This window comes from Vicia villosa, linkage group LG3 (assembly GCF_029867415.1).
Source record: "Vicia villosa cultivar HV-30 ecotype Madison, WI linkage group LG3, Vvil1.0, whole genome shotgun sequence".
Lineage (NCBI taxonomy): Eukaryota > Viridiplantae > Streptophyta > Magnoliopsida > Fabales > Fabaceae > Vicia > Vicia villosa.
Genome location: NC_081182.1, coordinates 29,082,609 through 29,148,853, shown reverse-complemented (window position 1 = coordinate 29,148,853; position 66,245 = coordinate 29,082,609). Strand labels below are relative to the sequence as shown.

At 33.1% G+C, this 66,245-nt stretch overlaps 3 protein-coding genes across 5 annotated transcripts; 2 read left to right on the top strand and 1 right to left on the bottom strand.

Moving 5' to 3' along the window:
• The first annotated feature begins 5,568 nt into the window (after window positions 1-5,568).
• LOC131660818 (uncharacterized) lies at window positions 5,569-13,233 on the top strand. Its single transcript, XM_058930158.1, has 9 exons — window positions 5,569-6,056; window positions 6,265-6,424; window positions 6,511-6,572; window positions 8,084-8,178; window positions 9,236-9,349; window positions 10,185-10,250; window positions 10,673-10,770; window positions 10,984-11,402; window positions 11,658-13,233. Exons 1-9 carry the CDS (start codon window positions 5,702-5,704, stop codon window positions 12,836-12,838), a joined length of 2,550 nt encoding a protein of 849 aa, XP_058786141.1. The 5' UTR covers window positions 5,569-5,701; the 3' UTR covers window positions 12,839-13,233.
• A 5,077-nt stretch (window positions 13,234-18,310) lies between these two features.
• LOC131660817 (calcium-transporting ATPase 1) lies at window positions 18,311-24,222 on the top strand. 3 transcript variants are annotated; one of them, XM_058930157.1, is made up of 8 exons: window positions 18,311-18,745; window positions 20,022-20,076; window positions 20,156-22,104; window positions 22,549-22,707; window positions 23,053-23,224; window positions 23,360-23,658; window positions 23,782-24,049; window positions 24,148-24,222. In XM_058930157.1, exons 1-7 carry the CDS (start codon window positions 18,569-18,571, stop codon window positions 24,028-24,030), a joined length of 3,060 nt encoding a protein of 1,019 aa, XP_058786140.1. In that variant the 5' UTR covers window positions 18,311-18,568; the 3' UTR covers window positions 24,031-24,049; window positions 24,148-24,222. The 3 variants fall into 3 exon arrangements, with proteins under 3 accessions (XP_058786140.1, XP_058786139.1, XP_058786138.1); XM_058930156.1 differs by having other exon boundaries at window positions 24,132-24,222; XM_058930155.1 differs by having other exon boundaries at window positions 23,782-24,222.
• An 8,098-nt stretch (window positions 24,223-32,320) lies between these two features.
• LOC131655277 (cyclin-D5-1-like) lies at window positions 32,321-34,516 on the bottom strand. The gene is made up of 5 exons (XM_058925170.1): window positions 34,021-34,516; window positions 33,784-33,870; window positions 33,402-33,699; window positions 33,189-33,313; window positions 32,321-33,073 (listed from the first exon to the last, which is right to left on the bottom strand). The coding sequence occupies exons 1-5, from the start codon at window positions 34,201-34,203 to the stop codon at window positions 32,861-32,863; spliced, it is 906 nt and encodes a 301-aa protein (XP_058781153.1). The 5' UTR covers window positions 34,204-34,516; the 3' UTR covers window positions 32,321-32,860.
• Window positions 34,517-66,245: the final 31,729 nt, after the last annotated feature.

Below are 66,245 nucleotides of genomic sequence, written 5' to 3'. Positions count from 1 at the left end.
CTCCAAGTATCACAACTTGAAGATGAAGATTTTGGAGATGAATATTGCCATATGATTTCTAATGTTAGATGTTTTAGAAATGAACATTGGCAAATGAAGCATCACAAAGTTGTTTTTCTAACTTATGATTTTATGTGTGATGAATAAATTAAAAAAGTGTCAAAAAATTATAATATATTATTATAAAAATAAAATATAAAGCCATGTCATATATTACTATGCCACATATAAGAATTTTAACATTTTCCATAAAAAAACTTAACGATAAAGATTTAAAAGGCTAATAAAATTTCCTTAAGGGACTATAATATGTTTTAAACTTCATGAATCAATTAAAAACCATAAATTAAGTTAGACAAACACTTATCACACCCTTTGGGGTTCTTATGCACCATGTGTAAATTGCCCCTCTATTTCCATAAATGTACCTTCGAAAGCACATTTTTTTTACATTTGCGTGAAAATTTTCCGTAGATGCATATACGGAAAACTTTCTTAAGTATATCTACGAAATAAACCAGATATAGAATACCAGAAAAACAACATTTACAATGATAAAAACAACATTCATAGATTAAAATCAGCATTACGTTGATAATTTCAACAGCAAATTAAACATTACATTTCAATAGCATGGTGGACGCTTACACATCTCTAAGATTTTCTCGACTGTTCTTTGCATCATAGCTACGAACTCGAGCGGGATTTTCTCTTTAAAACCAAAATACGTTCGCCACATCGCCAAAACATCTGCTCAGTTCTTGAGCTTAAAGTTGTTGTAAACGACGTTCCCTCCATTGTCAAATGAAGGTGAACGATACTCGAGCTTCACAACCTTTCGTTTGTCATCGTAAGGTAGGTGGTAGTGGATTTCGTCAATGATAACATCAAATAAGTTGTACTCGTTGAGTTTGAACGTCTGCCCGGGTGTTGTACTTGTTGAGTTTGTACTCATCTTGAGACATATTTGTGTTTGTTTGAAATACAACATTAGAAACCCCAAGTTTATAGAAAACCTAGGTGAATATGGGCCATCCATTTTCTATCATAGAATGTTCCATAGGTATATCCACGAAAGAAACCTAGATATTTTGTTTGCGTAGGTGTACCTACGAAAAAAAACCCATAATTTGCAAATTTTAAACCTTCCATAGATACATCAATGGAACTTTTCCTATTAGTTTATTTAGCATAGAAGAATTATAATGCAATACATAATTTAAAAAGACATAAACACGTACTAAACATTCCGTTAGAATTTATAATTGACAAAAAATGATTATATTACAATATTAAAGCGTGCATATATTACACTTTGAAACTACAAAACACATCAAAAGAACTATCGCCGGCTAAATCTATTGGTGGTTCAAATTTAGACTTTTCCTTATTCGATTCCTTTTCGATGTTGTTCAATATTTCGAATTCGTGCATCCTATCAACAAAAATATTCGACCACGTCTTGGCATCTTCGGTATGATCAAGCACCCATTCCGGTGACGTAGGTGGTATGGGGCATCCCGGTTTCAAGTAAACTTGCAAAAAATGATTCGATTTTGAAAGCCATCCAATACACATGATGCGATCATTTTAATTTGTTGGTGGAGCGATGCAGTGAGGGGAAAAGGTTTCCGAAAAACTATAACACATCAAGTCAATGTACACCCTATCATACGTGTATGCAATAAGATGTCCCATTTCTGGTAATCTCGTCCATTTTGACACCGATGCATAAGCGCCCGACCAAGCAACAAGAGCTTCGTTAACCGCTTCAAATTTATCTTCCTCTCCATATAACCGCGTGTATGACCACAAGAGACCATACATTTTAGAAATAGTACAACCACACTTTACGATATCTGAACCTAAAACTTCAGCTTGTTTGGCCTCATGAAAAATATAGTTCAACCCGGCCTGAGACACATTGCCGATTAATTGAGAATAAAGTATGTTGTCCTTGAATCTATGTTCCAATATCGTAATGCTCCGACCAAACATGGTTTGTATCTCATTGTGTTGGTTTTTAATCATGAGATTTACGGAGTCCCAATCTTTACACAAGTCAGCCTTGCTATTAACCAACCAATTCTTTAAACTAGTATGTGTCGACTCAACTCTGTTGGTGGTTGTATTCCCAAGATGTAGGACATTACCAGTCCACGCACAAACAACCTTATCCATCACCTTATCAAGAATGGTGCTTTCAACATATTTCAATAAATCAGGATACTTTTCACACACTTTCCGAAATTGAATGACAGAATCGACATATAATTCTTTTGTCGAACAATTTACAATACGACTCCACGCATCCATTATTTGTTCAACAATCACACTGGGCTTCACCGATTTTCCACCTTCGATCTCTACTTGTTTTGTGCCTACCACGGGTTTAACCTTACTTCTCACATTACATGTTATGTGATATCGAAAAAACAGTGAGTTAGAAGAAGGAAATACCTTTGCCACCACATTCATCAACGCGATATCGTGGTCCTAACAATTTCCTTAGGTATCTCGACTTGTTCCTTCAAAAGTGACCGAAGCACCTCTAATGCCCATGTAAAATTATCCTTTTTTTTGCACTCCCAAAAAGCAAAACCAATTGCCTATGTCTTTTCGGTGGATGTAACACCGACCATCTCAAATAACGGAAGTCTATACTTGTTAGTCTTGTAGGTAGAATTGAGAATGAGCACTGTCAAAAACGTGTTTAATTACTTTATCTAATCCGAAAGAGTCCAAAATATATCTCATATTGTAACTCCATCGTCGCAAATTCGGTACCGTGACACATATGTATTATCATCGAACAATTTCAACAATTATTGCATATCACTTCTATCTCCTTTATTAGCCTTATTAATATGGTACCGAATATTATACACTTGCCTTATATTCGATACATTGTCTGGTTCCTTCCGTTTCAATATGGCAAGTATATTTTTCGGTTGAACAAGATTCAATGATATGACACTAATACATGTTTTCTCTTCCGGTTTGAGCTGACATACACTATGATGACCTTGTACCTTTGAGGACAAATCATGGTTATGAAAACCACAAATAACACTAAATTTCCACTTCTTTCTAGCAAACATATAACCACGAATTTTAAATGGACACTCGCATTTTCTAGTATTCATGTCGTCTCTTTTAAACTTCCTTAGAGGGGTATGGTATTTCACGCTTCTTTCGCACAACATTGTTACTAAAGCATTTCTTCTCGCCGTACCATTATCCGATATTCTATTACCACACCAAAACTAAGGTTAGTTGCATTCCTACGAATCCATGTGAGCATGCTTTCACGATAATCAAACTCTTGCTTGGTATTAAAGTCACCGCCGACATCTACTGCCTTTATGACTACCCCTTCAACATTCGGAAAAATATTGACTAAAGGAACTATTTCTCTTGAGATATTATCGGTGTGCATCATACCTATTTGTAAATAATAACACAAATAACACAAAATCACAAGACTGTTGGAAAAACAACACAAACATGTTCCGTAGATGCGCCTCCGGAACATATTCATCTTCACCACGTTCCGTAGATGTACCTATGGAAGCAACATTACTTTTTTTGACAGAAAATTGATGCACAATGTGAGCAATGCAACGGACAAAGATGATTATTTACCTGAAATTAAGTCTTCCTTTGCTCCCTTGGATTTGTTGCACCAAAAGTTTGAGTTTTAGAGTGAAAAATGATATTGATGATGTAGGATTTTTAGATTGTGGATAAGTAAGTGTTGAAGAAGAAAGTAACAATGGAGGAGTGATCATGCTGGATCAAACTATATCAGATACTTCCGTAAATACATCTATGAAAAATTCTAGCACTAAGCCATTCCGTAGAAGCACCTATGAAAAAATCCCTAAACAAAATTAATATTTATTTTTCCCATCGTTCACTAGTTTAAAAATGTGTGTCTTCCCTTTCCACTTTTGGAATATGCACCTCAGGAATAATTCAATTTTTGGCCAAAAAAGGTGCTTCCGGATATTCATATACGAAAGAAGAGGGTAAAATTATAATTTCGCCCAAGTTCCTATGACAATCAAGAGGTGCATTGAGAATTTCTCTTAAGTTAAAGCACTAAAAGAGTAATTAAGCTTAAAAGTAGAGAATTTCTCAATAGAACCCTTGAATCTCTTAGCCACCTGGCGAAATTCCAATTATGCATCTACTTCTGTAGATGCACATCTAGAAGCACCTCTCTCTCCCATATATGCCTAGCCGAATGATCTGCATACCCTGTTAGTAGGAACGCATCTATAAGACCCCCAGGTATCAAACATGCTCCGATGCCGGATCATCCTTGCGTAGCTCAACAGATGGCACTGAAGATCCTGCAACATCCGTCACTGGCACATGCACAGATGTAGAAGAACTTCCCTCTTGACGTCTGCAGGCGACAAACATTTGTGAGGATGCCTCTATGATGCAGTAGTAGATGGAGTAGGCCTCTCAATTGGAACAGACGGAGAAGGCCCGTTAACTAGAACTGATGGAGACGACCCGAACGGAACGAGTGTAACAGGTACATCAGCTGAAACGACAACTCCATCCGTCACGTGTGATACTACACACATCCGTTCACGCCGCACGGATGCATGTTGTGCAGTCTTCCAATGTATAACTCTGTCTGGATGGTCGACCATAATGTATGCATTGTGATTTAATAAAATTGATTAAGTTACTCGGTAGTTATGACAAGAAAAAGAAAGACAAAAATATCAGCACAAAACCTTCTGTAGATGCATCTACGAAAGTGTCTTACATTTGAAAAAATGGGTTTCTTCCGTAGGTGCATCTACGGAATGATTCAACGTTCCACTCTTTCGTAGATGCATCTACGGAAGGTTCTAAAACCTCCAGAACACAACAATGGCGTCTGGTCAGTGTTATAGAGGGTTCAAAACCCCCTTTTTAATGGATTGATCGTCTATTTTACACTTGAAACAAGACCTACATTATATCTAAACCTTATTTCTTATACTACTCAATCATTTCTACACCTAAAAAATCGAATTCAATCTCTATTTTTCTAAAAACTCTAAAATAACTCGAAACGTCGAAAACTTACCGATTAAATGTAGTTTGGAACTTGTTAGAATGTGTTGGTAGTTGATCTTGATGTTCCCGGCCGAACTCGAAAGGAAGAAATGAACTTATTTGGAAGTTTGATTTTTGAGTTTGAGAGAAAGTGAGGTGTTAGCAATGAGAAAATGAAGAATGAAGAGAGGAAGAGTCTAACGCGAATATAACATCAAATACTTCCGTAGATGCATATACAGAAGCTTCCGTATGTACATCTACGGAATAAAACAACATTAAAAAAAGATAATTCTTAAGATACATCTACGTAAGCAAAAGGACAATTTTTGTAAATTAATGGTGGGTGGGAGATTCATGAGATGAGGTAAGAAGTAAAACAATATAATATACTTAAAAATGAAGAGAATCCAAATCCATATATTTGTCATCATTGCTCTGCATCCGGTTTATTAATAATATAAAAAAGATTAATTTTGATTTTTTTACCTTCTCACCCAAAAAATAAAAAAAATGAACATTGATTGATTCTGGAAAACGGTAAAACCTTGCACCCTAACCTAGTCACTTTACAACCATTTTCATACTTCCTTCCCTTTCATTGCTAACCTTTTCATCAACGATTCTCATAACCAAAATGTCGAATCGTTACGGTCAGGGTAGACAAGACAATTACAACAACAACAACAAGGGTTTCAACAAACCTCAAAAGAAATTTGTCCCTAAAAATCCCACTCCAACCCTTTCAACTTCCCTGAGAGAAAAACAACAAGCTGGCTCCGGTAGTAGTGGCAATTCATCGGGTAGGGTTCAACCGGGGGGTGTGATTGGCAATTTCGTGAATTATTTGCCACAAGATGAAGCTGTGGCCGCTGGTTTTGGGGCACAGGATGGTGGATTGGATGCCCTTGAATCTCAGAGAGTTGTTGATCTTCTTAATTCACAGTTGTCTCGTTTGCTCAAGCTGAAACCCAAGGATTTTTGGTCACAAGGTATAATAATCATTCATATTCATGTTTATTGTAATGGGTGTAGCTTTGATTGGATTAAAGTTTACATTTTTAATGTTCTAACAATTTACTAATATGATTGATTGAGCTTGTATGGATTGAATTCTATTCAAACAATATTTGTTAAAATTTGTCATTGGAAATGTTGTTGTTTTTGACTGTTATTATCTGTTTGGATTGTATTTTGCAGTGGCTAGTGATACCTCCCTACATGAGTTTCTCAACAGTTTTCTGCAATTTAGGAGCAGATGGTATGATTTCCCTCACCGCGGGACCAGAGGGATTGTTGCTGGTGTTATTTTTGGAGAGCATGATTTGAGCCGTCGTGTTTTCATGTTATTATATCGGATGTAAGTTTCTATTGAGTTGGAGTACTGTGATTTCAGCTCTCTTTTTCATTTAATATTGTATGATTTTTAACTGGCGTGTTTTGCAGGTCTTCCAATAGAGATCCGGGTGCTCGACCTGCTGATATGCTAAGTTTGAAAGATCATGAAGGTGGGCTCTCCCTCACCCTTTTCTAGTTTGTTTGCGGGTTGTGAAATCATTTAAGCTGAGGATATCATACATGATTTCTTACTCTATCGTTTACATGGTTTTGCTGTAGTTTATTAATAATAATTGCTTACAAATACAGATCATACTATACGTTGCATGCACACGTGGGTTTTTGTATCAATGTCCTAACACGGACAGATTGCAACTTCTTTAAGTTTACTTTTTTATTCATGTTTTCAATATTTTTTGTTTTTATTTTGATTTTACCGGTATAGCTGTCCTATTACTTACTTTCCTTATTTATGTTGTCTCCTAGTAGTAATGTTATAGATTTTATATATAATAGATAATTGACTTTGCCGAGAAAATACCATAAGCAATTCAATAAACAATTTGTTTTCATCTTGAGTTGGTATCGGAGTGTTGTTAACCTATCTGATTTGGCCACATACAAGTTCGGCGCCGCTCTTACTCTGTGTGTGGTTTTTTGAAAAACTACGAGGTAGAATTTATGGTATCGAGGATTTCGAATGGTGGGATGAAAATCAGGGAAAAGAAATGAAGCACCATGATCTGACCCAAAACCCACTTGAGCCATCAGCAGTGTCGTCAAATTTCCGCTATGTTTATTTATATAATGGATTTTTTGGCTGGTCGCCATAATCCGCCATCCGTCATTGATTACACTGCCCATAAGAGAAAACCCTAAAAGATTTAGCCTATGTTTTTGAATTTTGAGAAATCACGGTGTGAACTCACGTTTTCCAAAAGCTACTACTTGTAGCTTCTTAAAATCACGGTAAATATGACTCCAAATGTGCGGTATCCTACCGGGCTACCAAACAGAGGCTTATGCAATCAAGCAGCATCCTCAACGTCAATTTCCCGTAAACAACTTTTTTTTTTTTTTTTTCCTCTTCTTCCTTTTTCCGTTGATTGTTCTCTTTTGTGGAAACCTCTTCTCTTTGTCATCTCTGTTATCTACTTTCTGTTGTCTCCTTATATTTGTTCTCTTTTTGTTTGTGTAACTATATCTCCTTCGGTGTCATAGCTCTATTCTTTCCAACTAATGCATTTATGTTACTATGAGGCTTCTGATATTAAACTTTTCACCACCAGTCCATTTACATTACTATGAAATTTATTGTATTAATTGATTTCTATCAATTTAGTTATTGCATTTATGTGTATTTTTATTATAGCTTCCATACTTTTGTCTTTGGCCGCAATGCTATCAGCTGTACTCCTTTATAGTGGATTTTTGGCCTGCGGCATGAATTGTTATCCGCCATCGTTACATTGGTCACATGCAAAGGGGGTAATTGATTCTTAAGAATGTGTTCGGGCATGTTGCATATTTGTCTACTATTCTGAGTTTGAATCTATAATAACAAAACATCACATATTCACTAGTGTATTTTTTAATAAAATCATTTCTATTTACTGTTGTGCAATTGCCACATATTTTGTATTCTGTTTGTTGTGCTGTTGTTCACAAATATTGCATGTAGTTCTTTTGCAGGAGAAGAAGTTGCTTGATTTGCCAAAGTTGTTTGATATATGTGCCATATACAATCATGAAAATGAAGAATTGACAAAATTGCTGGTGAGAATTCTTTACTAGTGTGGAAATTATAAGTTAGCATCCCTTAAATGCAGCGTGCATCAAGAAACACCTTTATTTTGCTTTTGGCATCATTAGTTTCAATAAACATAGCTTGGAAGAACAATTGTCTAGGAATTAAAGGTTTTTCCTTTTAACAATTTCTTGCACTCTGAATAGACAACACATACTATTATCCACATCCCTTTACAAGTAACACAAAGGGGTATTTCCGTTACTCCATTGACAGGTGCACATTAGACTCAAACATTTCCTTTGGAAGAAGCCATTTGTTCAATTTTTATAATAATGCTAATCAATCGTTTGTCATGTTGGCATGTGGCTTTCAAATATATTTTTTATACTAGATTTTGTCACCGCCTTTTCTATTAAAATAAAATGGGCCAGAGATTTATAAGATTAATAAAATACATTTAATTGTTTGTTAAAATCACCTATTTCTTGGTACTTTTTTTTCTGAGTTTTGTACTTGTTGTTATTGTTACAGTGATATGTTTTTATTGTGAGTTTGTCTTTGTGATGCTTTTTGGCTTTATATGCATACAAAAATTGGATGAAGGTCATTATGATTGTTTACCCCTGGGAAGCCTCTTCAGTCATTGTGAAATGGAATATATGAAATCTGGTTTTCTCTATTTTTCCCAAACTGCACTTTATATGCATACAAAAATTGGATGAAGTTTATTATGCTCTTTTAACCCTAGGAAGCCTCCTCAGTCATTGTGAAATGGAATATCCTTTTTTTCCCAAACTGCTCCGCAGCTTTATTTTGTTGATTTCTCTGTTTGATTTTAATTTTTGTTTTGGTTCACTTTAAGAAAACATTCTTAAAAGGACCCCGTTACTATATTAATGAGAAAATATGTAGACAATTTTTCCAATTTTCTGACACCACGTGTAATCTGTGCACATTTTATATTCAGAGCCATCTCAGTCTAAGTGATTTCTCTATGCACACTTTGTTTTGATAATGGCAGAGCACGCTTCCTCTAATATACCCTTGCCTCCTTACTTTTCTTATTTACTTTCGCTTTTTCAGGTCAGAAAAGCATTGCATGCTCAGCCTTGGATGCATGATAATTTGACCGCAGTAACATTTCATTTTATGAGCATTGCAAGCACAATGCACGAACGGTGCAGTTCATCATTGGAGGTATTCAAGTAATTGCCAAAGTTTAAATGTGATATACCATCATTGTCTAATCATTTTCTTTTCGTAGTTTTTATACTGTCTTTTGCTAAATAAGCAATTTCATTCTGAAAATATTAGTTATGTTAACTCTTGCTATCACAAGTATTTATTGCATTATAAATCATATTATTTGGAAAAAAAATTATGTTCAATTTTGTGTTCAACAAACAGTTTTGGTCCATAAGACTTAATGTATAATTACTTGATGGGCATCTTAGGCGCAGTATTCCAATACTTTTCATTTGTTTGGGATTGCTCTAATATGCCAAGCAGAATAATAAAATAGAAATGACTTTTGCACTATGTTTGTGACCAGAAACACATAACGAGATCAAAGTAGAAAGGCCAGCCACAATTGATATGCTTGATTTTAGAGGAATTGCAAGTTCTTCTTTAGTTATTTGTTTCTGCATTTCATTTGAAATCCTGATACTTTTCTGGTGTGCATTTTCTTTTTGATCATGGTTTCTCTCTGTCACTCTATTGCTGGTTTTAAACCAAGTATTGAGAAGTGAGATGCATGCATCAAACCAATCAATCACTTGGAAAACTGGCCTAATGATATTTCATTTGAACATCCTGTTTACAAATAACTTGCCTGCTGACATTTTTTGTGCCATGTCCATACATTATTTGACATGTTAAAATTAAATTAAGGCATGAAGTATTTCAGAAAACTATTTATAATTGGCTGAATATTGTTAGAAAGTTTATGTACATAGTTATATTATAGTATAAAGGAAAAATTTATTTGGCAATTTGATAAATTTCTTTTTGGGGAAAAATTTATGTACAGGTCTTATTTGCTTCTGGAAGTCTTGATGACCATAATGCTGCTTTTCTTCAAACTGATCTTCTGGAGGTAATTTGTTTTGTTTTTTGCCTCTTTGAAAGTTTGTTCAATCTTTTCTGGGTGATAAACCTGATATTAAAGGCATCAAATTATGATAAACCTGGAAGTTAAATAAGAATAGACGCAAATACTTGTCATTTATGGATGATCAATTGATGAGTAATAATATTTATGTGCTCACATATACATCCCTATTTACACACTATCAAACTTTTCAAAGACAACAGCTACTGCACATTACTTCAAAGCTATAAGCTATTTGAACTTTGAAGTAGAATTTTGCTACGGCAAAGGTTACATGTTTTGAATGCTTCAAGACTATTTAAAACACACTGCATTTGGTTTATTCACATTGCAAATCGTTGTTCCTTAATTTATGTAGTTCTTTGACATATGCAGCATAATGTTGATGTCATCTATTGTTGTGATAGGTGATGGACTTTATAAATGATGCAATTGTATCAATGGATGCTTTTGTTAGTGCCTACGAACCAGCAGCTTTATTCTTCTCTTCCCCTGTTGAGATGAGGTATCTCTTACCGTTGAAATTTGGTTATTTTATGATCAATAAAAACAAAGTCATTAAATCTCTACAGAAGTATGACTTACCCGGCAAAAAAGTTGACCTTTCATATGTTAACATGTTTATGTTCTATTTATCAATGTCGAATGTATGATTAAAGATTGAAAAGTGAAATTTATCTAAAACAATTGAATATTTTTCTGATCTATATCACTGTAGTTATGGGAATGAGGATCTGCTGGGCTTCCTTGCCAGATTACATGATTTGCTAATTCCATCCATGCAAAAGGGGTTCCATATCATTTTTGCTGACAAACAAGATGACACAGTCTCTAATATTGTGGTTAGTTTGAAGATGTTAAGAATGAGGTTGGCGAAGTTTGGGTGGCAATTATTGCACTTTTGCTATTTAAGTGATGATGTGTTCCTGGATAGCATTCCTCTTCCAGCTGCCACAAAGATGTTTCCTGCCAATGTGGAAGACCCAGTCATCAGAGCGGATATTCTGATTCAAACATTTAGAGACATCAATTCAGTATCATTAAGTTTCCAGGAAATCCATCGGAAGGAAACATTTCTTCAAGATGTCGAAAGGAATTTCAATATATCAAGCAAGATTGAGGGATTAAAGAATAATGGTAACTATCTTATTTGTAAATTAGCACAAATCACTTGCACATGTTTGTAGGAATTGCACATAAATTGCTATGCTTATTATAATTATTAGCAAAAAGACTTGATCTAGTGAAATTCTTTAGAGGGTTAAACTTTAAGTTCCTCGTTTAAATATTAGGTGGCATCAGGTCTCTCTGACAACCCAAAACTAATATTTTTAATTGTTGCATATCTACAGTGTGTCATATTATTTTTCTAATCTAGTTGCTCTGATTCAGGATGGATATTTTTTGACGATGAACAACAAAAATATATATCTGGGATTTTGAGTTCTCCGAAGGAGATTAATAAGGAACCATACTCTGCAAAGATTGCTGTGCCGAACCAAACAGTGCAGATGGATGAAGAGGCTGTGGTCCTAGAGTCAAAAATCAGTCAAATTAGGGACCTGTTCCCTGATTATGGTAAAGGGTTTTTAACTGCATGTCTCGAGGTCTACGACCAGAATCCAGAAGAGGTTATTCAAAGAATTTTAGAAGGAACCCTTCATAATGATCTGATGTGCTTAGATACTTCATTAGAGACGGTCCCACAGTCACAAGCCAAGTCCACCACTGTTAGCAGGAAAGATAAAGGAAAAGGCATACTAATTGATTCTACGCCAGTGTCCTCGAATACAAAAGTTTATAGTGGGAAGAACCAGACACAAGGGCCGTTGATGCCATCATCTGCTCCAGTTGGAAAATTTGTGAGGAAATCTAGAGCCGACATGCCTGATCCAAGTATTTTGGACAATAACAATGAGAAAGATGCATCGAGAATTTTACAATATGAATATGATGATGAGTATGACGACTCTTTTGATGACTTGGGTCTAAGCGTAGCGGACTCTGGAGTAGAAGAAAGTGAAATACTTGGTGACGATGAAGTAAATGAAAAATCGGGTAGATCGAGGGCAATAGGGTCTGGAAACTCTGTCCAAAATGCTTCTAATATAAAATGGGGCTCCAGGAAAACGCCACAGTACTATGTCAAGGATGGTAAGAATTACAGCTACAAAGTGGCAGGTTCTGTAGCAGTTGCAAATTCTGATGAAGCTTCATTAGTTAATGATGCTCAAAAGGAAATGATACATGGTCTTGGACGTGGCGGTAACCTTCCTCTTGGTGCGGTACAGAAGTTGGCAGATTCCTACAAGGGAGGTGGTAACCAATTCCATGTTTCTGAAACAGAAGGAAGGGGGAATAGCAGTGGCAGGGGAAAGAGAGAAGGAGGAAAACAATTTGAACATAATCAACAGCAGGGAAAACAATCAGATGTTTCTGAAGTAGAAGGTAGAGATCAGGGTCCAAATAACAGGGGGAGAGGGAGAGGGAGAGGAAGGGGAGGAGGTAGAAACAACCATTACAGGAAGGACCAAGCCATGAAGAAGCATTTCTCTGGATTGAGTGGTTTTTGATTATAGGCCCATCAACATACATATCTTACTAGCCAAGATACCATAACTCTGGCTACTGTCAAAGTTTACATGTTATAACATATTGGATGTTGTGTTAAAGATCAATCAGATGTATACATTGTGCATTGCTCCTCTTCTGCTGAGAGTTTTCTCCTCCTTGAGAAGCATGGCTCATGCAGCCGAGACTTTCATGTTGTTCTGTTTTAGTCCTAGTTGACTGGGACTTCGGTAAATTAGAGCATGCATTGCGAGCATTGTTGAATGCGCAATCAGCTATCGTGATACCAACTTTATCTTATACAAAATAGTTTAATGTCTTGTAAAGGTTACTTCATACCGGAATTCAGTTTTGGTTAAGAGATTTTGAATGTATTTTAGCCTACATTTCCTTTTAACTGGGGCCTATGAATAATTTAGTTATATAATAAGTCATTCTATTTTGTAGCAGCGTTAACTGAATTCATCTTGACTGTTGAATGTCTGTGTTAACAATTCAAATTTCATTTTTTGTATTCATGGAAGGTCCTCAGACTGTTACACTTTTAAGATTTTCTTTGATAAAACAAAACTAGAAATTAAAAATGGTTTTAAGATTAGATTTTGTAAGCTCTTTGATCAACTACAGAATGTTATGAACAAGTAGTTCATATTTTTGAATCTTTTCTTTGACGCAACAAAATCTAGTTCAAAATATACTGTTATGGAGTGTAGAGTTGGGTTAGAGGTAAGCCTGACAACATTGGAGTTATCACAATAGATGAGAGACAAGAGTCCATGTTTTGTTTTGAGGGAGTGCTGCATATTCTGGATCAATAACATATGTGATATCTTGTTGCTGAAATTAGGTGACTATTTGGTTTGAAAATAACATACTTGCTTCATATGTTTCGTTGAGAGATGTTGTTAGAATTTGTTGTTTTGACGATTCATCAATTGTCAATTTGCTGAAGGAGATTAGTAGTTTGTTGGTTTGCCCATGCAGTAACCAGAAGTTATTGATTTGTTGGTGTAGATGTAAAATTAGAAGTGTTGGTAAAACAACTTCACTGACAATGTTGATGGGAGGTGGGTCAGCAGGTTGGGGTGATTGTACTTCAGATTTCAACAGGGTCATTTAATGATTCATTGTCTTGCAAGAAAGAAACTTTATTATTAGTTAAAAGAGGAAGAGGAGAAAATCTATTTTTACAAGGAACAATCAGTACATTTGGTACATAGTCATGAAAAGTTGTATCAACCAATAAAAATAATAATAGAAAGTTAGTTCAAAAGTTAGTTATTTAGTTGGAAAGTTGTTAGCTTACACTACAAGATTTTATACCATACATGTGTATTTTATACCATACATGTGATACAGAATTACATGTTGTAAGCTATCATCTCCATGTACAAATAATGAAATGTTAAAAGAAACTACTTTATTTTCCATTTGAGTTCACCAGTGTTAAACTCTCTTATCATAATATGGTATCATCACATTTCACTTTAGTCTCTCTTTAATTCTTCATCTTCTTCCTTGCATCTTTCACAATCTTCTTAATCCTTTTTTGATTGTGTTTAGTTTTTTTTCCGATCCATTCACCATGCCTCCACGTCTTCAACCTCCCATTCGTGTCTCTAATGGAGATATTGAATATGTTTGTTACATTCATCCGAGTGAAGGTCCCAATTCTGTTAAGCTTACACCTCTTTTGAATGGTTATAATTCTTATCTTGGTCAAGATCAATGCAAACAGCGTCTGGTGCCAAAAATAAGCTATCTTTCATTGATGGATCCGTTGTAGTACATGAACCTCTTGATCTGAATCGAGTGGCATGGGAGCGTTGCAACTATCTGGTTCATTCATGGCTTCTCAATTCAGTTTCTCAACCAATTGCTCAAACTATCGTTTTTATGGAAAATGATCTTGAAGTTTGGATAGATCTCAAAGAAATATTTGCCTAAGTCGATAGAATTGAAGTTTCATATCTTGAAGCCGAGATCAACAATATGAAACAAGGTATAAAATAAGTTCTTGATTACTACACTAAAATGCGTGGACTATGGGAAGAGTTGAATTCACACAGACCAATACCAACTTGTACTTGCAATAAACAATGCAGATGTGAAGCTATGCGCTATGCAATAAGTTTTTGCATAGCAGACCAAATCATTCAGTTTTACACAGATTTGAATGACAATTTATCTACTATAAAGACTCATATTCTTCTTATGGAACCTTCACTCTCCATTAGCAAAATTTATTCGATGGTCATTCAAGAACCTAAAAACATTACTCTTTTACCTAAACTTGAAAATAGTCCTCAAATTGAAGAATCTAACACCTTGATCAATGCTTATGATGCAAGAAAGTTTCAAGATCGTGGTAAGAATCATGTGCGTTCAGGATACAAGAGGGATCTTAGGATTTGCACTCACTACAATAGAATGTGTCATAAGATATAATTATGCTACATAAAGCATAGATTCCTTCCACACTTTTCCAAGAAACAAGTTTAAGCCAATTCTTACAACTCTATTGGCAGTAGTGAGTAACATTAATCCAATTTTAGAGATGACAGTCCAACAAATTCTCAAGACAATATTACTCAGGAGCAATACTCTAAACTAATTATCTTAATTCAACATTCAAATTCAATCCATCACACCCAACCTTCTAATATTATGCCAAATTCAAACCAAATTTCTACTCATTCTAATCACAAACCAAATGAAACCTTGTTTATTTCTCATGTCTCTAGCCTATCATACTCTAGTCATTATGATTCCAGTTTTTGGCTCATTGACTCAAGAGCAAATGATCATGTATGTTTCTTCTTACCAATTGGTTCTTCTATGCTAGCAAAATATGCAGAAACTGTCATATTTTCCCCTCACCTATACATTACGAATGTCTTTTTTACTTCTGAATTTTCACTCAATTTAATTTCAGTTACATAATTGTGTCAAACATCTGATCTAACAACTATCCCTGAGAACAAAATTTTAAATGTCAGAAAACATGACAACAAATTTTTTATCTGATTTTAATTATATGAAACATGCTCAAATCACTTTATTTAATTTAGTTTTTTTTTTCAATTTTTAATTTTTGACTCAGATTAAAGCCGCAATTTTTATTTTTGATTGAGTTTTTAGTTTATAAAAAAGAGAAAACACATTAATATTTTTTCTTAGCTAACACATTTTTTACATCGTATAATAATTCAATAAATATATGTAAATAATTAGTTTAAAATTATAAATAAAAAATAATATTTTATTTAGAGATAAAAAACTTATATTATTTGTAAGAAAAAATTTACATATTAAATATTTAAACTATAAACTATACATTGCAGATAATATTAGGCTCAAGCTGGCAGCCTGGAAAGCCAAAACTTTGTCTATGACAGGAAGGACTCAACTGGTGAAATCAGTCTTTCTTAGCATGGTGGTGCACTGCATATCAATTTACAACTGGCCTGGCAGTATAATAAAGAAGATTGAGATCTGGATGAGGAATTTTATTTGGAGTGGTAGCATTGATAAGAAGAAGATGGTCACAGTTGCTTGGAAATCCTGCCGCAGAAAAGTTAATGAAGGTGGTTTGGGAATCATATCCCTCAAGGCTTTCAATTCAATAACAAATATACATTTATGCTGGAAGTTCCTGAACACTAATCAGAGCTGGTCAATCTTGAGAAATGGTAGAGTGAAAAGAAATGGCAAACTCATAAAGTATGCTATCAAATCTTCAATCTGGAATAGAATTAAAGAGGCCCATCGAATGGTGATGAATAGTTGTATGTGGAGCATTGGCAATGGTATAAGTGTCAACTTCTGGTTAGATAACTGGACTGGTGAAACTTTAGCAAACAAGTATCAAATTCCTGAAAAATTTCACTATGCTCTTACTTCTAAAGTCACTGACTGGTGGACAAACTATTGGCAGATCAAAAACAACATTCAAGTGGCTATGCCTGACTTGTTAAGCACCATCTCATATTTCTCTATCCCTGCAGTAGCGGTTGATGACTTCTTTGCTTGGAAACACAACTCCAGTGGTATTTTGACTGTTAAGGAAGCCTATAACACAATCATAAAACCTTGCCACTTGCCTTCTTGGAAGTCGTTTCCCTGGGACAGTGACTCACCTCCTTCTCATTCTATGCTAGTTTGGAGGTACATCCACAACAAATTACCAACTGATGAAAATATGTTACTCAGGGGTTTCTCCTTTCATTCTCTATGCAATCTTTGTCATGCTTGATGTGAAACATCCTTTCATGTTTTATTTGAATGCAAGTTTGCTAAAAACATTTGGAATTGGCTGGTACATATTCTTCAACTGGATCATTTGGTTTCTAACATTGAAGATTGTAGGAAAGTTTTAAGCTATAGCTGGTCTCCTCAAGCTAAGGCTGTTATTCATGCTAGCATTGTTGGTATATTCTATCAAATTTGGAATGCTAGGAACAAGAATAGGTTTGAGGATAAAAGAACTACTTGGAATTCTTGTGTGGTCATGGTCTTGACTCAGGCAAAAATCGTTGGAAACAATTCGCAACGGGTCTCAAACTCCTCTATTTCCAACTTCTCCTTGCTCAAAAGGTTTGGCATCACTTTAAATCCTAGCAAAATTTTGAAAACTATAGAGGTGCTTTGGTCTCCTCCAATTTTGGGATGGATAAAATGCAATATAGATGGTGTTGCTGTTGGGAATCCTAGGGCTCCTGCGTGCGGAGGCATTTTTTTGTGATCACTACGCTAGTCATATATTAAGCTTTAGTGCTTTCTGAGGGATCAAAACTCCGGAATCGACTGTGCTTATAACTGCGATCATGGCTTTAGAAATGACAAAAAAGAAGCAATTCACTCAGCATTGGTTGGAAACTGATTGTAGTTATGTGGTTAATGCTTTCAAAAATCATGCTTTGGTACCTTGGAAGCTTCGGTCTCGTTGGCTGTTATGCTTTGTGCAGATTCTTTGGCTAGCATTGGTTTAAAATCTAAAACTATCTCTTGGTTCAACCATGTTTATCAAGATATCATTAGAGATTACTTGTTAGACAAGAAGGGTACCCGTAAGCTTAAGCTTTGTCATTGAGGGTGTTGGCTTGGTCCCCTAGTGTATTTTGTACTCTCTTTTGATTTATGATATTTTTGTTTTTGAATTAAAAAAAAAGTTATTTTAAAAATAAAATTAAACTCTTACTCAAAAACTCAAGGTATGTTAATATTCTATTTTTTTAGGTGAGGTAGATTTTATTTATTTTTAGGTGCATTAATATTCTTTTTTTTTTAGACAAGGTAGCTTCAATTCAACAATCTCCATTATTATTTTGGTTCAAAGTACTAACCACTAAATTACAAAACGAAACAATAAAAAAATAGTTTAACCATATCTCATAAAGAAAAACAACTTTTCTTCAACAGTTTAATTACTAATTAATTACAATCATTATTACGAGTAGATCCAAATCTAAATCTAAATTTAGCTTTTTTTTTTTTGTTCTTCCTTTACATGGTTTCACTTTGACTTGCTCAGTGTTTGTAGCACAATAATCAAAACCAAACTTTACGTGATTTTCTGAAGTTGACGATTGTTCCGATTCTTGCAACTTTTTTACTTCACACGAATTTCACACGAATTTCTGTTTACAAAAAATGCATTGATCGTAACCGTTGCATTTGATTTCAAAACTAGTCTTCGTTTTTCTTCTTGAGGTTTGAAACCAAGAGCAACGATGGAGAGTTACCTGAATCAGAATTTCGGAGATGTGAAGCCGAAAAACTCATCGGAAGAAGCGCTTCAGAGATGGAGGAAGCTTTGTTGGGTTGTTAAGAATCGTAAAAGAAGGTTTCGTTTCACTGCTAATCTTTCTAAGCGATTCGAAGCTGAAGCTATAAGACGCTCAAATCAGGTTACCTCTTGTTGTTTTTTCTTTCCAGATCAAGATAATTTCGCAAATTTTTACTTCACTAATCTAAATGTTTGGTATAGTTCATTTAAATTAAGATCGGTTTATTTGTTGTTTTGATGATCAATTTTAATGTTTATCCATTCACAGGAAAGATACTCATCATGTTACTGTTATATTGCTTGAAAGACTGATCTGACTTGAGTTTGTTATTATATGTAGAAACCGGGAGTTCTGATAAAATTTGTTTCAAAATGACTTTGTTCTTACTTTTCAATGTATAAATGATTGTTATTTTTTCAATTGTATCCTTTAACTATTACTCTTACTCTGGACACTACTTCCAATACATTAATAGGGTTAATTTAGTAAAAGTGTAATATCTTATGGCAATATTATTTATTGCATTCCTTAATCTCGTGCAAAAACTTTAAAGGACAATCATTTTGAAACGGAGGGAGTAAAAAATCATTTCTAAAGTGAATAAAGTACAAATGCTAATATATGCTTAAATAGACTAATGGAGAAGGAGATGATTACTTTGATCTGGATATTTAAAACCAATGCTTATGGTAATGCTAATGGCGTAGGCTTTTTTTTTTTTTCCAAGTGTAAACGACTAAAGACCGTTGAAAACATTCAACAAATATGTTATTGTTAGCTGATTGCTCCACTCCTAGTTGCCAAGAACTTATGAAGTTGTCTGTGCTGCGTTGTTTTGCTTGGTTAGTATGAAATGAAGAACCGCGCTTACTTGAATAATATCTGCAACATGAAAATTGCCAAGTTGTTTGTTCTTCACTTAGCTTTTTGTCTGCAAAAGAGGAAATAGAGAGAATTAAAGGATTGGATATTGGCTAGGGATTTGAGCAACTTACTTGCATTGATCCGTTGCCAATTTTCAGTCCCTTCCTTTCATTTCCATCCATATTTTTCAGATTAGCTTCTCTTCCATGTTGCATTGGATATGAGGTTTAGTTTATTGTTATTGTGAAATTATCAAACAATTATTAGTAGTGATATATAATGTTAAAAAGCTGCTTGCCATACTTAAGTTTGAGCAGATAACATTTCAATTATTTTCATAAAATGGGTTTAGTGATTTTGAAATAAAAATCGAGTCATGGTAGGATTGGAATATTCTTTCTCTCACTATCCTGGTAATTTAAGTATTACTCAATTAGCTTAACTCTGTGTGGACAAAGGATATGATTGTTTAAGCATTTTCAGAAATGATTCTAAAGTCTCTTAATTCCCTGCCCCCACTGTACATTTGTAGGAGAAATTCAGAGTTGCAGTGTTGGTTTCACAAGCTGCGCTTCAGTTTATCCATGGTAAGAAAGTCAACCAGCATGCATTTTAAAATTTTTGTAAAAGTTTCATTTTCTATATAATAAGTATTTTTTGATCCAGGCCTAAGTTTGTCAAGTGAGTACAAAGTACCAGAGGAAGTTAAAGCGGCCGGTTTTGAAATATGTGCTGATGAGGCGGGATCAATTGTTGATGGACGTGATGTGAAGAAGTTAAAAATTCATGGTGGGGTTGAGGGTATCACGGGCAAACTCAACTCCTCTGTCAATGACGGGGTATCAACATCTGAGCCATTATTGAATCGGAGAAAAGAGATTTATGGGATTAATAAGTTCACGGAAAGTCCAGCTCGGGGGTTTTGGGTTTTTGTATGGGAAGCACTTCAAGATACAACTCTTATGATACTTGCCGTCTGTGCTTTTGTCTCTTTAGTGGTTGGCATAATAATGGAAGGGTGGCCTAAGGGTGCACAAGATGGGATTGGTATTGTTGCTAGTATATTGCTTGTAGTGTTTGTAACTGCCACTAGTGATTATAGACAGTCATTGCAGTTTAAGGATCTAGACAAAGAGAAGAAAAAAATTACTGTGCAAGTCACGCGAAATGGATATAGACAGAAAATTTCAATTTATGATCTTCTTCCTGGTGATATTGTTCATCTGAATATCGGAGATCAAGTCCCAGCTGATGGGCTTTTTGTGTCCGGTTTCTCTGTGTTGATAAATGAATCAAGTTTGACGGGAGAAAGTGAACCAGTGAATGTTAGCGACCTTAATCCTTTTCTTCTCTCTGGAACTAAAGTCCAGGATGGATCATGTAAGATGCTTGTGACTACTGTTGGAATGAGGACTCAGTGGGGTAAACTAATGGCTACTCTAAGTGAAGGGGGAGACGATGAAACTCCCTTGCAGGTTAAACTCAATGGTGTGGCTACCATTATCGGGAAAATAGGCCTGTTTTTTGCTGTTGTGACTTTCTCTGTGTTGGTCCAAGGGCTATTTAGCCGCAAGCTGCAAGAAGGTTCCCAATGGATATGGTCTGGTGATGATGCTATGGAAATTGTGGAATTCTTCGCCATTGCTGTTACAATCGTTGTTGTTGCTGTTCCTGAAGGTTTACCTTTAGCAGTGACATTAAGCCTTGCTTTTGCCATGAAAAAGATGATGAACGATAAGGCACTTGTCCGTCATTTGGCTGCTTGTGAGACGATGGGATCTGCCACTACTATCTGTAGTGACAAGACTGGTACATTAACTACTAATCATATGACTGTCGTAAAAGCTTGCGTATGTGGGAAGATCAAAGAGGTAAAGAGCTCTATTGACTCTTCTGATTTCTCATTTGATCTTCCTGATTCTGCTATGGCAATTCTACTTGAATCAATATTCAACAACACTGGAGGAGAAGTTGTCAAAAATGAAAATGGGAAGATTGAGATTCTGGGATCACCAACTGAGACTGCCATTTTGGAATTTGGGCTGTCACTTGGTGGTGATTTCCATAAAGAACGACAAGTTTCAAAACTAGTGAAAGTTGAGCCATTTAATTCTACAAAAAAGCGCATGGGGGTAGTTCTTCAGCTTCGTGATGGTGGTTACAGAGCACACTGCAAGGGTGCATCTGAAATAATTCTCGCTGCATGTGACAAATATGTAGACTCGAATGGCGAGGTTGTTCCACTTGATGAAGACTCGATCAGTCACTTGAATGATACGATTGATAAATTTGCTAATGAAGCTCTCCGGACCCTTTGCCTTGCTTACATAGATATTCATGATGAATTTTTAGTTGGAAGTTCTATTCCTATAAATGGTTACACTTGCATAGGGATAGTGGGTATTAAAGATCCAGTTCGTCCTGGTGTTCGAGAGTCTGTAGCCATTTGTAAGGCCGCCGGTATTACTGTTAGGATGGTTACTGGAGATAACATAAATACTGCAAAGGCAATTGCTAGAGAATGTGGAATTTTAACAGATGGTATAGCAATTGAAGGCCACGAATTCCGTGAGATGAGTGAGGAAGAATTACTTAATATAATTCCAAAAATTCAGGTACATATCAATAATGTCAGTTAATCAATTTTTTTTATGTTCTTGGCAATTTTTTCTTTAATTAGTTGAAGTATTTACTAGAACGATGTATGATGACTCTCAGCAGCATATGCAAAATTCTTGTTATGCATATTCCAACTTTACGTATACTTCAAATCACAATATACACCAACAATAACCAAAATATTATCTAACTAGGCGTAGTATGCATCAACGAATGCCATAATAATGTTCAGTTTTGACTATTACTTTAAAAAAGCTGTCTAATTAGATGTATGCTGACTGCCATCAAAAGTAACATACTGATAACAAATGGACTGGGTGATGGACCATTTGAATATACTATGTGATTCTCAAAGTATGAAAGTAAAAGCTCGGCCGTCTTCATTACCTCTACGGTAAAAGTTTGCTTACTATCAACTTGCGATATGTGTATATCTGCAGGTAATGGCTCGATCGTCACCCATGGATAAGCATACCCTAGTGAAACACTTGAGGACAACATTTGAAGAGGTTGTTTCAGTTACTGGTGATGGTACAAATGATGCACCAGCACTTCATGAAGCAGATATTGGACTTGCAATGGGCATTTCTGGAACTGAGGTATGTCTAGACAACAATATATTGATCTTGTTTCTATTATTTTCTAGAAATTTGAAAACCATGAATCATTTTTTATTTCCAAATGCTACTTGAGCGATTGAAAGCATATCTTGTTTAAGTTATCTAATATGTATTACTAAATGTGAAGTGCTTATGATATATAAAATGGCAAATGACACTCCATAGTTATTAGTCCAAAGCAAGTGAAGAAGTTTTTGTTCAAAGGGATGCTTTGCTTTGTATGTATATAACACTATCTTTAAAGTCTAACCAAATCATTGGTTGCTAGCAGATGATTTGTACTTTGTATAATTTTTTGTAACACTGTTATTTTGCCAATTACAGGTAGCAAAAGAAAGTGCCGATGTAATAATTCTAGATGATAATTTTTCGACTATTGTGACTGTGGCCAAATGGGGCCGTTCAGTCTACATAAACATACAGAAATTTGTGCAGTTCCAACTAACTGTAAATGTTGTTGCTTTGATAGTCAACTTCACTTCTGCTTGTTTGACCGGTAATCATTTCTCCTTGTTATTATGTTCCTTATGAAAGTTAAATTATTAGGGGTTTTTTTTTCTTTCTTTCTTTCTTTTTTTTTTTTTTGCATTACTGGCCTCGTTCTGTTTTTCTCATATATATGAAAATCCAGGAAATGCTCCCCTTACCGCCGTTCAACTTCTATGGGTCAATATGATTATGGACACTCTTGGAGCACTTGCACTTGCCACTGAACCTCCTACTGATGAGTTGATGAAAAGACCACCAGTTGGTAGGAAAGGAAACTTTATCAGTAATGTGATGTGGAGGAATATTGTGGGGCAGTCCATATATCAATTTGTCATAATCTGGTTACTCCAGACAAGAGGAAAAACAACTTTTCATCTTGATGGATCAGATGGTGATCTGATATTGAATACACTCATTTTCAATTCATTTGTATTCTGTCAGGTAAAAACTTAGACAATCGCTGCATTTTCACGAGTGCTGAAATTTCGTGTATTAAATGTTCCAACTATGGCTCCTTTTGATTGTGCACTTTATTAACGTATTTGTATTCTATTGTCTTGGTAGGTTTTCAACGAGATCAGTTCTAGAGATATGGAAAGGGTAAATGTTTTTGAAGGTATCCTGAAGAATTATGTGTTCACAGCAGTTCTCACCTGCACAACCATCTTCCAAATTGTAATAGTTGAGTTTTTGGGCACCTATGCCAACACTTCTCCACTTAGTTTGAAACTGTGGTTTGTTAGCGTTTTCCTTGGAGTCCTTGGCATGCCAATTGGAGCAGCTATAAAGATGATACCCGTCGGAGCTGTCTAAAATAAATTCAGACAATTAGGTATATTCTTGGTCATCTGTTTTATCAGACATAAATCAAGGTTCTTGTTTACTCCATGTCTCTTCTGAAAGTGTTTCCCTAGCTTGAAAATTTTGCAGGCCAACTAAGTAGAGACTAAATTTGGTATTTGTTGATGCTGCAGAGGAGATCCATCAAACATTTTTTTTGTTAAATTTAAAAGCTATGTATATTATACGAACTAGGAATTTTGTTTAATGAGGTGCTTTTTCAGCGCACGAGGTTATAGTTTCTCTTAATTAAAATGATTTATTGGTTTATTATTTATGAAATTATGAGGATATCAATCTGCAGTTTTTCATTTTACTTTGTGACGATTGACCTGTTTCCAAAAGGATTATTGTGCATCTTCTTTACGCATGCCTGTTGGAGTGGTGTGCTTTCCATTCAACTATTAGGGTGTGTTTGGTTCAAATGAGGGGGAGGGGAGGGGAGGGGAGGGATTTGAATGGAGGGGAGAGAAGGGGCGGGGAGGTGAGGGGATTTTTTTAATAAGATGGGTGTTTGGTTCAAACGAGGGGAGGGGAGGGATTTTAATTAAAAATATGTTTGGTTCAGGAGGGGAGGGGAGGGTTTTATTAATAATTTACATTTTTATCCTTATTATCTTATATAAGTGATACAATATGATATTCAAATGTGAAAAATCTATACATATTTTTTTGTTAGTAAAATTTCTAATATTGAGTGATTAAAAAGTTATGATTTACTTCATAACGTTAAAAAATTGAGCTCACTTAATTCGAATAAAATGTTTAAAAACAAATTAAACTATATGTTGATAGCAACTTTAAAATCGTAATGAATTATTTGACACATAAAATACATAAAATAATTTATTATTAAATATAAATGGTTTAAATTTTTTAATAAAATAAATAAATTGATTAAAATGAAAATTTTAAAATTTGATATAAAAGAAAATATGATAGGATACATAACAAAATTAGAAAAAAAACATAAATAAACATAAAAGACTTATAAAAAAATCAAAAAAGTGAAATGATTATGATTTATATTAAGGACAAAAATTTCAAAATAATTTGAAGGTGGAGAATAATTGTAATAAGTTGATAGAAGCAATCGAGAAAAATCACACAGAAGAGAACAATAATACAAAAGAAAATGAATAATTTAAAATATTAAAATTAAACTGAGGATATTATAGTAATTATGATAATTTTTAAAATATTAAAGTTGAGATTCCCTCCCCTCCCATCCAAATCCCTCCAATTTGGAGGAACGCAAAAAGTGTGTTTTGGAGGGATTTTGCTCCCCTCCCCTTCCCTCCCCTCCCCTCATAAAATTTGAACCAAACACATTTATTTAAAAATATTCCCTCCCCTCCCCTCCCCTCCCCTCCATCTACCCCGAACCAAACACACCCTTAAACTTTATTAAGGAAATAGTAACTTTAAGCTGCCCTGCCATCACTGTAAATAGAAAGTTGCCAAGATCTCGGTTTAGATTTTAAAACTTCACGATTCTACAATCTCAATTACCTCAAATGATCTAGATCTTAAATAGAATCATATATTGGAGTAAGATAGAGTAAATGCTGCAAAAGCCTAACCAAATTGTGAAAAAATTGCGACATTGTTGACTTTAGTGATTATGGACAATTCTGGTCGATCACCGACCGTGTTACATACCGAGAAGGGTGACAAGATATAAAAACATGTCTTTACAGGGTAAATGTCTCTTTCAATAAAAAAGAGAATAAACATCTCAATTTGAAAATTTCTCATCCCACTATTATATATTTTCTCAGACTCTGCGCGGAATTTTTAAAATACTCTTTTTGGAAATGCATCTTCAGACGCAGTAAAAACCATTTTTTCTCAATAAAATTCGGAAATGCACAACCAAAGTCCTTTTAAGAATATGTTCGGAGATGCATCTTCGAACATACATTTTTTTAAATTAAAAAAATAGTTCGGAGATGCATCTCCGAACTAAGTGGACATATTTAAAGTTCGCACTAGACCCTTCCCTCTTCTCATTCTTAATTTTCAGAAAACAACTTCCTCTCTACTTCAATCTACCCATTTCAAGTTTCCATCTAAGATCAAGTTTTGAAGCTACATTTACATGTTTCTTACCATTCCCAACTCCTTATACCTACTGCATTCAACATCAGAACACTTTAATCTCTCACAAATACATTTTTGAGTAAGTTTCTCATTTAACTTATTTTGATTTTTGATTAATGTATTAGTTTAAATAGGTTAATTTTAATGCATTAGATAATTCAAATAGGTTAGAGTTCACGTTTAAAGACTTTGTTTATATGTTTTGGATGACTTTGGATGAGCTAGGTCAGTTGTAGAACTTTTTTCGGATATGCATTTCTGAATTAGCCTGTTTCAGGTGTTCGGATATGCATATTTGAAATCTTTCATGTGTCATAATTTATTATGTTTTTTTCTTTCAGGATATGGCTGAAAACCAAGGATACCAAGGAAGGATGAGACTCGTGCGACCCACCCTAATTGCCTCTGCTCATCACGAGAGGGCTCGTCAGCACGAGCATGCTACAGTCGTCCTGCATCTGCCTCACAATAGGGAGGCGTCGACCTCTAGGAGTCGACTTTCACAAGGGTCAGGAACATAGAGTCAGGAACATAGAATCGTGCGACCCATGATGAAGATGAGCCAGTTGCACCCCCTGTCCCAGTTGTTGAGGTTGCCCCCCTTGCAGACCCGTTTCCAAGAGGGCCAACAAACACATCTTTACTCATATAATTTGGAGAGCACGTGGCTCCGCATGTATGGGAAGGAGAGGTTTATTTTTGAACTTCCTCTATATTATACTTTTTCAACTCAACTGATCATTTTATATTTTATTTTCAACAGGAGCATGACTGTTTGAAATGTGTGAATCATGTAAGAAAGATTCACCATCTTTATTAGCCCAAGGATACCAGGTTCCAAAATGTACTCCAAAATTCCGAGCTTGCAGGTATTTGTGCATCTGAGTACACCAACATCATTAGTGGCATGCAGGCTGCATTTTCCTAGATATGGCATAATGAGACGTCGTCTTTCCACCTCCCCATTGGTGAGATGACTATTACACTAGATGATGTAACATGTCTCCTACATCTTCCCATAAGAGGAAGGTTGCTTGATCATTCTAAGATCAACATGACTGAGGCTATTAAAATGATTGTGACTTTGTTGGGAGCTGAATATGACGATGCCTTTAAGCAGTGTAGAAGCACTAGGGGTGCACATGCCAAGTTTTCTTATTTGGCGGAATTGGGAGGCAGCATGCTCGGTTATGCACCCTGCTTACGGTTATTTCCAAATCCCACTATTAAGTTACAAACTAGTTTTTTCTTTTTACACTTGTTACTGATATTTTTTTCTTATTGGTTTTCAGGGATGCATCCTGGCTAACTACACTGCATTCACGGGTTTGCACGTTCCCCGCCTATACTCCTGATTGGCCATGTACTTGCCGGTTTGTCCCTAGCCGAGGTAATGATCATATCTTGTCGTATCGTATGTATATTGATCGTACTCAACATGACGACATAAAATGGAGGTCGTACGGTGCTCATCGGAACAAAGTTTCATTTGACCCCATTTCCTTATACTCTTGATGGTTGGCATGTGGGACCAACATCATATGTAGATATCTGTCTGAGTGGTGCATGCGGTAGTTTGGGTTCGAGCATATCATTCTCCAGTCCCCCTATCAATCTGCTTTCATTCGTACTGTTCGCAGAGACCTGTATGACATTTTGGCGAATTTTGAGAATCATCTCGTGTCAGTGGATTATCGGACTCATGAGGCCACATCTTAGTGGAACTATGGTGAGGGTTACATAACATGGTTCTATAAAGTGTCACACCCTTGCATGACACAGGACACTCCAGAACGTCCACATATGCCTCACTACAACGGTCAAGGGCTACTAAAGCGCTTTTTTTGGGCTACTTAAGCGCTTTAAAGCGCTGCCAAAGCCAGCGCTGCCGTAGGTAACGACAGCGCTTTTGAAACTACAAAAGCGCTCTCGTAGCCCCCCTATACCAGCGTTTTCTCCAGAAAAGCGCTCTCGTAGCCCCCCCTATAGCAGCGCTTTTTCCAGAAAAGCGCTCTCGTAGCCTCCCCTATAAGAGCGCTTTTATCCAGAAAAGCGCTCTCGTAGCCCCCCCTATAGCAGCGCTTTTCCAGAAGCGCTTTCGTAGGTTGCGCTTTTTTTTATTTATTTTTTATGCTTTTTTTTATCTCAAGCAGCGCTTTTAGTTAGAAAGCGCTTTCGTAGGTGGCCCTTTAAGAGCATTTTTTAAAAGCGCTGTCGTTGCTAAACACAGTATTTTAAAGTGCAACCTGTAATTTAAGCCTCCCTGTTCGACCTGTAATTTATATTTATTTTCAACCTGTAATATATTTTCAACCTGTAATATTTTCAACCTATATTTATTTTCGACCTGTAATATATTTTCAACCTGTAATATATTTTCAACCATAGGTAGGACAATATATATACTAATATAATACCATTATAATCCAAAATAATATATATACATAAGGGCTAATAACTCTGAAACTTTTATCCGACCATCCATTGTCCGTCTTTAAGTTGTACAACTTTAATACCGCAGACAATCTTGTGAATTTTGAACAACCATCATACAACGGTTTCTCTGCATCGCTTACCAACCTCTCGAACATTTTGGGACAATCCTCAAGATCTTCTTCAAGCGCTTCTGCAATCTCTTCGACTCGATCATAATTGTATGTGTCTGTGCAATCGTCGTTTGAAGCATACTTCGTATTACACCTCGACTCAACATTCCTGTTACTTTTCTCACCATGCAAATTCCAAACTATATAACTTCTATCAATTCCAAACCGTAGTAAATGCGATGCCAACTGATTCCCGTCAACCTTACCCCCATAACAGCAACCCATGCAAGGACACGCCATTCAAATCGGGTCTTTGGCGTGCGCAACCGCAAACTTAACGAATTCCCATACCCCTTTCTCGTACTCTTTCGGCAATCGGTTTGAATTCATTCATGTCTTATCCATGTCTTAATTAAGCTAAACAAAAACGATCAAACTTTCACTCTTCACAAGTAACCCCTATAGCGAATTCAATTCACAAAGTTAGTAAGTTCATCACTTAACGATTAACGAAATTGACATCAAGAATATTCCACATGTCGGAATAATGAGCAAAGCTCTTGAGCCTCTTTCATTTCTTCTTTGAAAGTAGATAACATGACTATAGTTTTTGTTAGAAATCATAAGCCAAGAAATTGATAGTGCATGAAAAATAGAAGAGCAACTTATTATCTTGGAATTTTGTATCCTATATTAACTCTCTAAACACATAAAACTAATGAGCTATCAAGGAGGGTGCTCTTATGTTTGTAGTTTACCATTAAACAAAATATTAAAATCAAGTGGTTACAAAAAGTAGGTGCATGTAATCATATTATAACACATCATAATGTCAGTATAATGCGTTTCTGTCAAAACGCAAAGTATAAACGGAATGAATCTGGAGCAATAAAACGCAACAAATATTATCACACAATTTCAGACAAATTCATCATAATACCAGTAATTTGAGAAAGAAATTTACCTCGGATGTTACCGAACTCAAGAAAACGCCAAACGTTGAACTAGGCCGGGAAACGATCAAACTTTCACTCTACACAAGTTACCCCTATAGCAAATTCACAAAGTTAGTAACCACCAAGACAAAATCGATTGAAACATTCTAAAAGAACCTACATCCTAATAGACACATGAAATTCAGTCCTCCAAATTCTAATTTAAACATATAGAAAAGAAAATGGAAAAAAACTCAAATATACCATAGCATGGCTCAAACAATTTCATAATATTCAACTATAGGAAAGTATGACTAAAATATATCATTATATATTCAGTTAGATTTTCTAACTCATGCGTAGTAATTTGTCTTGTACTCAATCATCATAAATATAGTGAACCATAACCAACTCAAAATGATCATAACCATGATCCCATCAAAATGCTGACAAAATAATTTAGTGTATGTTTGCAAACAAATAAACAAACAAATATTTGTTATTCAAACATGCTGACAAAATACTCCAAACCAAATAGTTTATTTCATTTCATCCTAGCTTGTTAGCTAACAAGACGTGGGGAATTGGAACTAGTATAACTTAACAAAGAAACTTGATGAGTTGGGAAAAATCATTGACTTTGATTCTTATTTTTTAATATATAAATTCGATTGAATCCATAGTTTTAGATCACATCATTATCTATAAATTGAGTCCTATAACACATCTAAACTCCCATCAATACAAATTTACAAATACTTTATAACAAATAGCAAGAGTTCAAGCTAATCATGAAATCCATAATCCTATCATTTGCTCAAAACTTGTAACAAGACCTCACTGCTAGAAATCATTGGAATTAAATACCTAATATGTTTCCAGTACAAAATGCTATTAAACTCTACCAACAAGAACTCACTGCTCGTCCAACAGTTTGATTCTCCTACATATTTAGGGCTAACATAGATACTGGCCAGCAATAAGTGTAAAGAATACCTGGTAAAGAATCAAGGAAACAAGAATGTTGTCGAGTGAATGCAGAACGGAGCCGTTTGTCATTTGCGAGGCGGTGAAGGAGAAGACGAAATTCAGAGATGGAATCAACGTAAACCAGTTCCTATGGTGACAGTATAGTCGAAATTCGGAATCAATTTCGTGGAAGGCAGAGATTTTCGTGATTTCTGAGAAGCTAGGTTTACGTTTGGGGAAGAAGAAGCTGGTATATCGTGATTTCTGAAAAACTTAATAACCTACGAATGTTTTGTTTTAAAAAATTTAATTTTAAATAACCTACGAGAGCGCTGTTTAAAAGCGCTTTGGTAACCTACATCTTTACCAGCGCTTCTAAAAGAGCTTTGGTAACCAGCCTATAGCAGCGCTTCTACAAAGCGCTTTGGTAACCAGACCTATACCAGCGCTTTTTAAAAGCGCTCTCGTACCCCCCCTTTACCAGCGCTTTTTTTACCTGTTTATAGTTTTGTTTTTAACGCAATCCTATAGCAGCGCTTTTCATAAAAGCGCTTTCGTAGATGCGCTGTTAAAAGACAAAATTGGCGTAGTGCCTGCTCATGAGGAGCTCCTGGAGAATCAACAGGCATTGGACGGCCATGTCATTGATGTGTTGTCGCGCAGTTAAAACATTATGCGGCTTACACGTCAGAGCATCGAGACCGGAGTATGTGCGGGAGATGGAGATGAGGCGATTGTCCTAGCAGAGTCCATTCTTTCTGAGGCAAGGAGTGTCGTGGCTTACTGTAGGTAGAGGAGGAACCAAAATGTTAGGATTAAGAATACACAATAGAGTATTTTGATTGTAATTGTTTAATTTTAATTGACTCTAAGAACAATGATTGTACTAATATATATTCAGTTTCTATAATATTTGGTTTTATTAAACTTTACGTGGTTTTTTAATTATTCGTTTTTATTTATCGTTGAAACAAATAACAATATTTTTTATCGAATTAAAATTAGTTTGGATTGAAAACACCACAATACTTGAAATTTGATTATGGAAAAATTACACAGACAAAAATTCGGAGATGCATCTCTGAATCAATTTTCTTAAGAAATGTGGGGATTGTTTGATTTTTTTAAGGAGAAAAGGTGATTTCGGAGAGACATCTCCAAATTTTTCCTAGGGGGTAAATTCGGAGATTCATCTCTGAACTAAATTTTAACAAAAAAAATGATATTTAGTACGTTCGGAGATACATCTCTGAATTTATCCATAAATTTTTTCAAATTTTCAAGGATGTGTCCCATATAGCAAGTAAGGGTGGAATGAGAAATTGCCCTCAATTTTATTTAGGATTTTTTACACGATCTTATATTTTACAATTTTGTTACCTCTCTTGATCTTAAAAAAATAGTTGGATAAGATCTTCCGATCTCAATCACAATCTTATGTTTTATAATCTTACTACCCTCTCTCGATTTTATGCAAGATCATAATCATTGACAACTTAAATAGATCAAATGTTGGGGATCATGTCACCCAGGTTGGATTAGTTTAAGAATTAAGATTAGAGATTAAAGTTTATGGTAATGCAGATTAAAATCTCCAGATCACTTTGCACTCATTATGGATGACTGTATCAAATTTAAATGTAAAACAAAATTGATGTAACAGATTTCTCCTACAATCTAGCAGTAACACTGAAAAAAAGCTTGAATCTATTACTTAGCTTGAAAGCATAACCAACAGAAAAATACTTTTGATTCAACAAACATCTGAGTTTCATGACCCATGAACACAAGAAAGCCAGGCAAAACGGTAGGTCCCGCCTTAAAAGCAGTCTCAAACATTCAAACAAATCCAATCAATCTTTACATTGTGATGGCTAATATGAAACACAAACCATGCATCCTATCACACCAACACTGTTTTTCTTTTCCCACTTTCACCCTTTTTCAACCATCCATCACGGCGATTATTTTAGTCTACCCAAACGACTAATGCGATTATTTGTGAGATCAAACTATATTAACACTTCAATTTACCTGCTAATTTGAGCAATCCAGCTACTAAATGTATCCGAAAACCCGAGTTTCCTTTTCCTCGCTGTTCCTCATGGTAACAACCAATAAATCCAATACTATTTTCAGTCTAGTAACAATCAAAACCTTTCTCTATCTCTCTTGATATGATACTATAGCAAAAAGTAACAAAGGACAATACATAATCTTCACATAGAACTGTTAAAACTTCAAAAAAGTTCAAGTTTTGGGGTCTTCTTGATGTGGTCCCTTCTTGTCACCACCATCTTCATCATCATTGAATGACAGTCTTCTTCTCTTTGACATGGAAACGGCATAGTCAATTGTCCTGGATCGGATAACCGATGAATTCGGTGTATATAAATGCTCATCTCTTTTAATCTTCTCCTCATATAATCTCTGAATTAGATTGTAGCAATCAAATACATCATTCTGTATAGCGCAAAAAGTTTATTGGTCAAAAACAAAGGCCAAAATTTATTGGTCAATCAATAAAATTAAACATGTTCTTTTTCTAACAATGATTTTAGTAGAAACAAAAACTTACCGGTTCAATTTGCAAAATTGAATTCATTTTCAACCTCACATCTTCTATGGTCAATGTTTGATCCAATGCTACCAAAGTAGCAGCTGCTGCAATAACAGATGGTTTGTGATCCATTAGATTGAACCCTGCATAAGAAATTCACATCATTCTGATGAAAATTCGGTAAAGTTATCAAAAAGTGAAAACACATTCAAGTGATGATGATTGATTCACCTTCCATAATTACAGTGAAGATAGGTTGCATTGAGTTGGAAACAATAAGATTCGACGCGGAATCATCGGTGAACCTTTTGATAAAGTAAGAAAGGAATGAAAAGGGAGTAATGATCCCCATGTTCCAATCCAATGTGGTGAGAACCAAAAGTTCCATTTTTTGAACCACTTTTCCTTGAAAGAAATAACAATCTTCCAACTGAAACCTTGATAGCTCAGGCACATTGCATTCTTCCATCTTTGCAGCCAGAGAAAGACATGCAATCGATAGCAACCTTATCGCCCAATCCTTCTCCGCCTGCATAAAATCGAACAAAAATCAACCAAAAAGGTAAATCAATCAATTAAATGTTGCATTTGGAAGATCATAATTTGAACTTACATCAATGTTGCGTTTGGTAAGGAACTGATCCAAATAAGTCACTGACAAATAAGCAGTTTGAAAGTGAAAATCCAATGCTTCTGTTGTCTGAAGTAAATTCCCACCATCCAAAACCAGAAAGAAAAAAACATTAAAATCAAAATAAAAATCAAATTTTTATAACTTTTTTCCAATTGCTGTTTCATTAATGATGCTAGAAATGCTAAAAGAGAAAAAGGGGATAAAAAAAAAACAAACTTTGAAAATCCAATTGATAGCATTGAAACGAGCACGTTTCAAGGATTCATCAAACATCAAAATTCCATCTTTTTTGAACCCAAAGGAAACCTCTTTCTGAATCAATAACCCCACATGCTCATCTTCTGATACACCACCAAATTGATGCTGTTGTGACTCTTCATCTTTCACTTGATTCTCCATGTGTTTGAATCAATAGCCTTGGAAAGTGTAAAGTTTGAAATGAATCAAGAAAACATGTTGGTAATTTATATGATAATAATGATTGAGTGGAACAACATTAATGTTGTAGTCAAGAATAATAAAAGAGGAGGTGGAAAAGGAAAAGGAAAAGGAAAATGTTGTGGGCTATGGTTTGGGTGAAATGTTATGGCAGTTTCAGTTTGAAAACATTGATGTGTGGGAGAGATTTGAGTGAGTGGTTTTGGAGATTGATGGAAGCAATGCAATGCAGAGAGAGTGATGAGGTTTTTATTTGAGTTTGACTGAAATAAAATAAGACTTGGCATTTTGGGAACATACAGGTTTGTTTGTGACAACACTGTCTTGTTTACTCACGCTGTCTTTTGGAGCGCGTGGATACCAACTCATTTTATTAAATGTTTTGTTTAAAAACATTAATTAAATTATTTAAAATACAGAAATATTATTTAAAATAGAGTTTAGTATGGATTTTGGTCAAATCTCTTATTCAATCCAATAAATTTTATTCAATCCATGGAAGTTTTAAAACTTTAATTAAATTTTATAATTTTTATTTAAACTAAAAATCACGAACAATTGTTTTTTGATTTTAGAAAATATGTCACAAAAGAAATTACTAAATCGAGTCATAGACTAAGTCACTCTTTTAAAAATATTTCACGTCATTGCTTAAAATTGTATTAGACGGACAATCAAAAAATCAATCAGGTATGATATGAATAGGGGTGAAGATAAATTGGGCCGAAGACCTTGGCAATCATAAGTCGGACTTTTGAAAAATATCAATGCCTCAGCCTAGCCTATAATCTATCATAAGTTTATTTTTAGGTCCGAACTTGATCTTTTTGAAAGCTTGATTGACCTATTAACTTACTTAAAATCCTATTTTATTTGAACATACGTAAAAAAGCAATTCAATTAATGTTTATATAAAGTAAAAAACTAAAATATCTATGATACAATAAGTTTTTATGCATTGAATTATCTAAACTTAGTTAGTAACATATGTTTTGTTTTTGTGAGACTATTTGTTTACGAAAATAATTTATGACATTGTTCAAAAGGTATGAATATCAGCCTTTAATTAGGTATGAATATCAGCCGTATTGTTGATATGAATATCAATCGTATAAGGCGCAAACCAACCACTGAAAAATAAAAACAACAAAAAAAATTATTGTAATATTATTTAAGTGTGTCAGTTTTATATGTTTAAATATAATGTGTCGATAAATATACATATGAATATTATTAAATATGTTCGAATAATATTTAAATGTGATTTAAGTGACGGTAAATTTTATTTAAATATTTATGTTTAATAATATTGGGTATTTAAATATGTTTGGATGACATTAAAAAATCACATTTAAATAAAAATCACAAATAATTCAAATATTTTGATTTCACACACATTTTAATAATATTTAATTATGTTTGAATGTGTTTTAAATGTATTTGAATAAAATATGTGTTTATATTTAAATATATGATTTCTTAATATCATCTATTCTGTTGCAGAATTAAAAATGGTTGAGAATGTAGAAGCTACGGTGGAATGAAACTTTGTACGCGATTTGATAATGCGACTTTTTGGATTGAAGGTTGCGATCATGTTGCATCTTAAATCGGAGACGTTGGCTTGAACAGGTGCTGCTAATTCTCAATACGGTTGATCCATGAGATTCTTGTATGGTTAGCACTCTGACAACAACTGAACTTAAAGTTAAAGTGAAGATTAAAGATTGTCTATTTGAAATCTTCTTAGAAATATACTTATGCTTTGAACTCCATGGAGCGAAAGAAATAGTGAGCCTATTTTGATGGATCTTTGATCAGCTGAGAACACCATTCAAATATATTTAAATGTTATGTAGGAAAGAATAAAATAGTGTATTTTTTAATGATGTGTAAAAAAGAATAAGATAATGTAAGAAAGAATAAATAATGTATTTTTTCAATGATATGTAATGATCCCTAATTTTACCCATATATAAAGAATGAGTATTTTTTTTCTTTGTATCAAATATAACATATGAGAAGATATTAGATGTTTAATGACGTGGATGAAGGGGGTTGTGTTTCCCAGCTGTGAGTATGAATGTGAGAAAGGGTGACATAAAGTATTTGAAGCGGGGTCGGGGATTTAATAGAGATGCAATCTGGAGGGGAGGGGGAGGGTCCACTCCCAATCTCATCATAAAATAGATCAAACACTTCTCAATCTCTTACTCTGTCCCTCACCACTCAAATGTAACCATTTCTATTTCTAATAATAATAATAATAATAATAATAATAATAATAATAATAATAATAATAATAATAATAATAATAATAATAATAATAATAATAAAGACTTACTCTAAATCTTAACCATTAATTTTCATTAATCTAACGGCTTTAATTAAATTTTTACATAGAAAAATATTTCTAAAAATAATTAGATTAATTGATCAATTAAAGCCGTTAGATTAATGAAAATCAATAATTAAGATTTGGAGTAAATCTTCTACACTTATTCTTAGAGTAAATATATCTCTCCTAATAATAATAATAATAATAATAATAATAATAATTATTATTATTATTAATATGGCTTAATTGGTGACACGATTCTTTAACTTAATTTAAAATTAAAAGTTAATAGAACAAATTAAATGGACAAATTGAATAGTTTTTGAGGACTAAAATATAGCATTATTAAATAAGAAACTAAAGTGAAAATTTAAATTGAATTAAAGAAAAAAATATATTAAACTTTATAATAATATAACCAATTTTGTGAGCGATTAGTCATTCTATTTTATTACTAGTTATCTACCTGTGCGATGCATGGAAATATGTTATCAAATTATTATTATTAATGATAAATAAATATACAAAATAAATCTATAATTTTATTAGGAAAATTTCATATAATATTTGTCATATTTAAATTGAAAAGTAAATGAAGTACTAAAAGAGAAAAAAAAACGCAAAAATTAGAATAAATTAATATATCATCCACGTACAATATCAGTGTTAATGTTATAAATGTTATTAGTGGTAGTAAATTTTTTATGAAACTAATAAATAATTTTAATAGATAAGTAACACTTATTTTAAATTTTAAAATAAAAAATATTAAAAATCACAAATAATTCAAATATTTTGAGTTCAAACGCATTTTAATAATATTTAATTATATTTGAATGTGTTTTAAATGTATTAATTGAATAAAATATGTGTTTTTATATAAATATATGATTTCTTAATATCATCTATTCCGTTGCAGAACCAGAAATGGTTGAGACTGCGGAACCTACAGTGGAATAAAATTTTGTATGCGATTTGGTAATGCGATTTCTTGGATCGAAGATTGCGATCATGTTGCATCTTGAATCGGAGATGTTGATCTTGAACGGGTGCTGCTAATTTTTGGTAAGTCTTGAGTTGAATTTTCTTTTCCCGAATTAATAAATACATTTGTTATTCCTTGAGATTGATTTTGTGGTCTTGCATTAACGGATGGATGTAATTGAAATTGGTTCTTTGCTTAGAATTATGAAATTACAAAGTTAATCTCAATTTTGGTAATAATAAATTAATAAAGAAATAATGAGGGTAGTTAATTTTTAAAAGATGTGGTTATGCTTGTATTAATAAATAATTAAAACAAATATTAATAAAACTAATAAAAATTAAATATACTAAGAAAAAATAAAAATGGCTAATAAGATATATAATAATAATTTAATAAAAAAATAAATATAAATTAACATTACGAAATTACAAAGTTAACCTCAATTTTAACTAAAAAAAACTTAACAGCTGTAATTAATAAGATTAACTATCTTAATTCATAAAATATTTACGCATTAAAAAATCAATTAGGTAAATGTTTATTTATCATACATTTAAGTAATACTAATATTTATTTACTGATTTATGTGTTAAGAGTTTGGTTATTGTCATCATAGATTATTGATCTCTTAACCAACAATTTACATTCATCAATATCATCTATCACATAAATATAATTATAGTTAATAATATCTAATTCCAACAAAAGAGATGATCACTAAATGTCATGATAATTTTATATAATAGAAAAGAAATGAGACAAACTTTCACGAACGACTAATTCATTTAATCTTTCGTAGGATAGTCCATATTGGTGCTTTTATAATGATATATGTAAGTAGAATTTTATTAAGCAAAATTGTGTTCCCTTAGGAATATGAGTTACATTATTATGAAGTCTTTATTAATTGCGTGGATGAGTGTCTTTAGAAGACCTTAATTTTCTAAGAAAGCATCAGCAAATTTTACTTTGCAGAATTAGAAACTCTCCCACTTTACATTTCGTTTGATCATCTTATGCTTTCTTAGTGGGATTACTCGTGCAAAATACACATCTTTCTATCTTGTATTCACGTAGCCAACCTCATGCTCGCTTGGAGAATTCAAGTTGCCATGTTTCCTTCAAATTCTGATTTAGTGATCTTTGCAATTTCTTCTCCTTTGATTGCTCTTTCACTTTATTTATTGTTGTCACAGTGTGAAAGTTTATTCGAGATTTGAGTGATACACAAGGTTCACAAAACTCTAGTTTTTCGATCTTGTCACCACATATCAGATTTTATTTTGAAAATTCGACCAAGCCTCTTTCACTGACATGGCCAAGTCTCTTGTGTCGTAACTCACTCTTTGACACAGGTTTTGTGGATGCCACGTCTGCTGAACCAATTATAACCTCAGTCTCAGTCAAGGGTATACAAGCCTTGCCTTTTGATGCATTTCAAGATTCTTTCGGCCCCTTCATTACCCTTAGGATACCTTTCTCTCCTTTGAAAATATATCCTTTTTTGTCGAGTTCACCAAGAGAAATCAAATTTCTCTTCAGATCAGGTACATACCTGACATCAGTCAATAAATTTATTGACTCATCATGGAGCTTGAATCTTATAGATCCAATTCATGTAATTTTGCAGGCTTTGTTGTTTCCCAGCAACACCGACCCACTATCTTGATAATAAAATTCCTCTAACACATCTATGTTTGGAGTCATGTGCCAACTGCAACCTGAATCACTTGTCCATTCCTTGTAAGAATCGCTGCTCGAAATTACAAGAACATTAGATTATTCAAAATCATCTTGTACAGTGGCTGCATTACCATTGTCCTTTTCACCATGACTGTTTTGTCGACCAGGGCCCACCTTTCTTGTATGACCCTCCTTCTTATAGTGATAACACCTAATTTCAAGAGCATCACTTTCATAATATTTCTACTTACCTTTACCCTTCTTCTTCTTCTCAAACATGCCATCTTTCTTCAAGAATTTCCCCTTAACGGATAAACCTTCACCAACAGACGATGGCTTGTGATCCTTTCATTTGTTCAAATCCTTATAATACAAGGCTGATTGAACTTCTTCAAAGGCCAGAGACTCTCTTCCATACAAGAGAGTTTCTTTGAAGTGAGCAAGATACTTAGGTAAAAAACACAACAATAACAACACCTGATCTTCATCATCAATACTAACCTCGATATTCTCCAGATCAAAAATCAGCTTGTTGAACGTAATCTCGATAGCATGCATGACTTCGACATCCTCATGTGAATAGACTTCGACAACATGCTTAAACTCGGTCGAACCAAAAAACTATCTATGTCGAGATACTAGAGTTCGACCTTATATATATATATATATATATATATATATATATATATATATATATATATATATATATATATATATATATATATATATATATATATATATATATATATATATATATGAGACGTATCAAATAAGAACTTTGGTTATTATGAGAACTGAGAACTTTTAATAACAACCATACGATTTAAAATCAATGCTTCAGATTTCACTCAAACTTTAAGAGACAATAACTAATAGATAGATTCTGATTTAAATACATATCACATAAATGAAAATATGAGCATTGATTTTAAATCGTATGGTTGTTATTAAAAGTTCTCAGTTCTCATAATAACCAAAGTTTTCATTTGATACGTCCCATATATATATATATATATATATATATATATATATATATATATATATATATATATATATATATATATATATATATATATATATTATTTTCTTATATTGTTTAGAGTATTAGTCATTAAAGATCATATATCACTTCTTATAACTTAAACCATTCTTGAAATAACAAAGTGTACTTTGAACTAATGACCCTTCTATTTTCATATTGGTATAGTAAAGTATGTAAGTGCAAGTGTCCTAAGAATGGCCTCGTGATGGTTATAACTATTATCATGTCCTAACCATTATTCTTATTTTCTTCCGATTTTTTAGCTTATAGTCCAAGATTATATAATTATACATTTTCAAGAGCAGAATCGATAAAACATAATCAAATTTATCTTTTTGTTTTTTCACTCAATTATGTCTGATATGTCAAATAATCAGACATCCTATTTCATTCTTTCACGCGATTATCTAAAGTGATGCAAAGTACATATCGACAAGAGTGAAATGTGATACAACCAATTTATAGATTTTTATGTGTTAGAGTGAAATATGATACAACTATAAATACAAAGATTGTTAGTGAGTTTTGTAACAAGATGAGATACCGAAATTGGAGCTCTCATACTAATTTTATAGTCTAAAACCCTTATTTACGGATAATTATTTATCATACATAAGTGGTCACTCAGTTCATAACAAACAGACTTGAAAGCAAAAGAATTAGGAAGCTGAAACATCTTTTGATACTAAGACAAATTACACATACAAGGGTATGTTTGGTAAAAAAAAAAAAAATTTAGCTTTTCAATTCATATTAACAAAAAAGTTTTGTTTGGTAACTGTCATTTAGCTTTTAGCTTTTTTCTCAAAAGCGATTTAAAGTAATTTTTGAACTTTTAACTTGTGACTTTTTATATCATTTATACCCCTATTATTTTAACAAAAATATAATTTTATCCTTATATATATATATATATATATATATATATATATATATATATATATATATATATATATATATATATATATATATATATATATATATATATAAAATAGTTTTTGTGTTGTATAATTATATTCGTGTCGATTAACAACAAATGCAATATTTAATATTTTTTAACGATATTAAAATTACATGCCTTATATTGAATGTAGAGAAAGTGTTGCTATTTTTAAATTTGGAAACATTAAGAGATTATTATTTTAAATTAATACAATTAAGTTTAAAATTGTAATGATGTTATTTTATATATCTCATTAAATTTAATAAAAAATTTATTATATAAGTTCATTTAAAAATTTATATAATTGTTCGACATATTTTGATGTTATTTTTAATTTTAGTATATATTTTTTCTCGCATGTTTGTTAATATATGTATTTTTATTTTATAAAAACTAATTTAATTATATGATACAATAATATAATAATATAATGAGATTATCAAAATTCTTAATTAAGAATGTCCTTTTATGTCATTTTATATTTATCAGTAAGTATAACAGCTAATTTACCAAACTTTCAAATTAACTTATTAGATATCAGTTACCAGCTACCCGCTACCAGCTATTAGTTACCAGCTACCAGCTAGAAGTCATCAGCTACCAACTACCAGTTAGTTTTACCAAACAAATCCTAATTTGATTTTACGAGGGGAGTAATACACAATTGCATTCGTAATATGCAATTACTGGTGGGCCATAATTATGTCTATTTTTTTTAAAATTTCTTTATAGACCCCAGGGATGAAAATTCCTGCTGGAAATTCGAAAATACCCTTGGGAGATGCATCTCCGAAAAAATTGAAATTTTAGTTAATTCGGAGATGCATCTCCGAAAAAAATTAGGATTTTGGTCAATTCCGAGATACATCTTCGAAAAAACCCCTCAAAATTGGTCAGAGGTTTTTTCGGATATGCATATCCGAAAAAATCCCAAAAAATATAAAAATTTGGAATATTGATTATTTCAGATATCATAAAATTAATATAATTTATAAGTTACGAATAATAATAATGATAATTATAAGGTTGATATTTCTATTCTAATTTCAATTATAAATTAAAAAATAAAACTCAAAATAATATACAACAATTATGATTATATAAAAAATAAATACATTAATAATTACTAAAATTTATAATTACTAAAAATTAATAATCACTAAAAATTTATAAACTCATATTAATAATTACTAAAATTATAACTAATATACAACAATTATGATTATATAAAAAATAAATACATTAACAATTATTCAACAAAAATTTAAAATAAAAGAGATCAAGTATGAATAAAATTATGAACTAATTTATTCATATTTTAATATAAATTTAGAATTACATAAATTTTCAAAATAATAAATAAAAATCACAAATATAAAAATTATTTTAATAATTAATTATGATAAAAAAATCATTTTTTATTTAGTTTAAAAAAATTACAAGAAGATTTTGTCTTAATTTTACTTAGTGAATAAAATTTTATATAATTCAAAATTTACTTATAAAATATAATAAAAATATTTTTCATTTATATAACTTAGTAAAATAATTTTTTAGTCAAAAATTGTTTTTAAAATTTTGTTTATAAAATGAATTTTTTTAACTATAAATTGTTTTTGAAAATTAGTTTATGAAATAATTTTTTATGTATTATAAAAAAATAAATAAATAGTAATTAAATATTTTTATTAGTATTATAATTATTAATTTTATATATAAAAATAAGGTGTTGATTTAAATATTTATTAGTCTAATATTATTATTATATCTTGATTATAATGATATATATTTAATAATATATTTTAATTAATACAATTAATTATACTATTAATTGTATTGATTCCCCTTGATTTTAATTTTCTAATAATTATTGAGTTTTTTTCGGATTTGATTATCCGAAAAATTTCAAGCCCAAAAATTGGAATATTTCGGATATGCATCTCCGAAAACACTTATTTTCAAAAAAAAAAAGTGTTTCCGAAGTGCATCTCCGAAATCACATTTTTTTTCTTCAAATAAATAAGGTGTTTTTGGAAGTGCATCTCCGATACAATTTTTTTTTCATAAAAAAGGTGACTTCGAAGATGCACTTCCGAAATATAAAGATATTTTTAAAATTTTGCCGCAGGTTTTTAAGAGATCTATAAAGAAAATGTCATTTTTTTACCTCCTTTGCATTTTGTGATGTTTTGTCACCCCGAGAATTAAGGTTGTAATTGGAATTACAAATGGGCTGTATTTCTCATTTAATTTTGTCCATTTGCTCTATTTTCTCTTCCATTCTTTATGAATTTCCAGACTCGACCTTGATCACATTAATATAAGCTATTAACTTTGTTTTCTTTATATTTGTATAGAAATATACAAGAACAACAAGCAATGACAACCAAAAAAAAGATCTTTAATAAAAATAAATCTATAAAATAACTCTATAACACAAGAAACACAATAATTTGTTTATCCAGTTTGATCAAATAATTTACTCTATAGGAGAGATTAGCTATCTGATTTACTATACTTCCAAGAGTTGTTACAAAATATTACAAATGAGTTATAAAAAAATAGTCACCCAAGTTTCCAAGAACAAATTATATTTTCTACCTAAGTGTTTTTCAATCTCTCTAACTCTCTATATATGAATCACACAAGACCAAAGTATTTAGAAGTATTTCTAAATTTCTCTTAGGAATTTACATTTTCCTCTCTAAGATTACCACTAAAATTATCAAACCTTTCTCACTCTCTCCAGCTCTAAAGATTGTGAAGACAACAATGATAAAGATACATATTTATAACAACTAAAATCCAATGGATCCATAACAAGCCCAAAACACAATCCATTAACAAAATCCACAATCAAATAATCTCGAGCTCCAACAGATCAAACAGCCCGCTACTTTGGCTCCACCGCTTCTGACCTTCTGTCGTGCCACTTTGCATGCTACGCCGCCAATCATCGTCGACTTCCAGGCTGACTTTTAGTTTTTGCAATCTCGAAAAATGTTTCCTCTCTCTTCATCATTGAAAAATGTAAGACATACTTCAACAATCTCCACCTTGACTTTAAATTGTGGTGATGCCAATTTACCCATAAACAACCTTGCAGCTCTGCCAATTTAACATCTATTGAGCACTTTTTATCAAGTTCAAGCCTCACTTGAACCTTAATCTTTCCACTTGCATCCACTTGCTCCAAACCATCTTTTTATTCTTTATAATCTAACAAGCCCACAAATAAGGTTCTTTAACCAGTTTTGACTAAATCTGGTTTCAAATGCCTCATTCAAGGTCCTTTTTCTGAGTTTTGCAACTCTTTTATTACCTTCAAAGCATAACACACAAGTTCCGCACAACCATTACTATGAGATAATACAATCTCTCTCCTTAATTTTATCAGGATTCAATTGATAATCAGAGGCCTTTGTAATCAATCCCCAACTACTACTAGTATTTATAATAGGAACCTCCACCTCAAACGGAGTCTCCTATGCCATATTTTCTAAAAGCTTCATTCTAAGGTCTTTACTCTTTTCCCCTGATAGGACTCACTAAAATTAATACATCTGCGATTGATGGATTTTTATCCTATAGGTTCCACTCTCAACAACTCATAACACTTCCAACCTCTTGTATAGCTATTGAAGACAAAAACAATAAATTTACCATCAAGCTGAATTGGTTTGATTTGATCAGTAAGAAAAGTTTTGGAAACCTTAAAAATAAATTAGGTTACAATCTTACTACTCCTAACCTCCATAAGTGTTTGGAAGTCTATTCCTAAAAATGAATACCTCCCGATAAAGTAATTTGTTTTAGAACCAACCTTACTTGAGAAAATCCATAACAACCCAACACTCAAATGCTTTTTTACCCCTTAATTATGCAAATCTCATTTAAGTGCTCGGAATAAACCTCCAGGCGTCCACAATACATTAACATCGAGTCCCATAACTTATTATTTTCATGAAAGTCCCAACCATGTGAAGTATTTTACACCCCATGTTTTACTCTAGTGCAATAGCCTAGATCATCAAACATGCTTATGGATAAAAATTTCCCTTGAGCTCTACAACATACTCCTCATTGTGAAGAATAAGCTCACGATCACCAAAGATTTTAATGATTCAATTCCATGACCTAAGCCTCTTCAATATACAAAGTTGACACCACTAGTGCACCAACGCTCTCATAGCTATCCTCAATTGAGGAAGTAACAATGTGAACATAATATTTATTTCCCTCCCTCTTGGGACAATCCCTCTTTAAGTAACCAGGTTTCTAGTAAATAAAGCATTAAAACATGACTTGTAAAACCTATTTGATTTGGACATCCCTCTACGCTCCCTTCCACCTCTCGAGACACTGAAACCTTCACTGTTATCATCAATATTGAAATCTTTCATCTTTGAAAATTATTTGGATCTCATAGTCGTATGTACTTCATCCAAAGTGATAATACCATTTTTTTACCATAAATAATAGAATCCTTAAAGTGCTTAAAGGATCTGGGTAATGAGATTAACATTCTCTGGATCATCAATGATCTTGTGAAATTCTATAAACTGCTATGGATTTGTTCTCTACAATTTTTAATTAGTAGAGTTGTCATTTCAAACACAAAATATGATCCAAAGACTTGGTCATATTTATTGATTCAAGTTTTCCCCAAATCGAAGCCGCAATCGTCTCCTTGGCGACTTTCCCTAAAACTTTACCTCCGTAGCACAAGATAATGGAACTTCTGACATTATTCACCATCTTAGTCTTCTCTGCTTCTGTTAGGATTGTATGAATAGATGTCTCAACCTTAAATGCTTCAATAAATTTTTCTAAAGATTGCTTGCATCTTCACTTTCACAACCCAAAATCATTGTCTTCGAAAAACTTATGGATCTTCCATTTAGATCCCATAGTGCTCACATTTAAACAAACCCCCTTTACCCCATGGCGGACACCACTTGTTGTAAAATTATAAGGTTCAATGACATCAAGAAATTTGATGTGTGGGGACAAAGAACAATGACAACCAAAATAAAGGGTCTTTGACAAAATGAACTCTCTATGCAACAAGACAACAACTTAACTTTCTGGAAGAAGATAAAAGACAAGAAAAACATGATAATATTTTATCTAGTTCAATCAAATGATCTACTCCGAGAGAGAGAGAGAGAGAGAGAGAGAGAGAGAGAGAGAGAGAGAGAGAGAGAGAGAGAGAGAGAGAGAGAGAGAGAGAGACTATCTAATTCATTATATTTCTAAGAGTTTTTATAAAATATTGCAAATGAGTTACAAGAAAATAGTCACCTAAATTCCTAAGCATAAACTATATTTTCTATCCAAGTGTTTTTGAATCTCTCCAAATTTCTATATATGAATCGCACAAGCCCAAGGTGTTTAGAAATATTTCCTATTCGATTTTAGATGTCTCTAAGAATTTCCCAAATTTATAAAAAAAAACACTTTTTATAATTTACTCTTACCTCTTTATGATTACCACTAGGATTTCCTAACCCTTATCTCTTTATTCAACTCTAAAGTTCTAAAAGGTTATAAAGACAAGAATGATATAGATAGGTATTTATAACTGTTGAAACCCAATGGGCTCATAATAAGTACAAAACATAACCCATTAAAAAATGAGTCCACAAACGAAAAATAATGAAGCCCAATACACTCTAAATGATAAATTTGGACTTAAACTCTAACATACTGAAACATCTGTCGCACCGGCTCCATCACACGATGTACTCCCACCGCGCTACCTTCTAGGCTCTCCCGCCAGCCCTTGTTGACTTCCAAAATGATTTCTTGTTTTTGTAATCTTGAAACATGAATTCTTTATTTTTATCACTCAAAGTTTTAAGGCATACTTCAACAAGTTTTTTGAGTATAGTCGGAATTTTAAGGCATACTTCAACAAGTTGTTTGAGTGTAGTCAGTCAAACACATGAATATATGTTACATCCTATCTTCCATAATTCAAATAAGTAGGTTAGTTCTCAACGCCCTATTTGGTCCTACTAAAACTTGTAATAATACATCCATGTGTAGCCATCTTAATAAGTGTTTGAATGTGATACATGCCCTCGTATAAATAAATGTTTGAATGTGATACATTCCCTCTACATCTACAAGGTCTTCCAACCACACCTTCCATAATCCAAATAAGTTCCTTGTTCCATTATATAAGAACTTAGAATAGTGAACCAATGAATGTTTGTGTCAATATATCAAAGAGTATGCAAACCCTATTTTTGGTCGAAGATGAATGAGAAAGAACTCACTGTGTGTAATGGTAAGTTTCTCATTAGAGTTAAGGTCCCAATCATGATAATTGAGAAAGTTGCAAGATTTTTTTCTTTATCTAGAGGATTGGGGCAAGGAGATCATAGTCTCTCTTGTTGTTTTGAATTGCTAGCTAAACACGCACTTAGCAGAAAATTATCTATGTTAGTTGATTAGGGTAAGTTTGCATGTATATTAGTTGGTAAGACAACATTCCTAGCCACATTTTTTTAGAGATGACCTTATGATATTTTGTAAAGCTACTAGGACAAATGTTTAAGCCACTAACCATCTCCTTCAAGAATATCTTCAAAATCACGGTCAACATATTACTCCAACTAAATGTAAGCTTTATGGTGGAATTAATTCTAGATCTAGGTTGAGGCACATTGTAGATATGGTTGGATTTATTGCGGGACAAACACCATTCAACTATCTTAGAGTTCCTATATTCAAAGGTAAGCCTAGAACTTATCATCTTCAGATCATAACAAACATAGTATTGACCGAGCTAACTACATAAAAGATCTAATTTTTTCTATGATGGGTATGATACAATTAGCTGAGTCACTCATACAAGGTCGCTACAACAAATAACGCTTTTTATGACGAAGCTTTCACCTCAGTCAGAAAAACTGAGGTATAATGCCAAGGCGCGCCATGTTTTATTTTTTTTATAAAAATAAAAACAGGACTTCCCCCAGTTTTTAATAAAACCGAGCGGAAAAAAAATCAGGACACGCTTCAAATCCCACTATTGTAGTTTATGTTTTTATTTGTTTATAAGTGAATACTAGATGATATATCCCTTTGGTTTCCTTAAAAACCGAGGGATAACATAATCATATTTTACTATAAAAGCACTCGTTAAATATATTTTACCCTAATCCTAACTTATATATTACCGCCCCAAACTAGTTCCCATCATTCTTTGGGATGGATACAAAAAAAAGTCTTCAATGTTCTTCTTTCCTTGAACAAAATATTTTTCTTCCCTTGCAATCTATCTCACATAATGGTGTTGATGTTATATATTTTGAAACAACTCTCTGTTAAAGAATGTTGGAAAAATTCCCTATGATAGATGTCACTGGAGAAAACCATTCATGCTTCCAAGTTAAACAAACAAGGTTGTTCAATCTTTAAAAAGATACACGCAACAAAATCAGGAATTGCATCAATGATGATGAATATGACTTTTTTTAATATTCCATGTAAACAATGTAATTTTAAAAAAAAAATATTATTCACCTCAGTTTTATTCTAAAATCGAGGGACTTACTAATTTTATTTTATTTTTCGATTTAAAATAGAAAATATTTTTCCCTTCAATTTTTTAACAACCGAGGGAATATGTTACACAACTACAACAATGAATCTCTACCCTATATTCTTAAAGGAACAGCACTCAAGATATTGTCAAGACATCAATCCACAACAAACTATCTACATCCCCCACTATATATCTTTCTTGTGAAAGCATTTGCCATGATAAAATTGGCTCAAGATAATAAATTTTTTGAACTTAAAAAAGCTTGAAAAAATTCTCAATGATTGATTGCAAGTGAAGAAAAAACATTTCCAATGTTTGGAACTGATATTTCCTTACTTGGAGCAGATAACTCTTTAAAAGTTGACTGCATGGAGTCCATAGAATTTAAAAATAATTAAGCACAAAGTGTATCCAATAGGATCTGGATAAGAGCAAATATGTGTTGCTCCCTAAGAACAATAATTACTATGATAACACTGCATTTGTTGTAATAATGTCATTTAATATTATGTGTAAATAGTGAAATGTTAAAAAAAAAAAAAGAAGTTATACACCTTTTATCTTGGTTTTTGTAAGAAACCAAGGGTATTATTTTGGCGTGATAATTGAGAATATTGATCACCATCCTTACACAAATATGTATCGTCCATTTCATGAGTATCAATGCTCGAGACACTTTCATTAGTGATACACGTGAAACCTAACAGACATCTATTATAAAAGCATTATGAATATCAATAATTGTTAATGAAACATATAACATGAAAATTTTGAAGCGTAAAAAACTCAAGAATGTTTTCTATGATATATTGCAAGAGTAGAAAATAAATTATGTTTAAGGTTTGTGTTCTTCATTAATCAATTTTTTTGACGTTGTTCTTCAATAACCATATTCTTTCATTTAACCAACATTTTTCTTGATTTACATAAGAAACAAATATACGCGAAAGGGATCTGGAATTTAATGCATCTAACAGTTAATCTTCCCCGAAATTTCAATGAAACGAGGATCCAACATCTGATCTCCACCAACAGTGATGGCGATGAATTAAATTCAAAATTTATTTTATATATATATACACACACACACACACACACACACACATACATAAAAATTCTTTGTAAACAATGTAATATTATGGGTAATTAATTAACTTATAAATATTGTGTAGTTTATAACGAATTAAAAAAATCAATCTTACCCCTCGGTGTTATTGATAAATTGAGAGGTTTGATGCGCTAATTTTGAAAATATTTAAATTGCAGAAGCTGGGATTCGAACCCATGTGCATAAGCATTTTTCCATTGGTGTTTTCAAAATCGAGAGGTAAAGTTGATACTTTCATGACGCTCTTAGTTACCTCGCTTCTTTAGCCAGGGTTGAATGCATTTCGCTTCCGAGGTGAAATGTGTTTTATGTAGTAGTGTGCGTGATTATGTATAGTCTTAAGATTTATAAATGACCATTCAATCTTCTTAACAATCTATATTATTTCATAAGAAATTTTGGTTGGACAAGTATCAAAGATAATACAAAGCTGATTACTACATCTTGGAAACCTAGTTGCTCATCTTTGTGTGATGAAGGTCTTGATTTAAGAGATATTAAGACACTAAAGCAAAGTTGGTTGTTTATCTCTTTGTTAGAAGTTCTTGATTATCAATAATCAATGGTCTTCTATGTTTATTAGTAAATACTTCAGGCACACAAAAATCAATCATGCATCATATTTCTCCTTCAATATGGCATGAAATTAAGAATTCATTTTCCTTTATGGAGGAACATAGTAGATGTCAAAATGATAATGGTAAGAGCATTTATTATGGACTAAAAAATTTGTTGATATACAAAATTAAAGATTTACACATAATATTTCCAATTGATATTCAATTTATGCAAATTATTAAGGTCAATTCAATTATCCAAAACATCAATTGGAATATTCCTAACGACTTATCTATTTTGCCTCCTCAAATTGTTGAAGACATTTTGAAGATTAACTTGTCATTTGATAATACTACTGGTGATAAAGCTATTTGGATTGGATCTATAAATGGTGATCTATCTTTTAAAGATGCCAACTATTATATCACGAGGGATCACATCAAGTCTTCATGGACAAAATTCATTAGACATCCCTACATACCACATGATAATTCATTAGTGACTTGAAAACTAATACACATTGTTGATGCAACAGAAGATAACCTAATTCAAAGGAGAATGCATATTATTATTGCTCTCTCTGCAATCATAATGTGAAAACCACATACCATTAATTTCTTAGATACATGTACTCCTTACTTTTTTGGAACTGGATGGAGCGATTATTTGACATGAACATTGAAAGAACTAGTTACAAAAGTTTATTTAAGCTTGCTGGTAGAAGTTAGAGCTCTCAAATTCAGAATTTGGTCATGACTCTCGTCATAATAATTCTTTGAAAAACTTGGCATAGAAGAAATTATATTAGGTTTTGAAATGGTAAAATTGACTTTGATAGAGACAATCTTCTTGTTAAATAATTAGTCTATATGTCATTTATTTTTTCAGGGGCACATGTACTCTTCAATTCACGAGTAGAGCTGGCAATTCAGGCTATCCGGCCCATTCGGGCAAGCCCGTGACAGGCTCGGGCCTTTGGCGGGTCGGACTTAAAAGCCTATAATTTAAACGGACCAAAATTAAGTTGTCCAAGCCCGACCCTTCACGGATTACGGTTAGTCGGGCCGACTCGAATTATATTTAATATTTATTTTTAAATTTTAATATTCTACATAGTAAAAACTAAAATATGTATGATTATTGAGTACCAAAAATAATATATTTCAAGTACATATATAACATATTAGATAAACCATCACATAAATATACTATTTCAAACAAATAATCAATATTCAAGTGCAAATAATTCCTCACCCTATTTAATTTAAGAATTAAATTTTGATAAAATTAATTTGTACATAATATATTATTTATAAAATGTAGAAAAAAAATTAACATTCATGTCAATGATATTCAATATTTAAAATAAATCAAATTGATCTTGTATATTCAATATTTAAAATAAATCAAATTGATCTTATATCTATAAACTATTCTTTAATTGAGATTGGTGTGAAAGATTAAATATTACTATAGGGTATTTAGTATACATAAATAAAAAACTAATTTTATATATGTATTAGAAAAATAAGGGCATTATTATTAGTAGAGTATTTTAAAATTTATGTAATAAAAAGAGTTAAATAAATAAGTAGATTACCCGCAATCCGGTCGGGTTAGTCTGGTTAAACTTTGGGCTTTTAACAGTTGGACTTAAAAGCCCAAATAATTAATGGCTCAAATTTTTATGTTCAAGCCTAGAATTTTTACGGGCTTTCGGGCCGATCCGGTTAATACGGCTCGTTTTGCCGGCTCTATTCACGAGTTTACAATTATCAAATGATTTGATATCAAATATCAACTCTCCTTCACCTAGATTCATAAAAGTTAATTGGTGCTTTCCTAGTCATAATTGGATTAAGTGCAACACATAGAAAATTTCGGAATATCAATTTCTAGTGCCACATTTAAGAACATTTTTAGAAGCTTTCTCAGTTAAGATTGAAGTTTGCAACTTATTTCCAGTTGAATTACATGTAATCATGTTTGTTATTGAATTTGCTAACATGAAAATCAGAGAAATCTTTAATTTGGAATTGACTCAATGCTGTCAATTTATAAATATTTTTAATGTAAATATTGTCCATTGACATCTTTATGAGAGAATACTTTACACTAGTATTTTTTAATATTCAAAATATCTTACATTTTCAAAAAGGAAAATGTATATGAGCAACATATAGATTAATCATTACAGATTTTTTTCAAATTTAAAAAATAGAGAGATTGAAATAATGAATCAACAAAAGAAGAATTTAAGCCAAAAATTTAATTATACCAACCAGAATGGTCCATCCTTTCCAAATGTAATAATGTAACAATACTACTAAAAATTGGCTGTGTTTTATTTTTCCATGTCAGTGGGGCTTTGATCACTTAACTACAAAACTTAATTATTAAACTCATCATCTCTGCTCGAGTGTACTATGCTGTGGTAAATGGTAACGCTATGTTATGTTGCTATCTCCCCGTCTCTTTCAAAATTCTTGGACAGAAAAAAAATTTGTGAAATTATGAACATCCACATGCAAATTGTTCCTAGGCCGGAAGCACTGCAATGAAAACGGAGAAATTCAGAGTATGCCTTTTCATTTCAACTTATTTTGCTAGGTTTTTGAAAAAATTATTTTGCTAGGATGGAATTAGTAGAGTAGGTACCCCATTGATGTTTATGTGATAAGCTTTTTTTTCTTTGTACTTAATGACTATAATGTTTACCAGCAAGTGACTCTTTCTTTTCTTTGTTCTTTTCAAATAAGAGTTCTAGATAAATTGCAAAATGAAGTCAGTTTTGTTAGATACTATTTAATGACATTTTTATGTTGGATCGGTTGAAAATCATATAATTTCTATATAGAAATCAAGAAGATGATTCTAAACGAATAGTCCATATGAATCAAATATGTCATTGACTCGTATCTTTTAAATTCATCTTAGAATTCAATAAGAGGATAAAAATGGAAGCGTACCTGAGTTTGCCATTAGAATCATTGAGGTTTGTGGGAAAATGATATTCCGATTTGCAGAGTTCATTAGGGTTTTTGAAAGCTCTTCTTATGGGAATGAAGAGAGAAACGTAATAAACTGTGTTTTGTCAATCGCTCTACAAATGGGGACCGTACACCGTATAAATAAACTTATGATTACTTCTTAGTTTTCAACATTCTAATTTGACCCCTCATCAAATTAGATATTGACTTATGAAATCTACCCAACAATCTTAACTTTCATGACATTTATGTTTTTAGCCACAAACTTAATATTAGTTAGACCACTATAATGTTGGCTAATTAAATAATGACCCTAACACATGTAATATTACATTTGTGACCCAAAAATTCTAACAATCTCTCAGTGGTCACATATGTAACTTTATACACTCATTAGACTTTATGAGCTCAAAATTTGCTATTATATTCTTTAACCGTATCCAAATTATCTCATCCATTAGTCATGCCAATATACATAATTAAAGTGATTTTTGTTAAATTAATTATAACTAAACTCATAAATGATCGCTAATAGTGACATAACTAAATACATAGATTCATCATAAAATGTGTACCATGAAAATCACATGAAGTTGGTCTATACATGTTGATTTTCAACTAGCCCTACTTTACTTTACTGAGATCATTCAATAATCTTATTGTACAAGTGTAAATAGCTAAATATCAAACTTTATTAATTGAAAAATATCCAAAATCGTAGTATGCATATATAATACCAAATATAGAACACAAAATTCATAAATAACTAACTTTCACTAAAATAAAGATTACTCTAACCCTAAAACACCCATGTGAGCAGTGTGCTCGTGAAAGATCTTGGATGGAAGACCTTTTGTAAGAAAATATTCTACCATGGAGTTTGTCCCTAAGTGTTTTATGAAAATTGTCTACTTTGTACCATTTCCTTAACAACTAGGAACTTGATATCAATATGTTTTGACTTGGTCGAGCTCCTATTAATGTTGGAATATAAGATGGCTGATTTATCGTCACAATATAAATTAAGTGGTCTTTCAATTCCTTCCACAATTTGCAGTCCAATGACCAGGTTCCTCAACCAAATCCCATGGTTGGATGTCTCATAACATGTTATAAATTCCGCTGCCATGGTGGATGAAGCCGTAAGAGTTTTCTTCACACTACACCAAGAAATTGTGCCACCAATAAACATGTAGATATAGCCTAAAGTGGATCTTTTACTATCTTGGCATCTAACAAAATCAAAGTTAGAGTATCCAGTGATCTCTAACTAGTTTGACATCCTATATGTGACATAATCTTTTGTTCTCTTTAAATACCTCATAATTTTTTGGCGTATTTCAAATGATCCATTCCTGGATTGCTCAAATATTTGTCTAAACCCTAACTATGAATGCAATATTCGAACGCGTAGAGACTTAGGTTTACATCAGACTCCCTACAACTGACACGTAAGAAATATTTTGCATTTCTTCAATGTCTAAGTTTCCTTTTGGATGTTGAACGAGACTAAATTTGTCTCCCTTAGCAATTGAAGTATCCCTTAGTTTACACCCCTGCATGCAAAACCTTTTAAGTACCTTTTTGATGTATCTCCTTTATGATAATCCTAGAATACCTCAAGATCGATCTTGTTGTATATGAATTCCCAATACAATGGAGGTGTCACCAAGATCTTTCATTTCAAATTTTCTTGATAGAGATTTCTTGGTTTCGTGCATCATGCCTATATAATTTGTGGAAAACACTATGTCATCAACATACAAGACCTAGAAAATATATTTGCTCCCACTAAATTTGTGAAACTCACAATCTTCACCAACATTCACCTCAAAACCAAATGAGAGAATTACTTCATGAAACTTGTGGTACCACTGATGAGACGTCTGCTTTAGTCCATAAATGAATTTTATAAATTTGCAAACCATATTCTTTGAGTCTACTGACACAAAGTTTTCTGGTTGCACCATATTGAGAAATGTCGTCTTGACATCCATTTGATGAGTTAGAAATTATAATGTGCAACAAGAGGCATGATTGTCCTAAAAGAGTTTTTCCATGAAACTGGAGAGAAAATATCTTTAAAGTTAATCCCTTTCTTTTGGGTATAACCCTTAGCCACAAGACGAGCCTTATACCTCTCCACATTACCATTAGAATTCCGCTTGGTCTTAAAAATCAATTTTCAACCAATAGGTGTCACACCTTCTGGTAACGGGACAAGGTCTCAAACCTTATTGTCATGCATGGACTTATACTCATCCTTTATTACTTTAATCCACTTTTCAAAGTTAGAATCCTGAATGGATTCGCAGAAGTTGATTGTATCATCTTCCATCATACCATTAGTGTTACACTTCTTCCCCATCATCTTTAGTATATATATAGTCCTACCTATGGTTGAAAATATATCGTCGAAAATATATTACAGGTCGAAAATATTACAGGTTGAAAATATATTACAGGTCGAAAATATTACAGGTCGAACTGGGAGGCTAAAATTACAGGTTGCACTTTAAAATACCTCATTTAGCAACGACAGCGCTTTTAAAAAACGCTATTAAAGGGCCACCTACTAAAGCGCTTTATTACTAAAAGCGCTGCCTAAGATTAAAAAAAAATACGCAACCTACGAAAGCGCTTTTGGAAAAGCGCTCTTATAGGGGGGGTCTACCAGAGCGCTTTTCTGGAAAAAGCGCTCTTATAGGGGGGCTACCAGAGCGCTTTTCTGGAAAAAGCACTCTTATAGGAGGGGCTACCAGAGCGCTTTTAAAAGCGCTTTCGTACCTACGCCAGCGCTGGCTTTGGCAGCGCTTTAAAGCGCTCTTAAAGCCCAAAAAAAGCGCTCTTATAGGGCTTCCGTGTTGTAGTGCTTCTCTACTACTTCTTAAGATGTTTGTGAAGAAGAAGAAGATGACGGGAAGAAGAAGAACAATAAGAAGTTATAAAAGAAGATGAAGATAAAGATGGTGAGAAAGAAGTGTAACACTCTAATTTACCTGACATAATTTATAAATAAAAATCAGAGTAAATTAAAAATAATTAATCAATTAGGATGCTACATTCAACTACAAAATGCTCATACAATAGGATATGCAACACATATGGAGTTTAAAATTAATATGAATCATAATGCAAGTCTGAACTCCAACATTTTATTAGCACAGAAAAAGCATCAACAAACTCAATAGTTTTAAATTCTTAAACATGAATTATAACAAAATATAATCTTAAGAAATCATCTAACATCAGATATTCATATAATAATCTCCACTCAACATAAATAAAGAACAAGCGTTCTCACTCCAGTGTTACATATCAGAGCAGACGCCGACTACACAAAAGCATAAAGAAGAGTAATCTCTTCCACTCACTTCCACGCCTCTATCAAGGAATATCTACACGATGCCCAGGAAAGGCATTATACAAACAGAAGGGATTAGAAGTCACAATCATATAATGAAACTGCATATTAATATGTAAGCACATAATTATCACATACATGATAACCCATTTAACAATTCACACTACCCACAAATTCGAACATCATAATACAACATATATGTAATACAATGAGACTCAACTCCATGACTTAATGCATGTAAAACCAATTATGAACTTTGAGGTTCATTTCACTCCTGATCCCCACCATAGGATTAGAGCATACAAAAAATCGATACCATAACCATAGGTAACACTTCATCAATTACCACCTAAAACTAGGTACTCGCACCAAATCCCCGCTATAGGATTGAGGCTCACCAAAAGTGGACCACCGTCCAAACACCATGATACATGATTCATAAATTAAATGCAGCAACATAAAACACGTACAATGATATTCAACTTAACCAATGTACCCCACCAAAACCAGCCACCAACTACCATGCATATGCTACAAGCATTCAATATTAGCATTATAGTAACACGTCATGTGACAACATACCGTCCATACACATTTATCACACCACAACATACAAACTACACACGATGCAACACCATTATGCAACATTTAAGTCAAGTTATAATGCGTTAGCTTCCATATGCTTCGAATGGCACCACATTCGGATACCCATAACTCAAGTTATGAATTTATGTAGTTCTGACATAGCAGTGGTAACCGATTACATCAAAATAGGTAACTGGTTACGACTTATGTCAATCACAGTAGTCACCAGTCCTTCAGTAAGTAGATCATTACTAAGACTTAGATACTCCATCCTGATATCTTTAACCATCCAATGCCATTGGTTCACTCTTAAGTATCATCAACACGAATAACAGTTGATACAATGAGACTAAATACATCACTAGTAACACTCTTACTACAGTTAAGTGTCGGAAGTAGTCATAGTCAAAATACCAATTATCTTAGTTGAAGATATAAGATAGGTATGAGAAAATTAGGCAATTATTACCTTCCCTGAGTTTTAACTATTGCTTGGTTAACCAGTGGTGACATTGACCTTATAGAAGTCAGGGAAATCAAACAAAAGAACATATTGATTTCAACTTACCACAGAAGAGATGTCTTCAATGCAAGTATTTGTTTATAGCTTGAGCAACCTGGTGTCTAGAACAATGTTGAGACATTTAAATTGACATCATTGACTTGGCTCGCCTTTTGATAGAAACAACTGTTTCTCACTTGAGTTTCTTCATTGGTTGTTATAGCTTGAAAACTCATTTCCTTCTAGGCTTCCAAACATCTCCCCTTTTGAGGAAATTCCTCCATCTTATCTGAGCTATCCTTAAAGACGTGATTATATATAGTCATTTTTCTCTACAAGTAACAGATGGTAGACAATCTTCCTTCTCTTAAGACATAAGATGAGAAACACTTACCTCCTATATCCTTCATGGTTGACGACCCATTTTATTCTTGAAACACATATCTTTTGAATAAACAGCCAGCTCATCGTGAGATAATTCTTTAATATAGAAGACTACATTAGAAGTTCATCTTCCAGTCAAACCAATAACATCCTTGACAAAAATAACATTAGGAACATATCCTTCATTTAAGCCAAGAAGTAGAAAACATATACAGTTGCTCTTGAGAAAGGTAGGGCATTCTGATCCATAAAGAATCCAAGGTCTTTCACACTCACAATATTGAATTTTTTTTTTACATTAATTGGATTTTACCTTCATCTCCAACTTTAAATTGAGTATCATAGATTTATTAATGTCAGAACAGATGTTCTGGACATTTGTCTAGACATTCAGTCCATTCTCCTTAAAAACTGGTTGGATTGCCTTCCAAGGAAAATAACAGCAATAAGACACCCTTAATACAAGCTCCCATAGAGTTGGGAATAAAATAATACTCTTGTTTTTCTTCAATAGATCGTCACTTTCATGTCAAGCCTCTTGATTAGAGACCATAGTACTTCTTCTTAACACCGAGGTTCTTCCAACACCAAGGTTCTTCTAACCTGTCAAACTTCAAAATTCTCCTAGCCATTGATTTCCATAATGCTATTATTCTAGCGTTCCAAAAGACAAGTAGTACCAAAAAAATATCTCTCTAAAGCTGACCATATAAAAACACAGGGTGCTTACTTTGATACCAATTGAAATTTATGGTATAGGCAACACACACTAACACAACTGTCTTAGCAACACAAGATGTCAAGACAGATGTTACGACAATCTGGAAACAAACCAGACACATCATACTAAAATTGATATTGAAATAAAATTGCAAAATGATAAACAACACATAGAATTGTTAACCCAGTTCAGTGAAACAACACCTAATCTGGGAGCTACCAAGCCAAGAAAAAAATCCACTATTAGCAGTATTAGTTCAAAGCCTAAACAGTCTCAGTTTACAACTTCTCGCCTAATCACTACCCAATGCATCTTCTACCTAGAAATCGACATCTAGATATGGGAAATCGCCATCTCGCTTCCTAATCCCAGTGACCGCATAAAAAACAATCCAATTTAGTAGATCACACTTGAAATACACAACACTTGGTTTTGCTTAAAAGCTTCAACCAAAAATAATACTCAACTTCATGCTTAAAAGCTTTAAGAGTGAGAACAACAACTTGACTAACAACCAAGTAACGAACAGTCTACTACACAGTATCAAAAGATACGTGGATGTCTGAAAAACACAAGAGATTCTCAAAACCTAAGACTTCTAACTTCCCCCTAATTTTACAATCGTGAAAAACTTAGTTACATTAGGTTTAGGGATCTCTTTAAATAATCTTCAGCAATCCATGGGCTTCGAAAAGCTTTACTTGATCCATAAACTGAGAGTTGCAATAAATATGTAAAGAAATATTTGTTAATCTTGAAACAAATATTGTCTCAAATTTTAAAAACTGTAATTCAGGTGGAGATTTGATTCTCTTGTTCGAGATTAAATCTTTCTTGACCTGCGCAAAGAAATATCACATAATTAATTTAAATCATTCCAAATTTTTCAAGATTCCAAACAGCTTGTTCTGAAGTTCTGGTACAGAATGTCACGATATCAGTCAGGACATCTGGTTTTTAATGTAAGTTCATACTCAGTTGTATCAAGAGATCAAAATGTTATGACATCTTGCTTAACATCTTTCAAGCACCAAGTTTTAGCGAAATTACGTCAGTCTCAAAATGATGGATCTAACAAGGTGTGTCATGATTAGTTTGGCATCTATCAGGTACCATGGTTGAGGTGTTTGAGTGGTCAAGTCATTACAAGTCTTGAAGTTTGATTAAAAGTGTAGGTGCAAAAGTGTTGGTTGTACCTAAAAATGCAACGCGATTTGAACGTATGGTCTATGTAACTAACTTGTAGGTAGGGTGGCAAAACGAGCCGTGGCCCACCAGACCGGCCCGCGCACCCGCCAAAAATGACGGGTTGGGTTGACATTTTAGGCCCGCCGTCCGCCATAGTCCGCCCCGCCAAAGCCCGCCGCCCGCCAAAACCTGTCGCTCCGTCAAAATCCACTATTTTTTAAGTTAATTCTACTAATTCTAATTCTTGATAGTTTTATTTTATATATTTATTTGTGAATATATGCAATATTTTTAAGTAAAATTTGTTAAAAAATGCTTTATAAAAAATTATTCTAAAAACCATATGAAAAATCTAATTAAAATGTAAAAAAATCTATTAAAAAAATAAAAAAATAGACGGACAAGTCCGTTGCCCGTCAACCCGTCACCTTGACGGGGCGGGCTAGGTTTTTATGTCCATCTCAATTTACAGGCTTGCCCACCCCGTTCTTTTTTTGGCAGACGTATGACGGGGCGGGACGGGACGGGCCGGGCTGGTGTTTTGCCACCCCTACTTGTAGGTAGTGTGAGAGACTTAACTACCATAACTAACCCCATAACTATCTCTCAACTCTTTGTTATTCTAATATGTATTTATAACATTAAGAAAAGATTGGAGAAGATTTTATTATTGTATTTATTTATAATTATTCTAGTTAGCACATTCAAGTATTACACTATTTATTTTTATTCATATTATTTTCTTAATTTGTATAAAATAATATATAAAGTGAAACTCATTATGGAAGGTAGTTTACGACGTAACCAACCATAAATTCTTTTTAGTATTTATGAGAAAAAAAATATTTTATTATTATTATTATACATGAGTTTTAACTGCCATCTCCACTCCAGTCTAGGTGTTAGTAGGGTTAGGTAATTGAAGCTATAAATTTTGTTATTATACAACTGTTGGGTGGTCGAAGATCCTTCAACATGTTGAGGTGCAAGTTTTATTGGTTGAACTTCAACATTGTTGAAAAGTATGTATCAAGAATATTGTGTGTTGCTCTTACTCTTTGCAAGTAGTGGAATAGTGAGATCCTTTATTTTTACTATTATGACAACCTTTTGAAGTTCATTAGATCATTTTAGCGAAGGTATGCAATGCAAGTACTAATCAGTAGTGAACCGACATGGCAGTGGTAGGTCATATATGGTTGATATGAAGCGTGATCATGCACAGCATATATAGAAGTGAAAGGTGATATGGCAGTAACAGTATCGTTAGTGAACCTGATCAGAAGATTTACCTATGTACGTACGATTTAAAAGGAAAGTTGATCTTGCGGAAAAGGACTGACATATATGGGACTGAAGTTATATCTATAAGCCACCCTTATAAAAGGTAATGTTAGGTATGGATTGATCTATGAGTCAGCATATAATATATGTCATCTTCGCCAACTTTACCTCCTTAGTCCATGCCTATTATATTATAGTGTTTTTTATATTCAGCCTCGTCTATACATCAAAATATATATGTTTTTTCTTCATTAATTCTTTAAATTTGTGTAGAAAATAACACAACAATTGATGATTGTTTTATATATAAGTCTTGTTCATATAATCTTAAAACAAAGAACTAAATATTTGAAAAAGTGTGAAAAAAACACTTAACGTCTTGAAGCATGACACCTAATATGTCAAAATCTAAAGTGGAAACTTCTCGCAATGAGGTGATTTAGATGGATATATCCACTATTAATGATCAACGTGCGAGTGGTATGAGGCAAAAGCTAAACCAAGCTATTAACAATTAAATTCATCATGGGCTTGGAGATTCAAGTAGAATACAAGATAATTATCTTATACATGATATAGATCATCGTTAGATAAAACCACTTGAAAGATATGGGTATGGAGAGGCTACATCTATCTAGGAAAAATATTAATGGATGGGTGATATGATGGAGGAGATAAAGTCCTTGAGAAAACTAGATATGTGAGCTTGATCAAATTTCAAAGGGGAAAAATGGTATCAGTTAGAAATGGATGTAAATATAAAATCGGTAGTAACAGAAAAATAATGAGGCAATTTGAAGAAGGGGTGCTCACACTATATATAAGGTGATTGCCCATGACACAATTTTTTCTTTGGTTGTCAAACATATTTCTATCAAGTTCATGTTAGCTTTAGTAGCTAGTCGAGACATATATTTAAAGAAGATGGATGATAAGACAACATTTCTTTACAATAATCTAGACGACCGTATTTACATGGTGTGGCCAAAAGGTTTTAGTGATATTGATCAAGGTAGAATAGTTTATATTTTGATGAGGTATTTTTAAGCTTATGGTAATGGTACTAGCACTTTGATTTATACATGCTTCAGATTGGCTACAATAGGTATGAATGTTTAAGTGCCTCTCTCTCTCTCTCTCTCTCTCTCTCTCTCTCTCTCTCTCTCTCTCTCTCTCTCTCTCTCTCTCTCTCTCTCTCTCTCTCTCTCTCTCTCAAATTAGTATACTCTTTCACAAATGATTTTTCTTTCAAGGTTTGGGTGTATTTATTGAAGCAAAAATATGAAGTCTATACCAATTTCAATTTGCAATCATATAATAGGAAATAGTACACTGATTTAAAATTCAAAAGGTTATATGACGAACACGGTATTTAATGACATTTATCTATTTTCAAGACACCACAACAAAATGGTATGACAAAGATAATGGTGACATGTCTCTTATTAAATGTTGGACTATTAAAAGGTTTCTGGGCAGAGGCAGTTAACATGGTGTGTTATCTTATCAACAGGTCACCACGAGCTTCATTGGAATGGAAGGTTGTAGAGTAGTTATGGACGAGTAATTCTACTTATGTTGAAAATTCAAAGAATTTTAGGTGTCTAGCTTATGTGCATATATCTAGTTAAGATCGATCCAAACTTGGTTCAAAGTCGAAGAAGCGTGTCTTCGTAGGTTACACAAAAGGTGTGAAGTGTTCAAATTAAGGGATCCAATTAAAAGGAAGATCGTAATCAATAAATATGTTGTTTTTATGAGAATTAAATAGCTCCAACATATATATCAGCATCTAAAGGAGAAACTTCCAATAAATAAGTGATCCAGGTGGATGTTGGTCTGCCATCAGTGAATAATATACATGTAGTACATGAACAATAAGGGGAACCAGACTCTAATATTAAATTTGACCACAAACCTGAAGTTTTGGGTAAATTACATGATTATATTCTTGTACGTTCCAGAGAGCACCGTTTAACCAAGCCACTAGAAAGACATGGGTATGAAGACTTGACAGCCTATGCACTTCTGACTAGTTTTGGAGACCTTTTTACTTTTCGAGAGGTTATAACTAGCCATAAGAAAGAAAAGTGGATCTGTGAAATGGTATATGAAATGGAGTCCTTGAAGACAAATCAGCCATGGGCGCTTGTCCAGTTTCCTATGAGAAAAGGGTCATCGGTTGTAAGTGGGCGTTCATGAGAAAACCAATAGTAATAGAAAAATAAAGGGAAAAGTTCAAGGAACGTCTTGTATCAATGGAGTACTCACAACAGTAGGGGATCGATTATGATAAGATTTTATCTCTGGTCGTCAGACATACTTCTATTAGGAATGTGTTACCTTTTGTAGCCAACCGAGAGAAGCATTTAGGATAAATGGATGTGAAGACAACATTTCTTTATGGTAATCTAGATAAGCAAATTTACATGGAAAAACCATAGGGGTTCAAGAATGCATATTGGTTTGTAAATTGAAAAAGTCTTTGTATGGTTTAATGTAGACTCCAAAGCAATGGTACAAGCGTTTTGATTCATGCATTCTTAAGATTGACTACATAAGATGTGAGTATGAGTGTTGTCTGTATGTTATGAGTCTTGATAATGGCTCTCTTATTTTCTTGTTATTGTATTGTACTCGCTAAAAGCACAATACCTGACCACTCAAGAGATTAAGGAATGTCATAAGCTTTAGGGTATGTTGCAGAGTTTAGAGTTAGATAATGTAAGGAGGTGAGGAGATCTGAGTGTGTAGTTTTTGGATGAATATGTGATTGATTCTCCCTTTACTTTAGGGTTGCAATATTTATAGCAATATTGGGCTTGGATCCTTGGTCTCTACGAACTCGCAATCACTTTTGAGAGAATGTGGGAGTGGGTAGTTAGTCCTTTATTATTCAGGAAACCATGGATAACTTCCCGAAAACCTCTTTTGCCCCGGTAGAGACTAGGGACCTGTTAGTTCCCAAGACCGCATGCTTTGTGAGAGTGGCCAAGGAAAAGGGTGACATATTCGAGGATGGGGCGACTCATCCTTAAAAAGAGCGCTCAATCTAGGAAATGGATGGCCATGGAGATGTTGTGGGTGACATGTCATATCCCTTGCTTCCACATCACCCATTGAGGGCCTTTGCAAATATACCAATACATGTATGTTGATGTTATGTTGATATTATGTTGATTGCTGCTAATCATTTACATGATGTAAATAAACTAAAAATTGTTATAAAAGGAGTTTGACATGAAAAACTTAGGTGCTTCTAAGAAGATGCTTGGTATGATAATTTACATGGATATGAGTGCTAGAAAATTATGGCTCTTCCACAAAAGTAATGTTGAAAAGGTGTTAGATAAGTTTGACATGAGTAATTTGAAGGTTGTGAGTACTCAATTAACAAATCACTTTAAATTTTCATTGGATCAAATTAGTGTCCAAAAATAGATATAGAAGTTGAGTATATGTCAAAGGTCTCTTATGTTAGTGTTTTGATTGTTCAATGTATGCTATGGTCTGCACTAGATTAAATTTGGCACAAGTTGTAAGTCAAGTTTGTAAGTTTATGTGCAAATCTGAAAAACGTCACTAGGAAGCAATCAAGTGGGTTTTCAAGTACATGGAGGGTACTATGAGTTATGGTATCATGTTTAGCCATGAGTAGAGTGATCCTTTAGTTGCAGGATATGTTAATTCAGATTATACTATTGATATAGATGATAACAGATCCACAACTGGGTATGTCCTTACTTTAGCAAGAGGACATATTTGATAGAAATCATCGATTCAATTCAAATTGTTCATGTCGACAACTGAGTAGATTACATAGAGGCGTGTGAAGCTTCCAAAGAAGCCTTATGGATTACATGATTAGTGAGAGAATTGAGTATTTAGCAAGATGGAGATCAATTGCATTGTGATAGATAAATTGTTATTTATTTGACAAACAATTAGGTGTATCATGTCAGGACTAAGCATATTAATGTGGGATTTCACAATATTAGAGAGTTTTTTTTATAAGCAAGTTTCATTAATAGAGAATGAAAATTCTCGAAGCCGATTACAAAAGCACTGAGATACTACCCGGAAAAGGAAAGATTACACACCAAATGAAACCTAAGAGAGATAAAACGTGGTTTTTACAAAACTCGTAGAAGTTACAATTGGTATGTGTAATATTTCCGATAAAGGACCACCTCCATAACAAAGCTTTGATATTCCAAACAATATCAGAAAGTTACTTGCATCTGGATAAATATTACTTGAAAAAATTCATATTTCAGATAATGCAGCTGATATATTGACCAAGTCAATCATCAGTGACAAGTTCACGCATTACTTGAACTTGTTACATATTTCCAAGTGTTAAGCAAAAGATGTACCTCCCCAGTTGCCAAAATGAAATATCATGCAGGAAGTATTCATATGTGTTTGATATTCACTAAGGCTTTGTTTGCGAGTTTAGAGAGGAGGGGAGGGGAAGGCTTCCGAAAACGAAATTTTAAAAAAATATAGAAAAATATTTTACATTTTTTGAAAAAAATGATTTTTTTGTTTAGAATGATAAAAGAGTCATTATCATTACTAAATTTTTAATTTTCAAAATACTATAACAACCTAAAAGATATTTGAAAAATTTATGTAAGTCCTCTAAAACCCTCCAAAATCCTCCTTCAATACAATTTTTGAGTTCCCCCATTTTATGGGGTTTTTGGTGTTATGAATAAAATAATACTCTCCAAAAGCCTCCTATCCAAAATCTTTTCATTCTTT

Bases quoted from the DNA above. Each gene is read 5' to 3' on its own strand.
- LOC131655277 (XM_058925170.1), bottom strand. From the start codon at position 34,203: ATGGAGAATCAAGTGAAAGATGAAGAGTCACAACAGCATCAATTTGGT. The intron at 33,871-34,020 runs GTTTGTTTTTTT...AATTTACTTCAG, and splicing joins CTATCAATTGGATTTTCAAA to ACAACAGAAGCATTGGATTT. The intron at 33,314-33,401 runs GTGAATCAATCA...TTTCTTATGCAG, and splicing joins CTTCACTGTAATTATGGAAG to GGTTCAATCTAATGGATCAC.
- LOC131660817 (XM_058930157.1), top strand. From the start codon at position 18,569: ATGGAGAGTTACCTGAATCAGAATTTCGGAGATGTGAAGCCGAAAAAC. The intron at 20,077-20,155 runs GTAAGAAAGTCA...TTTTTGATCCAG, and splicing joins TGCGCTTCAGTTTATCCATG to GCCTAAGTTTGTCAAGTGAG. The intron at 22,708-23,052 runs GTATGTCTAGAC...TGCCAATTACAG, and splicing joins TGGGCATTTCTGGAACTGAG to GTAGCAAAAGAAAGTGCCGA.
- LOC131660818 (XM_058930158.1), top strand. From the start codon at position 5,702: ATGTCGAATCGTTACGGTCAGGGTAGACAAGACAATTACAACAACAAC. The intron at 6,573-8,083 runs GTGGGCTCTCCC...TATTGCATGTAG, and splicing joins AAGTTTGAAAGATCATGAAG to TTCTTTTGCAGGAGAAGAAG. The intron at 11,403-11,657 runs GTAACTATCTTA...GCTCTGATTCAG, and splicing joins TGAGGGATTAAAGAATAATG to GATGGATATTTTTTGACGAT.